Raw genomic sequence first — 71,186 nt, forward strand, 5'->3', positions numbered from 1 at the left:
TGGGGAGTTATACATGATATAAATGATGAATTGATGGGTGCTGACGAGTTGATGGGTGCAGCACACCAACATGGCACAAATATACATATGTAACAAACCTGCACGTTATGCACATGTACCCTAGAACTTAAAGTATAATAAAAAAATTAAAAAATAAAAAAAAAAGAAAGTAGATTTTATGGCCTCGCCAATTTGGAAGAAGCAAACTAACATGCAGAGATTCACACAGTGAATTTTTATCCAAGAAGGAAAATGATAATTCAACAGAAAAGTTAAAGGAAACTTCAAATACTGAGAAAGAGAAGACAGGCAGGCAGTCCGCATGACAATAGTCCAGCTGAAAACTGTGAGTGAGCCCCCAATACGGGAGACAGGGAGTGAGTATCCTTCTGCAATCCACCTTCTCACTGGGGAACCATAAAATCCGTATCATGGGATAGCAATTTGACCTTCCCAAGCCCTGGATCTTACTTGGGGAAGAGCCAGGAGGCTGTGAGAAGGAATGGCACTGGGAAGTGCCTCGGGCATTTTCCCAGATATAGGCACTGATAGGAGGATGTCATTCTCAATTCTAGCTCCAGCAAGCTGTGTGGGATCCTTCAACCTAGCAGTAGCATCAGCCATTAGCATTAGAAAGTCCCAGGCGGAGGGTTGGAAATTTGAGTCTCAAGCAGGGGAGGGGTCCCCACAGCCAGTACTAGTAAAGAAGTGTACCGTAAACTCCAGCCATGGGTGCCAGAATTGGGCTTCTCCCCTTCATAGGACCAGAGCACAAGATTTGCCTGAGAGATGCGGTTTTGGCCTATATAGTAAATTCCATGGCCAGAAACAGCTTTGTGGACTAAAAGCAGCCTATGTGTGACTTTACTAAGTGTTCAGACCTGCTCCCTAGGTTGGGACAGGAGAGTGAGTTGTGCTAGGACTGGAGCATGAGAGGCAGGCAAGTACAACTCCTGCTTACCTTACCTTGGCATGGGGGCCACCCCTCACTTCCTGTGCTGGGACATCATTGCAGCAATGGTTGCTCTGCTCCTTGGCTGGGCGTTTCTCCAGGGGCCTGAGGAATGCCCCGGACTCTCATCCAGGCCAGTGCTTGTACCTGTCATTAGTGGGCCCTACTGCAGACTTGCTCAGTCCAGCTTCACCCAGCTTCACACCCCTCTCCAAGGCTGAGCACAGGACCCAGAACGCTGAGTGTTCCACACTGAACACTGAGTGTCCCAGCCTATTGCCTGAGACACCCAAATACTTCTCTTGATTAACAAAGATCAATCATAAACCCTACTGCTACTGCAGTAGGACAAGAAATCAGAAAAATACAAAGAAATCAGAAAATCGATTCAGGACATAAATGAGATATTTACCAAAGAGATAGATATAGATATCTTTTAAAAACATTTAAAATAAAACAAAACAGAACTTCTGGAAATAAAAAAAATTATTGAAAGAATTGCAAACTACATTTGAAAGCTTTAACAATAGATTAGTTGAAACAGAATAAAGAATTTCAGAATGTGAAGACAAGATTTTGAATTAATCCAGACAAAAATAAAGAAAAAAGAATAAACAAATCCTTTGAGAAGTATGAGACTACATAAAGCAACTGAACTTACTAATCATCGGTATTAACTTACAGAGAAGAAAAAACAAAAGTTTAAAAAAATCTATTTAAAAATATATTGATGAAAACTTCCCTAGTCTAGCAAGATATTTAGACATTCAGATACATGAGACCCACTGATCACCAGGAAAATACATTGCAAAACAGATTTAAGCACACCATATAGTCAGACTGTCCAAAATCAATGTGATGAAAATAATTCTAAAATCAGCAAGAGAAAAGTGTCCGGTCACCATGAAGGAAACCCCATCAGACTAACAGTGGACTTCTCAGAAGAAACCTTATAATCCATAAGTGAACGGAATGCTATTTTCAAAGTGCTAAGTGAAGAAAAAGAAAAAAAACTTCTAACAATAAATTTTATTTCCAGCTAGAATAAGCTTCATAAATGAAGGAGAATTTTCCTGCTAAGACAATTCAGCACTGCTAAACTGGCCCTGCAAGAAATGCTAAACAGGGAAACAAAAGTTATTTACTATCATAAAAACATACACAAGTGTAAAACTCACAGAACTTGTAAAACAGTTACACAAAAGAGGAAGAGAAAGGAATCAAAGGGCAACACAGCAGAACTTCACGAAACTACAAAGACAAACACAGGTGAAAAAAAGATATTATAATAAAGGGATCAATTCAACAACAGGTTATAATATAACAGTCCTAAAAAGATGTGCACCCAAGACCAGAGCACCCAAATCCATAAAACAAATATTACCAGACCTGAAGAAAGAGATGGACAGCAATACAATAAAGTAGGGAATTCCAACATCCCACTTACAGCACTAGACAGATCACTGAGACATGAAATCAACAAAGAAATATTGGGCTTAGCCTGGGTGCTGTGGCTCACGCCTGTAATCCCAGCACTTTGGGAGGTCAAGGTGGGCAGATCACCTGAGGTCAGGAGTTCGAGACCAGCCTAGCCAACATGGTGACACCTCATCTCTACTAAAAAAGCAAAAATTAGCTGGGCATGGTGGTGGACGCCTGTAATCTCAGCTACTTGGGAGGCTGAGAAAGAAGAATCACTTGAACCTGGGAGGCAGAGGTTGCAGTAAGCCGAGATCGCGCCACTGCACTCCAGCCTAGGTGACAGAGCGAGACTCCATCTCAAAAAAAAAAAAAAAAAAAAAAAAAGAGTATTGGGCTTATAGTTGAACTTTAGACCAAATGGACCTAACAGAAATTTATAAAATGTTCTACCCCAAACCCACAAAGTGCACATTCTTTTCATCAGCACATTGAACATTCTCCAAGATAGAGTGCATTTTAAACCACTAAATAAGTCTTAATGAATTTTTTTAATTTAAATCATATAAAGTATCTTTTCAGGACACAAAGAAATAAAATTAGAAATCAATGCCAAGTGAAATGCTGGAAAACATACAAATACATGGAAATTGAACAACATGCTCCTCAACGACCTTTGGGTCAAAAATATTAAGTCCAAAATCAAAATTTGTTTTGAAATAAATGAAAATGGAAACACAACATACCAAAACCTCTGGGATACTGGCAAAAATTTCATGATGAAGATGCCAAAAGTAATTGCAACAAAAGCAAAAACTGACAAATACATCCTAATTAAACTAAAGAGTTTATGCACAGCAAAATAAACTATCAACAGAGTAACCAGACAACCTACAGAATGGGAGAAAATATTTGCAAACTATGCATCTGACAAAGGTCCAATATCCAGAATCTATAAGGAATTTAAATTAACAAGCAATAAACAAGCAACTCCATTAAAAATTGGGTGAAGAACATGAACAGATATTTTCCAAAAATGCAGTCAACAAGCATATTAAAATTATCAACATCGCTAATCATTGGAGAAATGCAAATAAAAACCACAATGAGATACCATCTCACACCAGTCAGAATGGTATCATTAAAAAGTCAAAAAATAACAGATGCTGGTGAGGTTGTGGAGAAAAGGGAACGTGTATATGCTGCTGTTGAAAATGTAAGTTAGTTCAGCCATCATGGAAAGAAATGTGGCTATTTCTCAAAGAACTTAAAACAAAAGTACCATTTGACCCAGCAATCCCATTACTGGGTATATACCCAAAGGAATGTAAATCACTCTACCATAAAGACACATGCACATGTATGTTCACTGCAGCATTTTTCACACTAACAAAGATATGGAATCAACCTAAATGCCCATCAGTAGTACTGGATAAAGAATATGTAGTACATATACAACATAGAATATTATGCAGCCATAAAAAGGATAAGATTATGTCCTTTGCACCAATGTGAATGGAGCTGGAGGCCACAATCACATGCAAACTAATGCAAGAACAGAAAACCAAATAGCACATGTTCTTACTTATAAGTGGGAGCTAAACATTGATTACAAATGTGCACAAAGAAGGATACAACAGATACCCGGGCCTACTTGAGGGTAGAAGGTGGAAAAAGGGGGAGGACTGATAGACTACCTGCTGGGTACTATGCTTATTACCCAGGTGACAAAATTATCTGTACATCAAACCCCTGTGGCATGCAATTTACTTGTATAACAAACCTGCACATGTGCCCCTGAACCTAAAATAAAAGTTAAACGAAAAACCTCTGGGATATATCAAAAGTAGTTCTAAGAGGAACATGCACAGTGTTAAATGCCTACATTAAAAAAAGAAAAGATCACAAATTAACAAAATTTTACCTCAAGGACCTAAAGAAAACAAGAACAAACCAAACCCAAAGCTAGCAGAGGAAAAGAAATAATAAAGATTGGAGCAAAATTAAATAAATTTAAGACCAAAGAAATAATATGACAGGTTGATGAAATGAAAATTTGATTATTAAAAAAATTCATTAACATTTGTGTTATAGATACAAAAGATCATCAGAGACTATCATGAATGACTATATGCTCACAAACCAGCAAACCTAGAGGAAATGGATAGAGGAAACATATAACCCCCAACATTGAACCAGAAAGAAACAGAAATCCTGAACCAACCGATGACAAGTAGTGAGATGGAATCAATAATATTAATAATAATAAAAATCTCCCAACAACTGCAACAAAAAGCATATGACCAGATGGATTTCCAGTTGAATTTTAATAACATACGAATAAAACTGATACCCATCATAGTGAAACTGTTTCAACAAATTGAGGAGGAGGGAATCCTCCCTAACTTAGTCTATGAAGCCAGTATCACCCTGATACAAAACCAGATAAAACACAGCAAAAAAGAAAACTACAGACCAATATTCCCCATGAACATACACGCAAAATTCTTAACAAAATACAAGCCCCTGAAACCAATGGCACATCCAAAAGATAATATACCATGATCAAGTGGGTTTTACTTCAGAAATGCAAGATGGGATCGAAATATGCAAATCAACATATGTGATTCATCACATAGAAAGAATTAAGGACAAAAACCACACGACCATCTCAATAGATGTAAAAAACCATTTGATAAAATTCAGCACGCCTTCATGATAAAAACTCAACAAGCTATTCATAGAAGAAGCATACCTTAACATAATAAAGGCCATATATGACAAACCCACAGTGAACATCATCCTGAATAGGGAAAATGTTGTACCTAAGAACTGGAACAAGTCAAGGAAGTCCACTCTCACAGCTCCTAGTCAACACAGTACTGAAAGTCCTAGCCACAGCAAGCAGGCATGAAAAAGAAATAAAAGGCATTTAAATTGGAAAAGAGGAAGTCAAATTATCTCTGTTGGCTAATGACATGATCTTATATCTAGAAAGCCCTAAAGACTCCACCAAGAAATTATTAGATTTGATAAATGAATTCTAGCATTTCAGGATACAAGATCGAAAAATAAAAATCACTAGCATTTCTACACACCAATAATGCCCAAGCTGAGAAACAGATTAAGAAGGCAATCCAATTTACAATAGCTACCAAAGCAAACAAACAAACAATAAAACCCTAGGAATATATTTAACCCAGGAGGTGAAAGATCTCTACAAGAAAAACTACAAAACACTGATGAAAGAAATTGTAGATGACACAAACACATGGAAAAAATATTTTATACTCACATAAAAAGTGGAAAGCTACTCCATGTTCATGTGTTGGAAGAATCAATATTGTTAAAATATCCATACTGCCCAAAGCAATCTACAGATTCAATGCAATCCCTATCAAAATACCAATGACATTCTTCACAGAAATAGAAAAAAAATCCTAAGACGTATGTGGAACTACAAAAGACCCAGAATAGCCAAAGCTATCCTGAGCAAAAAGAACAAAACTGGAGAAATCACATTACCTGACTTCAAATTATACCACAAAGCTACAGTAACCAAAACAGCATGGTACTGACATAAAACAGACACATCAACCAATGGAACAGAACACAGAAGCCAGAATCAAATCCACACACCTACAGTGAACTCATTTTAAACAAAGGTGTCAAGAACATGCCCTGGGAAAATGTCTCTTCGATTCATGGTGCTAAGAAAACTAGATATCCATGTGGAGAAGAATAAAACTAGACCCCTATCTCTAGCCATATACAAAAATCAAATCAAAATGATTAAAGACTTAAATCTGTGACCTCAAACCATGAAATTACTACAAGAAAACATTGAGAAAATGTTTCAAGACTTTGTTCTGGGAAAAATTTCTTGAGCAATACCCCACAAGCACAGGCGACCAAATCAAAAATGGGCAAATGGGATCACATCAAGTTAAAAAGCTTCTGCACAGCAAAGGAGACCATCAACAAAATGAAGAGAGAAGAATAGGAGAAAATATTTGCAAACTATGCACCTGACAAGGGATTAATAACCAGAATATAAAAGGAGCTCAAACAACTCTATAGGAAAAAAAAATCTAATAATCTGATTTTAAAAATGGGCAAAGTATTTGAATAGACATTTCTCAAAAGAAGACATACAAATGGCAAACAGGCATATGAAAAGGTGCTCAACATCTTTGATCATTAAAGAAATGCAAATCAAAACTACAATGGGATACCATCTCACCCCAGTTAAAACGGCTTGTAACCAAAAGATAAGGCACTAACAAATGCTGGCAAGGATGTGGAGAAAAGGGAACCTTTGCACACTGTTGGTGGGAACGTAAATTAGTACAACTGCTATAAAGAATAGTTTGGAGATTCCTCAGTAAACTAAAAAATTGAACTATTGTATGATCCAGCAATCCCACTGCTAGGTGTATGTTCCAAAAAAGGAAATAAGTATATTGAAAAGATATATGCACTCCTATGTTTGTTGCAGCACTGTTTACAATAGCTAAGATTAGAAGAAACCTAAGTGTCCATCAGCAGTTGAATAGCTAAAGAAAATGTGGTACATATACACAACAGAGTACTATTCAACCATTAAAAAGAATGAGATTCAGTCATTTGTAACAACATGGATAGAACTGGACATCATTATGTTAAGTGAAATAAGCCAGGCACAGAAAGACAAACATCCCATGTTCTCACTTATTTGTGGGATCTAAAAATAAAAACAATTGAACTCACAGAGATAGAGAGTAGAAGGATGATTACCAGAGGCTAAAAAGGGTAGCGGGAGGGTGGAGGGACGATGGGGATGGTTAATGGGTACAAAAAAGAAGAAAGAATGAATAAGACCTAATATTTGATGGCACAACAGGGTGACTACAGTCAATGATAAATTGTGTATTGTAAAACAAAAATAAAAAAAGAAAGAGGCAGGAAAGAGAATGAAAGAAAGAAGAAAAGAGTTTAGAAACATCAACTTTTGTGCAAGAGGTATATGTTTTTTTTTGTATGTGAATTTGCAGTGAGGAGAATGCACTAACCCAAAATTTGAAGGACTTAAGTGTGAAAGCCCATTTCTTTGCACTTCTGTGCTGGACAACTGTACATAGCCTGTCGAAGCTCTACAGGTGGGTGTGCACTCACTGGCATGAAAGATCTCTTGGCCACTCCAAAGGTTTCTCCCCATCCAGAGATCAGCTGAGACAAGCACTCCCTATCACATGATGAAGGATTGGGTAACTGTCTTGGACTCCAGTAGCCAATCTCTTGGGAGCCAGCACACGCCCTTGGTTCATGGGATGTGCTAATAATTTAGACTTGAGATCACACAAGCCCTGTCTTTCTTGATCTACTCTCAGTTCATGTACAGTAAAGTAGTTCGGTTAAACTAAACTCTTCAGAGTTTAGTTCTGGCAACAGGTTTGGGAGGTGGAAACACTCAGTTTCAATGGATTTGGTGCCCCTCTGGATATATACTTTAAACATTTTCTGGAATAAAATAACCCTTTGATTTACATTTGATAGTCATTTCATTATTGACAGTCTGGTACAGTGTTCCTTATCATAAACAAGTGTACAGAGAGTATGAGCAAGCTAGAACTGGAAGAGTATGTGTATGTGATTTTAGAGGGTGCCACTTTTAGCAAATATGAGAAAAGCTGTATTTTCAAAGTGATTTGAAATCTCTTTGTTTTAATTTTTCTTTTCTTATCTTTTCTTTTTTTGGTAGGATGTTACAAAAGGTTTTAAAATTAACAGAATGGTTTTTAGAAATGCCACAATGTACATCTGCTTGAAGTCTATACCCATGCTGGATTGTAAGCTCCATAAGAGAAGGTGTTGTCTGTTTAAATACCATAACCCTGGCCAAGCACAGTGCCAGAGTATGCAGTCCAAGGATTTGTTTATTGACTATGGTATTATATGGCAAAAAAAAAAAAAAAAAAAAAAAAAAAAAAAAGAATTTGGGAACTAAGAGTTAACTTTGTCTGTCTTGATCTTTTTACTCAATTCAACCTTTTACCTCTTTTCTCAAACCCAGTCAACATTATTATTACATGCTCAATGAAGTAACAATAACTAAACTTCACTGCTAATATTCCGTGCTTATTTTTAAATTATTCTGTCACTTGAAATATCAACACACCTGTAAAATTAATTTATTTTTAGATCAAGAGATGAAGTAACCTCTCTTGCCCAAAAAACTGGAATTATATTAATTATATCAACAACTTTAGCGATTTTATGATTACAAATTTCCAAGTGTCAAGTTTTATAAGATCCAAAAGTAAGCTGTTCCAAATGCCTTTAATGCGGAGTTCAATGCTATTTATGGGCATGGAAAAAAAGACTTCAAGGAACACATTTACAATGTTGGTGTTTATCTCAATGGTCAGATAATGAGTGATTATTTTCTATGTTCTCTTTTTACTTCTCAGTTTTGTCCAGCTTTACTAAAATGTGCATTTTATAGTTAAAAGAAAAATTATCAGACTTCTGGCTTTTAATAATCCTGCTGGTAGCAGCCTATGAAATCTTGTCTCACCAAAATAATAAAGAAAATGCTGAAAAAAAAGAAGGAACAACACGAAAGTTGACTTGAGATTCTAGTGTGATACAAGGCAATTTCCCAGTAATAAGTTCCTAGACCATCAGATTGTCATAGTGATCTATCCAGGTACCCTGAAGTCACACACACTCTGGACTTGGGTGTTTCTTGTGTGTACGCTAAACTTCTAAGTAAAAGTATGATGGGAGGAAGTCAGTTAACCTCACAGCAAAACCTCCAGAGGAAGAACCGGTAAAAATCTATTAGTATTGCAGCCAAGATAAAAACTATCATCCCTGTTTTAAAAAAAAAGTTACTTACATTGGTCATTTTTCACCCTAGTAAAAGAATAAACAGAAGAATGCGATAATACCACCAAAATTAAATAACATTGAGTCTAGGGCATCAGCAGGCATAATAATGACCTTGAATGCAAAAATCTGCATAAAGAAGAAGAAATAAGATAGATAAATGCTAATGACATTTACACTCAGACATTTTCCATGGTTTCTCTTGCTACTGCATAGATAACTTGACATATTTGCTTTTCCCCATAAGTAATTTAAATGCTCATTATATTAATACAGTATAACAAAAAATAATGTTAGGATTGTTTTAGTCTAGTGGAACAAATCTGTAAATTTTTCATTTTTTATGGGAAAATTAATTGGTGTTTAAGCTGTTTTGAATTATCTTTCACTTTTTAGAAAAGTTGTTGTCAGTTGAATCAAGACACAGGTAGTCCCTTTACAAAGCTAGAAATCTATATGTAATATAATTGTTACCAAAAAATGCAAATAATTATTTTATGTATTTTCAAAACCTAGATAGGATGGCCTGAGTATTTTTAATTAGAAAATATTAATAATAAACATAAGAAAGATGATATCTCCTCAAGCCCTTCTTAAGATTATCTTTCATCTAAGACTTTAGAATATGTCTATGCTATTATATTTATTTATATACCACATGTTTATATATATATATAACGTTGGAAATATATTATTTATTTATTTATTTATTTATCTATTTTTATTTTTATTTTTTTGAGATGGAGTCTCGCCCTGTCGCCCAGGCTGGAGTGCAATGGCCGGATCTCAGCTCACTGCAAGCTCCGCCTCCCGGGTTTACGCCATTCTCCTGCCTCAGCCTCCCGAGGAGCTGGGACTACAGGCACCCGCCACCTCGCCCGGCTAGTTTTTTGTATTTTAGTAGAGACGGGGTTTCACCGTGTTGGCCAGGATGGTCTCGATCTCCTGACCTCGTGATCCGCCCGTCTCGGCCTCCCAAAGTGCTAGGATTACAGGCTTGAGCCACGGCGCCCGGCCAGAAAAATACAATTTAAAATAAATTCTAGCCCACAAATCCTTTCCACAAATGTAGTAAATAAATAAAACTCTTTTATTATTAAATAAGCATCAAACCAGAATGTGAGGCGCATCATATGCAATCTGCTAAGAGATTGCCAAGAACAAAAAAAACCTCACCATTTTATACAACCAAGCAGACACAACCTGTTACATATATGTTCTCATGAAAAATAGTAGTCCTCAAGTAATAGGACTTGATAGCACCATTTGTCACACATTCATCCTGAATTCACCTGGCAACTGAGCGGTCATTTGTATTAGCTAATTGATTTTATCCAGAGAAGAAACACACTTCTCATATCTTTATGGCAGAAGATAGTTTTGCAACTTGGAACAGGCCACCTACCAAAGTTAAGCTCCTTCTCTCCCACAGAGACTGGGAGATAGAGGTACTATCTCCCTTGATGTCTACATTCAAGGATATGGCTCCAAGATCCTTGAGAAATACATTTTTGGGTCATAAAACTGCCAAAAGGCCTATCTAGTTTTCAAAAGGATGTATACACATTTCAAAGGGAGGAGAAAGTACTTACAATTACAGGTTTTCTTAAGTAAATGCTTAAAGAGAAAGGAATAGCAAGAAATCTCTTCCCTTATTTACAATGCCTATAATTCTTTCATTTTTAATTTTCCTTTATCCTTATAATAGCTATATAGGGCACATTTATGTGTGTGTGTAAAACTATATGAAAACTATTTATTGTATGCATTTATAGATATACACATATATACAGTATATTAACTATGTTTAAAAGAAATTGATGGCAAAAAAGACTATCTGGTATATAGTACCAAAAGGACTGTAAAATATATCAAAAGTCAACATTGGTTATGTTTGAATAATCAGATTCTGTGCCACTTTTATCCTCTCCTTCTACTTATATGTATGTAAAATGATTTTAGTACACATTCTGTTTTAATTGAGAAAAGAGAAAACATAGGTTGTTTTTTAAAATATTGAAAATATTTCCCAAAATTCTCAGCAAAATTTTCCCATCTGTGAGAAAAGAAGATGCCAATTTTTTAAATAAAAATAATGTAAGGCATTCAGCACACAGTTATTTATGATGCTGTGTTTTGTTGGTGTCACAACAGTTTATTTTTCAGCAAGATGAAAACAAAGGGTGAGTTTGCTGAACACAATTTCTATGGTTTGAAGTGATCACAATATTGGCAGAGGAGAAAAGGTGATTGATTGTTACCAGGATGAGGATAGAGAGTGAGACATAGGGCCAGTGGCTGGGTCCATGGGTACTATCAACGAGTGATCGAAGCAACTAGTGGTTCATACCAACCATGATTCAAGTAACAGTCACTAAGCTATTTTCAGAATCAATTCCCTCTTCTGAGATATTCCCTCTTCTACTGTTTTTCCCACTTAAGAACTATTTTCTCACAGAAGAGATGGAATTAATACCTCAACCTTTGCAAGTAGACATACAGCTCCAGATATTTTCTGACAACTTTCTCAGGCTGCTGAGAAATAAACTGCTATCTGGATTGTCCCTCACCAAATAAATTGTAAAACATCCAAAACCAGAAATAAAAACATTCAGGGCTCAGGATGACTATTCCACCGAAGAAACAAAGCACAGAAATCAGAATCTGCAAGATACGTATTCTGCTAAGCTCTCTGCCATCAAGAGCAATTGGAACATCTCAGCTTGGAAGCCCAGAAGCCCCAGAAGTGGAAGGCCCCAGAGAAGAAAAAATCTCAACAGCACAGTGCAATGTGCAGGAAATAATACAGACCTTAAAGCCAGGCAGAACTGACATGAAATCCCTACTTAGCTATTTACTAGTCATATGAACCTGGGTAAGTTATTCCTACCCACCTCTTTCTTCATCTGGAATATGGGGATATCAATCTATGCATTAAAGGGTCACAGTAAATAATGAAAATACATGTAAAATTCCTGGCTTAAGGTAGGCATTCAGTAATTGATAGCTATATAATAGTCCCACCGTACCATTGTGACACAATGGGACAATAAGAAGACTTGATTTGGTTGAGAATTGGCCTATACAATGTAATTTTTAGAGTTAGCTTACAGCAATCTCTCTTTTTTGTATTCCTTCAACACTTTTGTCCATATTATGCCTTGAAGCTACTGTCTTTCAAATTTATTATTTCCCACACTAGAGTTGAGCTCTTTCAAAACAGCAACTATTGAATTTGTGATGGATTATGTTCCATACTTCAGGGATATTTGCCTGCCTTATGATAAGAGCAGATACCAGAGAGGAAAGTTGTTATTTCCTAAAACAGCTAAAAACATGTATAGTGCCTGTATATCTGTGTTCACGACTAACCATTCTATGAAAAATGCAGGCAGAAAGATAATTTAATTTATTGATTTGTGAGATTTTGCTTATGTTTTCACATTAAGCCCAGAAACTGCTTTAAAGAGCTACAGATAAACATAGTAAATGGATTAAAGAATGATGCAAATGTTATTACACAAATTTTGTTTGAAAGAAAGGGCAAAGGTATTCACTTAGTTCAATTTAGAAAATAGTTAATCCTTCCTTCCTTCCTTCCTTCTTCCTTCCTTGTTCCTTCTTTTCTTCCTTCTTCCTTCCTTCTTCCTTCTTTTCTTCCTTCTTTCTTTTCTTCCTTTCTTCTTTCCTTCCTTCTTTCCTTCCTTTCTTCCTCCCTCCCTCCCTATCTCTCATTCACACCTTTCCTCCCTCACTCCCTTCCTTTCTGGACAGTTCATTGCTAAAATCACTAGATCCCATGGGGCCAAGCAAGATGGTCTCCAGCCTGCCTTACCATCTGCATACTCCACTGCTCCCCCTGAACTCTTTGTTGCAACTGAATTAAACCACTTGCTCTTTCCACCTGTGTACGTCTGTTCACCCTGAGGATTCTTCTCCCTAGCATGTGGACAATTCACGCCCAGCTTCCTTCCCCACCACCCCTGTTGATGTCTAAACCAGTTCCATCCACACTTCAAGGAATAATGTCTCAAGGACTGCCACCACTCACAAAATAATATTTTCCTCCTCTTAACTTTCTCAGAATTTTCTCTGTATCTCTCTTATGGCTTATCTCTTTCTCTGTTGAATTATTATTATTCAAGAATACATCCTATCATCTCTAGCAAATTGTAAATTCATTCCGAGTGGAAAAGGAAGAATTTACATCTGATGAATCTTGTCATTCCCTGAAGTAAATAGCACAGTGCCTATGATACACTACCAGACATTTAATTAGGATTTATCAATTATGTATTAGGTGAGAAAAAAGTAAAAATCATTTTAGGCAACAAGAAATAAGGATGGAGATTAATGCATTCACTCATTCATTCAACACATGCTGAGTTCCTGTTATGTGTCAGACACAGTGGAAAAAAAAGACTATAAGAGATAAAAATAGTGGGAGACAAAAATATAGTGGGTGTGGTGGTCACATGACTGTATGGAGATTGCCAAAGGTCAGGCTGAAGGACAGAGATTTCAGACTAGAGATGATAAAAGGCCAGTATCATCATTTATAATTATATATAATTTACCATATTATTGACATAATTTATAATATGTTAATTATTTACTATGTCCATATATGTTATATATACATATAGAGAGAGAGAGAAAGAGAGAGAGAGAGAGTTTCATTTAACCATCTCGGACATCCTCTGATGTTTGCAGATGAAGAAATAAGTTTAAAGAGATTAAGAAATTTGCTCAGGGTTAATAAGTTAATACTTGCTGCAGTTAATATAGGGCAGGCTGGGATTCATACCTAGGGCAGTGTGGTTCCAGAGCACTTAACCACTGTACTATAAATCTACAAGGTTCTTAAGTAGAAGAAAGACTGCATTAAAAAGTGTGATTATAGGAAAAGTCCTATAACAGTGACCTGTTGGATTGACTGACTTTGGAAGGAGCTAAGGAAAACATACTGTGAATACTCTTCAGTGATTTATCCATCAAGCCAGGTTCTCAAAATTCTCCAGAAAATAACTCTAATCCAATTCTGTTGTAGATGATATGCAACATCGGCAATGCACAGGTGGCCATAAGGTTTTTTTTAGTTTTTTTATTTCCACAGGTTTTGGGGGAACAGGTGTTATTTAGTACATGAGTAAGGTCTTTAGCGGTGATTTGTGAGAATTTGGTGCACCCATCACCAAACCCAATTTGTGGTATTTTATCCTTCATCCCCCCCCACTTTTCCCCGAGTCCCCAAAGTCCACTGTATTATTCTTACGCCTTTGCATCCTTGTAGCTTTGCTCCCACTTATGAGTGAGAATGTATGATGTTTGCTTTTCCGTTCCTGAGTTACTTCACCTAGAATAACAGTCTCCAGTTCCATCCAGGTTGTTGTGAATGCAATTAATTCATTCCTTTTTGTGGCTGAGTAGTATTCCATCATATATATATATATCACAATTTCTGTATCCACTCGTTGATTGATGGGCATTTGGGTTGGTTTCATATTTTTGCAACTGTGAATTGTGTGGCTATAAACATGCATGTGCAGGTATCTTTTTTGTTTAATGACTTCTTTTCCTCTGGATGGATACCCTGTAGTAGGATTGCTGAATCAAATGGTAGTTCTACTTTTAGTTCTTTAAGGAATGTGACAGTAAGGTCTCAACACAAAAGCTTGCAAAGGTGTCTAAATAATTGACATTGTTTTGAGGGAAAAGATCATTAATTACCCTGCCAGATTGAGGAACAGTCTCCAAGACAACTGACCATGACTCTTCAAAACTGTCAGTACTACTAAAGATAGAACAAAGGCCTGGGAACTACTTTAGACTGAACGAGATCGAGACACAACTAAATGAAATATATGACCCCCCAATTGGATTCTGAATTTTTAAAAATAAAAGCTGTATGGAACATTATCAGTGCAGTTGAGGAAATTTTAAGACTGGCTATATATTACATAATATTATTGTATCAATGTTAAAATTATGGATGTAATAATGGCATCATGGTATTTAGGAAAATGTCCCAGTTTTCAGGAGATGATGCTGAAATATTTAACGAATGCAGTGGTAAGATGCTTGTGACTTATTTTTAAATGACTCTCCAAATAAACAAACATGCATATACATATATGAAGTGAAAAAGAAAATAAAAGTAGCAAAGTTAATTGATGCACCTAGGTGATGTTATACTGGTGTTCATTTTCTCAACTTTAAAATTTGTTAAAATAAAAAGTATATGCATCATCCTGGAATACCAAGGAGTCATTTACAAATCTATATGAGTAACTTTTAGAGTATAAACACACCAACATGCTAACAGAAATATCTTTTTGTTATATTAGCAACTTGGAAAATTCTTGTCAACAGTATGGAAATATCCAACATCATCACTGACCCTCATAAATCTTGAGGCACATTGTGTTTTTTAATATTTGTGGGAACTTTCAAAGCAGAAATAAACCTCAGCTAAATTTTCAACTGAAGTAATTAGTAAATTAAGCACTGTTCAAGGCACTCTAACAGTTTACTGCATTAATGGAAGAGCTTTGAAATGTTTAAACATAATATTTTGTGGCTTTTACAGGAATTAAAGTTTAAAAAAATACAAAATTTTTTTGGTAATCTCCACAAGAATGACGTGGGAGAAGGGAATTTGTATAAAAATCTTTAATCAGAAAATCTTCAAGAATTATACTCTAGAAATCCATGTCTGTTATTTGCTCTGTACAGCCATCCTGCCCAAGAAAGAACTGAGGTTGTACTAGGAATTTTTTACTATAAAACATTATGATGCCAGTGTGGTTTACACATCCAGACAACATCTGGCACATTCAGCAAAGAAAACTTAAATTACTGGAGGTCTGTTAAAGATGTAAGATACATAAGCTTGGATCTTTGATACATAAATTATGACTTTTAATGATGATGAACTCAGTTTGGAGATATAATTTCAGAACTTTTTTCATTAAATGCTCCAAACAGTAGGAAGAAGACAAACAAACAAACAAACAAACAAACAAAAAACACTGTTTTTCTCCCAACAGTAGAATCCTCATAGTCATTATTAAATATCCACTTTATTGTGTGATTTCAAAATATATCTGAAAGCTGGTTTTGCTCTATTGTTATACATGATCTTATAATAATTTCTATAGCTCTTTACATGATAGAAACATTCTTTAAAATGTTTAAATATATGATACTTCTGTGAAGTATCTGCTTAAATCTAGAGTGACCTAACAATTCTTTAGGATATATTTCTAATATGCTAAATGAATACTAGTTTTGTTAGGGAGGAAGAAAGTTTAAGCATATCTTCTTTAAATTAGTGTTTCTTTTTGACCATATCTTATAGTTGTAGTCACTGTGCTAAGGTTTTAAAACTTAAAAGATCATCAAGTATTAACTTTAAATCTATCATACACTCATTGTACTAGGAAAATAGGCCATGACCATATGGTTGCAGTTTTTCTAATCTACCACTGCAAATGTTCCTTGATCCCTTAGGAATGGTATGTTATCCAAGAAAGTGTAGTTATAAATTTCCTTGCAAATTTCATTATAATACAGATACTGTTTTAAGAAAATAATGACTCTAACAAAAGATCTCTAGGCCATAGTACAAATGGTCCACGTTTTTGAATGAATATTCAAGATGATAATATCCCATTGCTTCAAAAGCACACAGATCTTATTTCATTTAGACTTTCCCTTCCTTCTTCAGTCACTATTTATGCTACCCACAAAATATTTCTGATTAAACTTCTAGGCACCTAGTAAGATGCCCTTCTGAGCCTGCTTGAAGTTACATGTGACCATATGAAATGCTTTGGCCAATGAAATATGAGCATAAGTGCCAAGCAGAAGTTTCAAGAGCCAGTGCATAATAATAAAAAGTGCCCAGCTCTCTTTTCTTCTGCCAGAGTGGTCGGCAACCTCCAGGTGAAGTTGCTTCATGAGACTGAGTACTAAATAGAAGACACTGCAGAGTAGAGCCCTCACATCACAAGAAGTAAACCTGATAGTTTTAAGCCACTGAGGTTTGGGGTTGTATATTAGTTACCACAGCATAATCAAGCCTATCATGACAAGCACACCTTCCATATTTCACTCAAGATGACTGTGTTAGGCCCTTGAAGTTTGCAAAGAATAGGGATATAAGCACTGGTTACTTGGCTAATGAGTGCTTATTGTAATGGTATATGGATGCAGAACCAAGCCTATGAACACAGGATACAAGGCAGCACTTGTTTCCCTTATGGTCCTCTCAGCAGCAATCACCTATTGATTGATAGTCATGTGTTCTCACATTATAAGAAATCATTTACCCTCCATCTCACTCCTTCTGCCATCCTACAACAATGCTGATTTATAAGGCCTCTGTAACAATGACAATAGTTCTATTATTGTCCAACTCTTAAGGAAATTACCAACTGCTTGGTTTAGTTCTCTCATAGAGTGTCCCTAATCACATGCAAGAAGTGTGAACCCCCAAGTTCTGGAGGCCCAACAGTGTCCAAGATTGTCGAATCTTGATTTGACCTTAAACCAAGGTCAGTGAGGAACTTACAACTCAAGGGCAGCTTGGCTGCAGTCTCCTCCACTTTACCATCTATTCCTTGTGATCTTTCGTTCCCTTCTCAGTTGGAGAAATCTACCCCTTCCAAGTGTTCCTCTCTCCTCCCAGTAACCCTCTTGCACCCTCTTTCTCCTTCTCCTTTTCTCCAGACTTAGTTAAACTTTCAAAGTAGGAAGAAAATTGTGAAATTTCAGTGCTTTATCAAAGCACTGAAGACTTTGATCTCAAATTTGGTGACCAGTTTCTTAAATCTTTGCTTGTGACGTGGGGTATGTTACCTTCAAAACCCCAGGAAAGAAGAGCTAGAACTCAAACAATATATTGAGATATAATGCTTGCATGTAAATTCCCTGAGAATAAGGATTTGGTTGGGCATCCACTAAGCAGTCAGTAACTATAGGGGCACTCTATATGATGTGATTATGGCAAACAAATTATATACCATGATTTTTAAGCCGTGTTATTGTTTATGGATGTTTGATTTTAGGTCAGGCATTGATCTTTGGACTTACACTTAAATTCAGAGTGTCAGAAGCACATGGCACCAAGTAGAACATTCTATGTATAAAAGACCAGCTGCAGCCACTGTCAAAAAAATCAGCTTGTCTTAGAAGAGGCCTGTAGATAAGCCAGCCAGCCCACATTGGGTTTAGTTCACTGTTATCATATGAAACCTCATTTTAAAAGGCAGTTATTTAATCTCTATAATTCAAATTTTCATTTTATTGGCTTGAAAATCCTTGCCCTTTGATTGGTAGAGAGTCCTCCAGCTCGTCAAGAGTGGGAAATTCCCCAATTTGTAATGGATATTGAACAGTAAAAGTGAACTCTTTATACCCTACCAAGGGTCAAAAAGGAAAGAGGCAAAATATCCAAGCAAATAGAAGCAGAAAGAAAATTTAAAGTGATACAATGAATAAGCTTGATATGTTTACACGCCTTGTGCAGTTTGCAAAGTACTTCTACATAACTTACCAAGAAAAAAAATAACCGATGCTATGATTAGAGATTTTCCTTGTTTAGTTATTGCTAGTTTTATGAGTCTCTTTTCCTCTGTAAAGTGAAACTAATCTAAGGATCTAGATTTCATAATTGTTATGAAAGTTAAATGAAATAATGTGAAAAAATTTCATGAACTCCAGTGCATTGTACAGTAATATAATTTTGTAAAATCTTATCAAATTCAATTATTATTTAGATCAATAATAACATATTAAGGACTTTTTGTGTGGCAGAGAATATGCTATGTGCTAGAAATATAAATATAAATATAAATAACACATAGTCCCTACTCACAAAGAGCTAAAAGTTTCATGAGCAAGACAAAAATGGAGAAAATGATTTCAGTAAAATATAGTAAATATGTGATAAAGGCATAATTAAAATCTGAGGGTGCATAGATGAAGCTATTAGTCCAATCATGGGGTATATAAAAATATCCTGGAGAAAATGATGTCTTAAAGAATGAGAAACAATCTTGAAGAATGTAGAGTTGAAAATCCCTAGTTTTTAATTTACTACTTTGTACAGAAATTATCAGTTTGTTCTATTAATGTATAAGCTATTTGTAACCTTGCTAGCTCTCCTATTACAGTGAAAACATCTTTATGAAGGGACCATGTCTTATTTACTTTGTATGCCCCCGAATCTACTTAAATGTTTTAAGGGATTGACTCAAGCACTCTGAACACAAATGAAGGTACAGATAACTACACATAACTACATATATAATTACAAAGATTTGATTGTCACATAATGTCATAGAATTATAGAATTTCAGACCTCGAACTGGAATTGATCTTGGAGGGCATTTAATCCACATTGCAAATATGATGTAGAAGACACTAAGTTGCAGAAAAAAACCATGCAAGTGATTAATGGCTGTATCTGAAAGCTGGGATTCTTATTATTTTAAACTATTATAAAGTATGGCCATAATTTTGTGTGCTTACATAGATATGTTTATATAGAAATGTACGTGCAAATATGTATGTGCAAGCATTTGGAAGACATACATGCATAGATACATTGAATTCATGAGGAGTTAGGCATCCCAGCTTGAAGATCCCTTGAACTATAAATATCTAAACATTTCATTACGAGGTAAAAAACAGATCCAGATCTTCAGCCCCCCAGTTGTCATTTGCAAAACTGCCTTTTGTTCTTAATTTTAAAGAATTTTAAAGTTGCTCTAGCCTGGATCTCCTTATCTTTTGTTACAAAGAAAGCTAATAAATTACAGGTGTCTAGGTCAATATTAAGGAAAACACTTTTGACAGGGTAATATTCTAAACGGTTCTTAGGCATTTGGGATTCTGTAACCTAGTTTCTTGCCACTGTAAGTTGTGTCAAAATGGGATGCCAATAGATACTTCCACTGAGAGAGACTAATAGTCATGGCAAAAGTTCCAGACACCTAAACACTGGCTTCACCCAATCTGCCCCTTCTTATCAGGTTGCTTGGGAAAATATTAAGCACTGGGAACCAAACTAGGCAATGGGACACACTATTTTTTAAGAAAACTTGATTTTCTTAGGGCAGCTTTAGGTTCACGGCAAAATTAAAAGCAAGAAATAGAGATTTCCCATATATCCCCTGCGCACACCTGCACACCCTCCCCCAGTATCAACATCCCCCAACAGAGTGCTACATTGACACATCATTATCACCAAAGTCCACTGTTTACATCACGGTTTGCTCTTGGTCTTGTGCATTCTATAAGTTTGGACAAATGTGTAGTGACATGATTATCATTATAACACCGTGCAGAGTATTTTCACTGTCCTAAAAATCCTCTATGCTCTACACTCTTTTTATTGTTGTTGTTGTTTTGTTCCTTTGTCAATTTTTATTTTAGATTCAGGGGTTACATGTGCAGGTTTGTTACAAAGGTATTTTGCATGATGCTGAAGTTCGGGTATGATTGAACCCACATCCAGGTCGTACCCAACAGATAGTTTTTCAGCTCTTGCCCCCACCCTCTAGTAGTCCTCCGTGAAGTTGTTGCCGTCTTCATGTCCATGCATACCCAATGTTTACCTCCCACTTACAAGTAAGAACATGCAGTATTTGGTTTTCTGTTTCTGCGTTAGTTTGCTTAGGATAATGGCCTCCAGCTGCATCCATGTTGCTGTGAAAGAAGCAATTTCATTCCTTTTTATAACTGCATAGGATTCCATGGTGTATGTATATGTGTGTGTATGTATGTGTATATATAAATATATATATCACATTTTCTTTATACAATCCACTGTTGATGGGTACCTGAGTTGATTCCATGTTTTTGTTACGTGAATAGCGCTGCAATGAACATACAAGTGCATGTGTATTTTGGGTATATTCCCAGGAATGGGATTGCAGGGTGGAATGGTAGTTCTATTTTAAGTTCTTTGAGAAATCTCTAATTTCTTCTCCCCAGGGAAACACTATTTTTTAACAAGGGATTTAGACCCACATTCTAACCTGAAACTCCAGTGTGCTTGCCTGGACTGTGTAGAAGACTCCTGAGTGAGGAGGGTCTGAGAGGCCTCAAACTAAATAAAGCTGAAATTCCTGTTTCACCTTCTTCTCTTTCGAGCAGAAACATTAATCTCAGCTCTTTCTACTTCAAAGCAAGGAAAGACTGATTCAGAGAACTCTAGTGGCAAGAAGAGAGAACTAGCAAGCTAAAAAGAGAAGGCCTACCTAATGCCTAGAGAAGAGCAGGCTGTCTACCCACCCAGCTCAGATATTCTGAGCTACTCACATTTTCTTATGTTAGTGAAGTGAGACAGTCAAAGGTTTCAGAGGTGGGTCAAAGAAAGAAAGTGTGTTAGGCCATTCTGGCATTACTATAAAGGAATACTTGTGACTGGGTAATTTACAAAGAAAAGAGGTTTAATTGGCTTGTGGTTCCGCAGGCTTTATAGGAAGCGTGGTGGGGACATTTGTTCAGCTTTTGGGAAAGCTTCAGGAAACTGTCCAATTATGGCAGAAGGCAAAGGGCGAGCAGGCATATCACAGGGCGAAAGCAGGAGCAAGAGTGAGAGGGAGAGGTGCCACACACGTTTATATAATACAATCAGATCTCACAAGATCTCACTATCATGAGAAGAGCCCCAAGAGGATGGTGCTAACTCATTCATGATAAATCCACCCCATGATCCTGTCACCTCCCACACTGGAAATTACATTTCAACATGAGACTTGGGCAGGGCAAATAGCCAAACTATATCAGAAAGCTACCCCGGAGAGGGGTAGCTCCCCAATTATACACCAAATTTCCCGCCTCATGGGAGAAAGAGGAACAGTCCAAGGATGTGGTCTGGGTTCTTTCACTCTAGCTTCAAAGAAGCAAAAAAGTCAAAAGGGCCACATTCGTTTCTTCCTTTACCTCAACACAGTGAAGCTTCTACCTATCGGCAAACACAGCAATAAGATTATCTCAGACATGCCCGTCAGCCTTCCCCAAAAGTGGCTGAGCCGTTGTAGTTTGGGGTATCTGAGCGCTTCTTGACCTACAAGGGGGTCTTTAAGCGGTTCAGTGGAAAAATTCCAAACAGCCAACTTTGAAGTGGTGGAACTTTTACGTACAAAAGTACACCAGACAAGGGAATCATGTCATATACTCAAGACAGAGAAGCAAAGTGAACACATCAAGCAATTGATCTTTTTCTATCTTGTATCATAAACAGAAAACCTATTTATGCCTGTGCCCTTTCTCTGAGCATATTCAACTCAACTTCTCTACACTTTAAATACTAGTCTTTTCCTTTTTATGGTTCTTCATATGCTTTTTGCATACATTACCCACCTCACCTTCTGACTTCGCTATGCATACTGTTAAATCATTAAAATGTCCTCTGGGGTTGCATTTGTATTACTTACTCTTATGGTGTTACACAGATGAATGAACTTTGTTTTGTTGCTTTTGTGCTTTTCGTTGACGGTTTTATCTTTCTAAATTCACTCCAGAATACTACACATATTCATACAGAAAACTTACTTATAAAATGACAACTTTAGTTATGATCATAATAATAAATAACCAAAATGTTCTTAAAACCATTGTTCTTTACTTAACCTAAGAAATTTATTTTTATTTTTTTGGTCCTAAATTGTTTATTAGGTATGAATTTTACAAACTTTACTTATATTAGCGGTAACGGTGGAGCTGGAGAGTATTGCGCCTTCTCCAAGCTGCCCGGCGAGAACCACCAATAGTATGGTGGAACTTATGGCCCTTTCCAAGGCCACGGCTCTTTCGGCCTGCAGATGTCAGCCCACGCATCTCCCTGTGCTTGTGGACTGGTTTGGTGATCCACTGGGTGTCAGGATTTCTTCTGATAGCTTTATGGAATGGATCAATGAGGATAACCTCAAAAAATTTGTATGTGGAATCTTCTCCAACCCAGTAAGAATTCAGGACTCTCAGAGCCCCACAGTGGCGTCCAGCTCGCTCCTCTGCAACGGACTGAAGGCTTCGAGCAAACTTTAGCTGGTTAACACCATGATGGACAGGCTTGCCGTAAGTTGCACCCTTAGGAACTGGGCGTTTTCGGCCACCACGGCGAACACGAATCCTATATATAACGTAACCTTGCTTGGCCTTGTAGCCCAGTCGGCGCGCTTTATCAGGCCGGGTGGGGCGGGGAGCCCTGTGGAGAGCAGAGAGCTGGCGGTACTGCCAGCAGCGGACCCTCAGAAGAAAGCGCATGACATCAGACTGCTTCTTTCTCCATAGCTCCTGGATGTACTTGTATGCACCCATCTTGGCTTACCTGATGGCTGCCGCCAGACGGAAAGGAAAGAGCTGTACTCCCCAGAAATTTATATTTTTAAAACAGCTTTACTGAGGATCTGAGATTTTTTAATTTTGATAAGAACACTGAACTTGAGATATACCCTCTATTGACATACAATAAACTGCACAAATTTAAAGTATACAACTCAAAAAGTTCTAAGGTATATATCAACACACTCAAGATAGTAAAATTTCAAGATAGTAAAAAGCACCCCCAAATTTCCTTGCATTCCTTTATAATCCATTCTGCCTATCTCCCTGATTCAATCTCCTAATAACCATTGTTCTGCTTTCATCATGAAACGAGTTTCACTTTATAAATCGAATTATACAGTATATATTTTGGAGGGCTGATTTCTTTCATGCAGCAAAATTATTTTGAGAGTCATCTACATTGTGGCAAATCAATAGCTCATTCCTTTTAATTGTTGAATATTATTCCACAGCATGGGTATAACAATTTCACCTGTTCACCTGTTGAACATTTCATTTTTCCTCAGTAAATACCTAGGAGTATAATGATTGAATCATAAGGTAAGTGTGTGTATGCTGGCATCTTATTTTAGCTTTAACTTGGATTTCCTTAATAATGAATGATGTTAAGCATTTTTGTCTTATTTTCCACCCATGTATCTTCTTTGGTGAAGTGTCTGTTGTTTAAATCTTTTGTCTATTAAAAAAAATTGGGTTATTTATGTACTTGAGGTTTCAGAGTTCTTTATATATTGTGAACACAAGTACTTTATCAGGTATGTGCTTTGCAATTATTTTCTTCTAGTCTATGGCTTGCCTTCTTATTCTCTTACAGTGCCTTTTGAGGAGCAGAAGTCTAGGTTTTGATGGAATCCAATTTATCTTTTCTTTTTTAATAGATTGTGCTTTTGATACACCTAAGATAGTTTTGCCTAGCCCAAGGTCACCAAAATTTCCTCCTATGCTTTCTTTTAATGTTTCACATTTAAGGTTTAATATTTAGGTCTGTGATTCATTTTGAGTTGTGCTTGTGTGTTATACACAAAATGGATTGAAGCTAATTTTTGTGGCTTTCCAATTGTTGAGGCATAATTTATTGAAAATACTATCTTTTCTCCCTTTAATTGCCTTTGCATCTTTGTTTTAAAAAAGTTGTGTATATGTGTGTGTCTATTTCTGAACTTTATTATTTTTCATTCATCTACTTATTTATCTTGACTCCAATTCCACATTTTCTTGATTGCTCTAGTTATACAAGTCTTGAAATCACCTAGTATTTGTCTTCCAATTTTGTTCGATTTCAGAACTATTTTTACCATTCTAGGTCCTTCACATTTTTATATCAACTATAGAAACAGTTTGTCCCTTTCTATGTAAAACCTGCTGGTATTTTGATTGAGATTGTGTTGAATCTAAAAATCAATTTGGTTTAACTTCTGACTAATTGATTCTAGCATATAGAAATACAATCAATTTTTGTATGTTGATTTGTGTCCTGAAGCCTTAGTAAAGTAACTTATTTGTTCAAATATATATTTTTACTTTCATTGAATTTTTTACATAGGTGATCATACCTTCTGCAAACAAGACAGTTGAACTTCCTTCCTTTCAATCTGTCTCCCTTTATTTTTCTTGTTATATTGCATAAGCTAAAACCTTATGTACAATGTTGGAATATAAGTGCTGTGGGTGGACGTCGTTGTGTTGGTCCTAATCTTAGAGGGAAAGCATTTAGTCTTTCTCCATTAAACGTGATGCTAACTGTATTTTTTCACAGATGCTCTTTATTAGAAGTTTTCTATTTCCATTTTGCTGAAAGTTTTCTTCTTTAAATCAGGATATTTGTTTTCATCAAATACTATTTATGCATCTATGCAGAGGATCGTTTTTAAGTTTTTACTGTAGTGAATTACATTAATTGATTTTATTTTCAAATATTAAACCATGCTTACATTCTTGGGATAAACCCTGCTTGGTCATGATGTATCTTTGTATATTGTTGCATTTAATTTGCTACAAACTTTTAGAATTTGTGCATCTTTGTTCATGAGGAATATTAGTCTGTTGATTTCCTTTCTTGTAATGTCTTTATTAGTCCTGGCAACAGCATAATACTGACCTCATAAAGTGATGTGGCAAAAATTCCCTCTTCTTCAATTTTCTAGAAGAGTTTGCATGGAATGTTATTAGATCTTTAAATATTTAGTAGAATTCACCAATGAAACTATCTGGACTTCAAAATTTTCTTTGTGGGAAAGTTTTAGATACACATTCAATTGCTTTGATTGATATAGAACTTTTTAGGTTATTTGTTTCTTCTTGTGTAAGGTTGAGCATTTTATTTCTTTTTTTTTTTTTTTTTTTTTTTTTGGATGGAGTCTCGCTCTGTCACCCAGCCTGGAATGCAGTGGTGTGGTCTTGACTCACTGCAACCTCTGCCTTTCAGGTTCAAGTGATTCTCCTGCTTCAGTCTCCCAAGCATCTGAGACTACAGGCACATGCCACCATGCCCAGCTAATTTTTGTATTTTTAGTAGAGGCAGGGTTTCGCCACATTGGCCAGGTTGGTCTCAAACTCCTGACCTCAGATGATCCACCCGCCTCGGCCTCCCAAAGTGCTGGGATTATAGGTGTGAGCCACCGCGCCCAGCTGGTTGGGTATTTTTTGTCATTAAAGAAATTTCTCCATTTTACTTAAGTTTTTAAATCATTAAGATAATGTTTATTTTCCTTATTTTTCTTTTAATATCTGTGGAATCTGCAGCAATGTCACCTCTCTCATACTTAATATTTGCCATTTGTGTCTTCCCTCTTTGGTCTTCATTAGTCTGACTAGAAATACATGAATTTTATTGACCTTTTGATGAACCACCTTTTGCTTTTAATTTTTTCTATTTTCCCATTTTCTATTTAATTTTAAAATGTCTGTTCTAGTCTTATTTATTCTCTTTTTTGTTTGTGCTTCCTTTGCTTATCTTTTTCTAATTTTTTTAGGTAGAAGCTGAGTTCATTGACTTGAGACCTTTCTTTCCTAATATAGACATTTAGTGCAATAAATTCCCTTCAAGTACTGATTTTGCAGCATCTCACAAATCTAGATATGCTATGCTTTCATTTTATTCCATTTAAAATACTTTGTAATTTTTCTTTAATTTATTCTTTGACTAGTGGTTTATGTAGGCGTGTGTCATATATTTCCAAGTATTTGTAGATTTTCAGAGATCTTCTTGTATTGGTTTCTAATTTAATTCTATGGTGTTCAGAAAACATAATTTGTGGGACTTGAATCTTTTTAAACTTTTGAGAATTGTTTTATAGTCAGAATATAATATAGTTTTGTTAATGTTCTATATGTACTTGAAAAGAATGTGTTGTTACTGGAAAGAGTGTTCTAGTAATGTTAAATAAGTTAAGCTGGTTGATATTATTGTTCAACAATCTACATGCTTAAAGTTTTGAACAGTAACTATCCAACTCTTCAAGCTTCCTGAAATTGCTGTAATATGGCAGTAAGGAGGATATGCTTATCCATTGCCCACATTTCAATTTGATGTGATCTAGTCCTATTTCAGAAATTAGAATAAAGTATTTCTAAATTACAACAATTTTAGGGTTGTAAGAAATAGACATAAAGTCAGGATATATCAGCTAATGGTCATCATTTTAAGGAAACATGGGAAATTTCTAAAAAACTGGAATCAGCAACAAGCCAGGGCTTATAGTAATAGGGTTCCTGGCTGTTCAGTGTGAAACAGTGCATCTTGTTCTCAAAAGGCAGCATTTATAAGTGGATAGCAACCCTAGCTTTCTGCCAAGGTAACAACTCTGTTCTTCTGCTCTCCCTATCTGTTCTCTGTTCTTTAAATTATTTTTTAAGAGAGGCAGGGTCTTTCTCTGTTGCCCAGTCCGGAGTGCAGTGGTGTCATCATGGCCCATTGCAGGTTGAAATCCTGGCTCAACTTCAGCCTCCTAAGTGGCTGGGACTAGAGGTGTGAGCCACTGTGCCTGGTCTTTAAATTATTTAATAATGAGTAAACCGTTTTTAATTTTTCATAGAGATGGGGTTGGGGCAGAGGTGTGTTCCAGCTATTTTGCCCAGGCTACTCTTAAACTCCTGGTCTCAAGCAATCCTCCCACCTCGGCCTCCCAACATGCTGGCATTACAGGCATGAGCTACTCACTGCACCTGGCCTTTAAATTCTTTAATAATGAGTAAACTGTTCCTTATTTTCTATCTTTGTGACTCATTGCTTCTGCTTATACATGTCTTCTTTATTGTTATTATTATTATTATACTTTAAGTTCTGGAACATATGTGCAGAACGAGCAGGTTTGTTGCATAGGTATACACACGCCATGGTGGTTTGCTGCACCCATCAACCCGTCTTCTACATTAGGTATTTCTTCTAATGCTATCTTCCCACTAGCCCCCCACTCCCTGACAGGCCCCAGTGTGTGATGTTCCCCTCCCTGTGTCCATGTGTTCTCATTGGTCAACTCTCACTTATGAATGAGAACATATGGTGTGTGGTTTTCTGTTCTTGTGATAGTTTGCTGAGAATGATGGTTTCCAGCTTCATCCATGTCCCTGCAAAGACATGAACTCATCCTTTTTTATAGCTGCATAGTATTCCATTGGTGTTTATGTCGCACATTTTCTTTATCCAGTCTAGCGTTGATGGGCATTTGGGCTTGGTTCCAAGTCTTTGCTATTGTGAATTAATGCTCATACGTGTGCATGTGTCTTTATAGCAGAATGTTTTATAACCCTTTGGGTATATAGCAAGCAATGCGATTGCTGAGTCAAATGGAATCAAGGATCCTAGATCCTTGAGGAATTGCCACACTGTATTTATTCCACAATGGTTGAACTAATTTATATTCCCACCAATAGTGTAAAAGTGTTCCTATTTCTCCACATTCTCTCCAGCATCTGTTGTTTTGTGACTTTTTAATGATCACCATTATAACTGGCATGAGATGGTATCTCATTGAGGTTTTGATTTGCATTTCTCTAATGACCAGTGATGATGAGCTTTTTTTCATGTTTGCTGGCCACACCAATGTTTTCTTTTAAGAACTATCTGATCATATCCTTCACCCAATTTTTGATGGGGTTGTGGGAGAAAATTTTTGCAATCTATCCATCTAACAAAGGGCTAATATCCAGAATCTACAAGAAACTTAAACAGATTTAAAAGAAAAAACAAATGTCTTCTATTTTTCTACTTTCTTCTTTTTACTTTCTCATGGAGTATCGCTTTACTTCTGAGCCACTGTATCATTTGTATTCCTTTCTGTCCCTCTCATTCAGACACTTGTAAAGGGGTTCTCTGAGTGGCTTGTTTCTTACTAAACAAACCAGATCATTCCTCTTGCATAGATGTCTCATCCTTGGTCATGATATATGTCACTAGCTTTAAAAAATAATTTTATGTATTAACCATTAATTATCTCTTTTCATAGCTAAGTACTATTAAATGCCTACAGTAAGTATGAAATTTCATCAACATATTAGCAGAAAGGGCTGACAAGCTTTGATAGTTTAATGTATTTTAAGTTTCTTTTAATCTATAAAAAGATGATAGATAATTGTCTCAAAACAAGGATTAAGAAGAGGTTATATACTGAAAACGTAAAATACAAATTGAGGATATTGAACATTACCAACAAAAACCTGTCAAAATAATTCTTTAGTACAAATACCATTTAAACACACCATTTTCACTTGCTTTTCAGAATAAATTTCAAGATCATTTAGAGGAATACAAAATCATCCAATACAGTAAAATTCACAATGTCAGGTAATTCAAACAAAGATTACCAGCGATATAGTAAAACCTGAAAACACGAACCATCATGAAAATAAATCAGCCCCAGCAGACTTTTTGTGTAGGAATTAACAAGCTGACTCTAAAATTCACATGGAAATGCCAAGGACCTACAATGGCCAAAATCACTCTAAAATAGAAGAAAAACTTGAAGGTCTAACAGTACCTGATTTCAATAATTATTATAAAACTACAGTAATCAGCACGTTACTGGTATAAATATAGACAAATTAGTAGAACAGAATAGGATAGTCTAGAAATATATTCACAAGTCTATGGACAACTAATTTTTATAAAGGTGCAAAAGTAATGCAATGAGAAAAGAAAAAAACTATTGTTTTTTGAATGGGATATATGTATTTTTAAAGTGAATTTGCCTCTATGACTCTCGCCATATTTAAGAATTCACCTAAAGTGAATTACCAACCTAAACTATAAAACTTTTAAAAAATAGGAGAAAATCTTTTTGACCTTGGATTAAGCTAAATATTATTAGATATGATTCCAAAAGAATAATCTATAAAAGAACAAATGGATAAATCAGACTTCACAAAAATAAACAAACCTTCTGCTCCCCAAACGATACTGTTAAAAAAAATGAAAAGACAACCACAGGCTAGAAGAAAATACTTATAAAGTGCACGTCTGATAAAGGAATTGTATTCAGAATATATTAAAAATGCACCAAAATTAAACAATAAAAACTCCAATTTTTTGACATGGCAAGGATTTGAACATATTTTTCACCAAAGAAGATATATGGATGAGAAATAAGCACAAGAAAAGATGCTCAACATCATTAGTCATGACAGAAATGCAAATACCACTAAACACCACTCAACACCTATTAAAATGTCTAAAATTAAAAATACTGACCACACCAAGTGTTGTCAAGAATGTGGAGCAACTGGAATCTCAGACACTATCGGGAGGAATGCAGTATGTATTGTACAACTGCTTTGGAAAACAGTTCTAACAGTTTCTTAAAAAGTTAAGAATACTCTTATGATCCAGCAATTCTGCTTCTAGGTATTTACCCAAGAAAAGATAAAAGTGTATATATTAGCCAGGGTTCTTCAGAGAAACAGAAATAATGGAATATATATAGATATATGAGAGGGATTTCTTTTTGGAATTGGATCACATGATTATGAAGGTTGAGAAGACCATAATCTGCTATCTGTAAGCAGGAAAACCAGGAAAGCTGGTGGAGTATTTCATTCCAAGCCTGAAGGCCTGAGAACCAGAGAAACCCATGGTGTAACTCTTAGTCCAAGGTCAAAAAGTTGAGAATATAATAGCCAGGATTGGAGACCACTGGTGTAATTCCTGGAGTCCAAAGGCCCAAGAACCTGTACCTTTAATATCTAAGGGGAGAAGATGTATGGCCCAGCTCAAAGTGAGAGAAAATTCACCCTTTCTCTCTTTCTTCTACCCATATCCTCAACAGATTGGATGATGTCTGCCCACAACGGTGACATCATTTTCTTTATTCAGTATACTGATTCAAATACTAACGTCTTCCAGAAACACTATCACAGACATACCCAGAATAATGTTTTGTCAGCTATCTGGGCATCCCTTAACCCAGTCAAGTTGACACATAAAATTAACTATCACAGTATATTTCTATATGAACACTTGTACACAATTATTCATAGCATTTTTATTTGTCATATCCAAAATCCAATTGTCTATAAGTAGACAAATAAATAAACTTAGCTGTAGAAATTCATTCAATGGAATACTATTCAGCAATATATAGGAATATACTATTGATGTGCTACAACAGGAATGAATCTCAAAATGGTTATGCTCAACAAAAGAGTCCAGACTGAAGAGTACATACTGTTTGATTCCATTTGTATACAATTATTGGAAATGAAAATTAATGGAAATGTGAATTAAAGGAAAGCAATTCAGCAGTAAGAAAACAAATAGTACAAGTAAGAAATAGGCAAAGGGCCTGCATAGACATGTCTCAAGAGAAGACATACAAATGGCCAACAGGTAAATAAAGAAATGCTCGAAAACATTAATCATCAGGAAAATGCAAATTAAAACCACAATAAGGTATCAACTCACACCTGTTAGAATGGCTGTTATCAAAAGGACAAAAGATAGCAAGTGTTGGCAAGGAAGTAGAGAAAAGAGAACCCTTGTACTCTGTTGATGGAAATATAAATTAGTACAGCCATTATGAAAAACAGTATGGAGGATCCTCAAAAAGTTAAAAATAGAACTACCATATGATCTAGTAATTCCACTAAGAGTACTAAGTCAAAAGATATGAAATCAGAATACTGAAGAGATATCTGGATTCCCATGTTTACTGTAGCACTATTCAAAATAGCCAAGATATGAAGTCAATCTAGGTGCCCATCAATGGATGAATGGATAAAGAGAATATGGCATATATACATACTGGAATACTATTCGTCCTGTCATTTGCAACAACATGAATGATAAGCCAGGCCCAGAAAGACATGTACTGCATGATTTCATTTATATGTGGAATCTAAAAAGGTTGAATCATGAAAGTAGAGAATAGAATGGTGGTTACCGGCCAGGCGCGGTGGCTCATGCCTGTAATTCCAGCACTTTGGGAGGCCAAGGTGGGTGGATCACGAGGTCAAGAGATTGAGACCATCCTGGCCAACATGGTGAAACCCTGTCTCTACTAAAAATACAAAAGTTAGCTGGGCTTGGTGGCAGGCAACTGCAGTCCCAGCTACTTGGGAGGCTGAGGCAGGAGAATCACTTGAACCCGGGAGACAGAGATTTCAGTGAGCCGAGACTGCACCACTGCACTCCTGCCTGGAGACAGAGAGAGACTCCGTCTCAAAAAAAAAAAAAAGAATGGTGGTTACGGGAGGTTAGGGTGTGGGGGGATTAGGGAGGTGTTAGTCAAAGGATACAAAATTTTATTACACAGGAAGAACAAATTCAGTAGATCTATTGTACATCATTGGTACAGTTATTAATAATATTATATACTTGAAAATTACTGAGAGATTTTAAGTATCCTCACCACTAACAATTCTATCTGTGATCAATTAACTTGTTAATTAACTTGATTTAGCCATCCTACAGTGTGTGCATATATCAAAACATGTTGTACACCAAAAATATATAGAATGTTTATATGTTAATTTAAAATTTTAAAATAAAGAAAATTAGTGGAAATACAAATTAAAGGAGAGCAGAATAGTGGTTGTTTAGGGCCCAAGGGATAAAGAGGAATGATGGGAAGCAGGGGTTACAAAGGGATATGAGGGAACTTTTGAGAATGATACCTATTTTCATTACATTAATTGTGGTTATGTTTCATAGGTGTATAAATACATTAAAACATATATATTTTAAATATGTGTAGTTCATTATATGTCAATTATCTCCAACAGAGCTGTTAAAACTTAAAAACAATTAATTGTAGGTAATAAATAGACTTGGTTCCTGGATTATCTGTCTGGAAGTAGATATGAAATACCAGGCCTGTTACATAATACTGCTGCAGAGGACTCTAAAGGTAACCCAAACTTTGAGGCTTCTGCAGAACCATTATAAGACCTGATTACATTAGGCGATTAGCCCTAATAATTGAAATGTGAAATAAATATCATGGAAAGGCAGTTCTCAGAGAAAGGTTCCTAATAGGTCTATTGGATTTAGACTGGGAGTGGAAAGTAATTTTAAAGTATTTTAAGCATATGACAGGAATGTGTACGTTCTATTTTCAAAACTGAACACATCAGTTGAGTGTTTCTGATGGGGAAAATGATATCTAAAAGAAAACAATCAGATTATGAATCTTGAGTACCTTGTCTAGGAGTTTTGTTATATTCTGCACAATTTTTGTTTATCTTGGAATCAATGGAAAGCTACCAAAAGTTTTAAAGTGCAGAGTGACAAAATGAAACTGTGAATTCTGGAGTCAAACAATCTTGGTTTGAATTCAAGCTCTGCAATTTTACAGCTTTGGGATTTAGAAGAATTTTCTTAGCATGTCTAAACCTTGGGTGTCTCATTTATAAAACTGTTATAATAACATCAACTTTTCAGTGTTGATGTGTGGATTAGAAAATGTATGTGAGCCTCTAGCACAGTGCCTGGTGCCAACTAGGGCTCAACATGTAGTAGTATCATGAGTATTTTAAGCAGAATAATATGGCATTGGTGTATAGCACGGTTTGGGGATGGAATAAATGAGAGATAAACAAATTGAGATGCACATAATTGGTACTAAGAAAATATTGTCAATTGCTTCGCTACTAATAATGAATAGAATAAACTGCTGGTTTTTTCCAGGAAGATGAAAGGCCATTTCACTTGTTACCTGCCATTCCCAGTTATAAAGCCATGGTCTCTGGCTTCATGGAAACATTCTTGAACCTCTCTGTGGAACCGTTTAGTTCTACTAAGACCCTAGGATATGTATTCAATTCCTCTGTGCCATAGCAACAGTTCTTTAAGTACTTTTCTTAGCACACAAGTATAACAGACATGCAGCCAAATAAGGAGATGAAAATTGACAGATAGGTTTTACTAATGCTCACCCTGTTGTGCACGTCAGAAGGCAATAATTTTAGGCAAACATGACTCAACTCCCAATGCCATCTCCATCTGTTGCTTCATCTCAGAGTCTCATCAATTTATCAATACAGTGCCCCAGCCTTATCCCCTACCAGGCTTCATGCCTGTTACTGTAATATTCTTGACTTTAATTCCATGATTTCTGATGTTTCCACAGGGTTTCTGATTCATTAGATATTATATGCTTCACTGCCTTGAATGAAAATGTGTTCTGTGATTCAGAACTTGAACACTCTAAACTGCTTCTCGTAAACCTAATATTTACTATCTCCATCAGGTTTCTAACATACTTGAATTGCTGGATTTCCCTTGGAAAACTGTATTAAAGTGCCCTCAACAACCCAAATGCCAGTATTCTATTTAAAAGCAAAATTCTACTACCAGGTTCTGCATCACTTGGGAATTTTGCAATGTGGCTGAAATATGAAATAGATAATTAATGTACCTATCCAAGCTATGCAAGTCTTGTGTATTTTGCATTTTTCTATGTATTTATAACTGAATTCAAAAAGTTTGGGACTTGACAGGATGTTGTGATCAAAGTATAGTGAACAATAGAAGAGAAATTAATGTCATGGCCATTCTATTAGAACTCTTTCAATTGCTAGCGATACAACCTCATCTCAAACCAGCTTGAGCAAAATAGACTTTATTAGCTTAAATAAATAAAACATTCATAGGTTTCGAGCTCAGGACATAGCAGCATCCAGGTGCTGATATATAGCTCTCACTCTCCCTTTCTTGGACAACTAGCTTTTCTAGGCATAATGAATAGCTGCACCCTACAATATCCCTCCCCATCATGCTATCTTAGCAACTCCACAGAAAGAAAGCAATGAGACGCTTTCTGAACTAAGCACTAAGACCAGGGGACTAGGGTGCTCTAATTAGTTAGACCTAAGGCATGCAGCCTCTTCTGCATCTAGGAAATGGAGTCACCCATGCTCAAGTCATATAGAATGGGTTCTTCTAGGGAGTGGATGGGATTTGTCAATAGGTACGATAAGGGATACTAGGCAGACAAAATCACTGATCTTTTCCATAGATTTTCAAGAAGATGACAATGTTCTCAAAGATAAATCTACGAGATACTATCAAACAAATTGTGAAATTAAATATACTCAAGTTAACATGTAGAGGACAATCTGTGTTTGTGCCATTGAAAATCAGGTAACTCTTGAAGAGAATTCCCAATAAAAACATATGGAGGAAATCAGGCTGCAATAGCTTTTGCACCCCTCATTGCTGTTCATATTATACAAATATCACCAAATTAAGCTTCCTAAAACTCTGCTAAAAAATTGTTGATAGCTACTCAATACCAACATAATAAACGATGATCTTCTTAATCTGAAAGTAGACAGAATTTTATTCAAATTTAGTCAATAACACAGTTACTTTTTGGCCTTGAAAAACTATCTAGTCTCTTTAAACTTAAGGTTACCCGTTAGTAAAATTAAAATAGCTACTTTAGTAGCTATTAGAGAACGAAATGAGTTTATCTCAGTATCTGGCACATAGTAGATGCGCAACAAGTAGAGGGTAGGTATGTTCTTAGCACTGCTTGTATATTTCCTCTGCAGGAACAAACTTCTTCCCATTATACCCTCATTAAATTCTCCCAACATTTTCTTCACTTAGTGCGATCTTGGTAAAGGAAGAGATTATGTCTTTTTTCCCCCACAGATAAATCTCTAGAGCCTATAACTGTGCCCATAGCATAATAAGAGCTCAATAACTATTTGTAGAATAAATTAATGGTCTGCCTTGTCTCCTACCCCAAATTATTGACTTATTGAGGAGATGATACTAGCTCAATTCACGTTTATATTACCCCAAATTCCTGGTTCAGCAACTGAAACAAATCGATTTTGATTGAATGAATTACTGAATAGATAAAACCTGAGCCATTGGCTCAGTACTACATTTTCACTTCTCAAACACAAATATAGTCATTGACGAACATTTTAAACTGCGACCGTAATCACGATTTCTAGGATTTTAAGCTCATATTCAGAGGGGAAAAATGGTACAAACAATATACCTTCATGCTCAATCAAAAACATATGCAAACCAAAGTTAAAAGCATAAGGAGTGACATTTATGTTGTTCAATGGCATAAAAATATAACGATTGCTCAATGACGTGGAGTCTGTTCTTTTTAAACCAGTTCACTTTTCAATCTCAGAACAATAAATAGTAAATAGTATGTATTTAATAAAACATTTCTGAAGTCAGAGCACATTATTGAGTAATCAATAAAATGTGCTTTTTAATGTATAGGCAGGGCTGATATCACCAGCTTTTTAATGAATCCCCAGACCGCAGCAGAAAGTTTAATGGATTCCAAATTAGTGAGATTTTTATGAAAGTTATTAGCACACTTGTTCAACTAAGAACTTTACACCATTTCCTGGTATTTTCAACTGCTTTAATGAGGCAACAGTTACAACTTTGCCTAAATTTTATTGGCAATATAATAGAAAAAAGTTCCACTTAGCCATCACTTAAGTCATTCTCCAAGTATTTGCATATGGGATAACCATGACATAAAACAAGGAAGGGGTTGCTTGTTTTCACCAAATCCTGATGGGACTGCATACATGAACATGATTTGAACCCACATTAGTGAATTTCCTAATGGAAAAACATGACCTCTTACCTTTAAAACTTAAATGACCCTTTTGGGACTTTCTAAAAAGAAAGTTCACCTGACTTTGCTAACATCAAATGACCTATTCAAAATAACCTCTTAATGTATTAGTATATGAATCAAAAACATCTGTATCATGTTTGACTTAAAATACGCATTTATTTGAAAACAAAAGGGAAAAATTTTATTAAAACGTGTGCTTTATTTCAAAGAATCTAAACCATTAAACACATTTTTGATACCCTTCTAACATTTAATTCAGTTGATTGAAATAAGGCTTGGAGACATTTGTCTTTCTTCCTGAAATGAAACTAGCTTGAGTCCTTCAGCAGGGGTGTTTTGACCTGGGATCAATGCATTCAGATGGGTCTATGGATAGGCCTAGGGAAGTCCCTCAAATCTGTGAAATTATGTTCAGAATTTTGTGTGTCATGCTGACATGCTGGTATCTACAACAGTGTTTCTTAACCTTGACATTACTGAAATTTGGAACCAGACGGTTCTTTGTTGTAGAGGCTGTCCTGTGCACTGTAGGATGTTTAGCAGCATCCCTGGGCTCTACCCACTAGATGCCAGTAGCATTTCCAATCATGACTATCAAAAATGTTTCCAGACATTACAAATGCTTTGGGAGAACCACTGATCTAGAGAGAGGGTCCATAGCTTTTAACAGATTCTCAAAGAGGTTAAGAGTGACTGTGTTAGTGTGTGGACAAAAAGACTTAGTCACCTATCCATTGGAACCCATAGATAAGTGTGCTGGTCTGAACTTTGAGGTTTCCCCAGATTTCTTTCTTTCTTTCTTTTTTTTTTTTTTAATGTTACATAGGTATACATGTGTCATGGTGGTTTGCTGTGCCTATTGACCCATCCTCTAACTTCCCTCCCCTCATTCCCCACCCCCCAACAGGCCCTGGTGTGTGCTCTTCCCCTTGTTGTGTCCATGTGTTCTTATTGCTCAACTCCCACTTATGAGTGAGAACATGCAGTATTTAGTTTTCTGTTCTTATGTTAGTTTGCTGAGGATGATGGCTTCCAGCTTCATCCATGTCCCTGCAAAGGACATGATCTCATTCCTTTTAATGACCACATAGTATTCCATGGTGTATATGTGCCACATTTTCTTTATCCAGTCTATCATTGATGGACATTTGAGTTGGTTCTATGTCTTTGCTATTGTAAATAGTGCTGCAATAAACATATGTGTGCATGTGTCTTTATAGTAGAATGATTTATATTCTTTTGGGTATATACCCAGTAATGGGATTGCTGGGTCAAATGGTATTTCTGGTTCTAGATCCTTGAGGAATCACCCTACTGTGTTCCACAATGCTTAAACTGATTTACATTCCCACCAACAGTGTAAAAGTGTTCCTCTTTCTCCATAGCCTTGCCAGCATCTATTGTTTCCTGACTTTTTAATAATCACCATTCTGACTGGTGTGATATCGTATCTCATTGTAGTTTTTATTTGCATTTTTTGATGGTCAGTGATNGTTCTTATTGCTCAACTCCCACTTATGAGTGAGAACATGCAGTATTTAGTTTTCTGTTCTTATGTTAGTTTGCTGAGGATGATGGCTTCCAGCTTCATCCATGTCCCTGCAAAGGACATGATCTCATTCCTTTTAATGACCACATAGTATTCCATGGTGTATATGTGCCACATTTTCTTTATCCAGTCTATCATTGATGGACATTTGAGTTGGTTCTATGTCTTTGCTATTGTAAATAGTGCTGCAATAAACATATGTGTGCATGTGTCTTTATAGTAGAATGATTTATATTCTTTTGGGTATATACCCAGTAATGGGATTGCTGGGTCAAATGGTATTTCTGGTTCTAGATCCTTGAGGAATCACCCTACTGTGTTCCACAATGCTTAAACTGATTTACATTCCCACCAACAGTGTAAAAGTGTTCCTCTTTCTCCATAGCCTTGCCAGCATCTATTGTTTCCTGACTTTTAATAATCACCATTCTGACTGGTGTGATATCGTATCTCATTGTAGTTTTTATTTGCATTTTTTGATGGTCAGTGATGTTGAACTTTCTTTCATGTTTGTTGGCTGCATAAATGTCTTCTTTTATTTTTTTTTGAGGGGCAATTTTTATGTTTATTTTTTAAAAGAACATAAATATCAGTTCTATGGGGAAATTGAACCAGTTTCAGTGTTTCTAGTAAATAACTACAAAAACCATTGTGCAACTTTTGCCTTAATCCCAAGCATTCCTTTATTTGATGGTGAGTTTTGGGTTCTCAGTCTTTTCGTTATGATATTCCTCAAATTATTTGTGAGAGGCATTCACTTGAGTCTACCTGCAATATTAGTTCTATCACCCATTGAATATTTTTCTAAGTGAGTGTCCTCATCCCCCAAATTTTTATCATTGGGATTGAGGTATAATTTTCTCTGAATCATGTGACTTTCCAGTTGAGAAAATGACACATACTTGATCCAAATAAAAGGAAACGCCTTTTGTTCTACTTCTTGAACATTCTTCCCTTCTCCAAGCTCCTGTATGACCACTGCAGCCTCCACTTTGAATCACTAAATGCTCATAATTTGGCAATGAGTCCAAAGATCTAGACTTTTACAGATTTGACTAAGGTCTATGGAAATGATTATTTTACAAAATATATTGCCTTCGGATATTACTCTTCATGTGGTTGTGATTTTATACATTTTGCCATGAACTTCATTTCTAACAAATAAGGCAGAAACTTCAAGTTCAATGACCATCCAGTGTATAGCAGGAAGAAAAAGAGCGGATTATGTTGGCATGCAATTATGGAAATAATGGTAAGTATGAAAGTTAGTAAACTTGGAGAGAAGCTACTAAGTACTCACTTCCCCAAGTCTCAGTTCCAGGCTGGTTGAAGCAGAAAGTTTTTGAAAATCTAGACATTACATCATGATTCCCCATTCTCTCTCTCATTCTTTTCTTTATTTTTTAAAATTATTATCATAATTTAAGTTCTAGGGTACATGTGCACAATGCAGGTTTGTTACATATGGATACCTGTGCCATGTTGGTGTGCTGCACCCATTTAACTCCACATTTACATTAGGTATATCTCCTAATGCTATCCCTCCCCAGTACCCCCTCCCCACAATAGGACCCGGTGTATGATGTTCCCCTTCCTGTGTCCAACTGTTCTCATTGTTCAGTTCCCACTATGAGGGAGAACATGTGGTGTTTGGTTTTCTGCTCTTGCGATAGTTTGCTGAGAATGATGGTTTCCAGCTGCATCCATGTCCCTACAAAGGACACAAACTCATCCTTTTTTATGGCTGCATAGTATTCCGTGGTGTATATGTGCCACATTTTCTTAATCCAGTCTGTCACTGATGGACATTTGGGTTGNATTCTGTGTTGAAAATTCTTTTCTTTAAGAATGTTGAATATTGGCCCCCACTCTCTTCTGGCTTGGAGGGTTTCTGCCAAGAGATTTGCTGTTAGTCTGATGGGCTTCCCTTTGTGGGTAACACGACCTTTCTCTCTGGCTGCCCTTAACATTTTTTCCTTCAACTTCGGTGAATCTGACAATTATGTATCTTAGAGTTGCTCTTCTCGAGGAGTATCTTTGTGGTGTTCTCTGTATTTCCGCAATTTGAATGCTGACCTGCCTTACTAGGTTGGGGAAGTTCTCCTGGATCATATCCTGCAGAGTGTTTTCCAACTTGGTTCCATTTTCCCCACCACTTTCAGGCACACCAATCAGATGTAGATTTGGTCTTTTCACATAATCCCATATTTCTTGGAGGCTTTGTTCATTTCTTTTTACTCTTTTTTCTCTACACTTCTCTTCTTGCTTCATTTCATTCATTTGATCTTCAATTGCTGATACTCTTTCTTCCAGATGATCGAGTCCGTTACTGAAGCTTGTGCATTTGTCACGTAGTTCTCATGTTACAGTTTTCATCTCTATCAGTTCCTTTAAGGACTCCTCTACATTGGTTATTTTAGTTAGCCATTCGTCACATCTTTTTTCAAGGTTTTTAGTTGTTTTGCGCTGGTTACATAGTTCCTCCTTTAGCTCTGAGAAGTTTGATCGACTGAAGCCGTCTTCTCTCAACTCGTCGAAGTCATTCTCCGTCCAGCTTTGTTCCATTGCTGGCGATGAGCTGAGTTCCTTTCGAGGGGGAGATGTGCTCTGATTTTTTGAATTTCCAGCTTTTCTGCACTGCTTTTCCCCCATCTTTGTGGATTTATCTGCCTTTGGTCTTTGATGATGGTGAAGTACTGATGGGATTTTGGTGTAGGTGTCCTTTCTGTTTGTTAGTTTTCCTCCTAACAGTGAGGACCCTCAGCTGTAGGTCTGTTGGAGTTTGCTTGAGGTCCACTCCAGACCCTGTTTGCCTGGGTATCAGCAGCAGAGGCTGCAGAAGATAGAATATTGCTGAACAGCGAGGGTTGCTGTCTGATTCTTGCTCTGGAAGCTTCGTCTCAGGGGTGTACCCCACCGTGTGAGGTGTGAGGTGTCGGTCTGCACCTAGTGGGTGATGTGTCCCAGTTAGGCTACTCAGGGGTCAGGGACCCACTTGAGCAGCCAGTCTGTCCATTCTCAGATCTCAACCTCCATGCTGGGAGATCCACTGCTCTCTTCAAAGCTGTCAGACAGGGACATTTACCTCTGCCGAGGTTTCTGCTGCTTTTTGTTTAGCTATGCCCTGTCCCCAGAGGTGGAGTCCACAGAGGCAGGCAGGCCTCTTTGAGCTGTGGTGGGCTCTACCCACTTCGAGCTTCCCGGTGGCTTCGTTTACCTACTTAAGCCTCAGCAATGGCAGGCACCCCTCCCCCAGCCTCGCTGCTGCCTTGCAGTTAGATCTCAGACTGCTGTGCTAGCAATGAGGGAGGCTCCGTGGGTGTGGGACCCTCTGGGCCAGGTGTGGGATATAATTTCCTGGTGTGCCGTTTGCTAAGACCCTTGGTAAAGCGCAGTATTAGGGTGGGAGTTACCCGATTTTCCAGGTGTTGTGTGTCTCAATTTCCTTTGGCTAGGAAAAGGAATTCCCTTCCCCCTTGTGCTTCCCAGGTGAGGCGATGCCTCACGCTGCTTCAGCTCTCGCTGTTCGGGCTGCACCCATGGACCAGCACCAACTGTCCGACATGCTACAGTGAGATGAACCTAGTACCTCAGTTGAAAATGCAGAAATCACCCGTGTTCTGTGTTGCTCATGCTGGAAGCTGGAGGCTGGAGCTGTTCCTATTCGGCCATCTTGGGTGCGCTCCCATAAATGTCTTCTTTTGAGAAGTGTCTGTTCATATCCTTTGCCCACTTTTTGATGGGGTTTTATTTTCTTGTAAATTTGTTTAAGTTCTTGTAAATTCTGGATATTAAACCTATGTCAGATAGTTAGATTGCAAAAATTTTCTCCCATTCTGTAGTTTGCCTGTTCACTCTGATGCTGTGCCAAAGCTCTTTAGTTTAATTAGATCTCATTTGTCAATTTTGGCTTTTGTTGCAATTGCATCGGCATTTTTGTCATGAAGTCTTTTTCCATGCCTATGTCCTGAATGGTATTCCCTAGGTTTTCTTCTAGGGTTTTTATGGTTCTGGGTTTTGCATTTAAGTCTTTAATCCATCCTGAGTTAATTTTTGAAGATGTTAAGGACTACCTTTTTTTTGGTATAAGGTGTAAGGACCACATTTTTGTGAAAGGTATAAGGTAAAATGGTCCAGTTTGTTTTCTGCATATGGCTAGCCAATTTTCCCAGCACCATTTACTGAGTAGGAGATACTTTGCCTATTGCCTGTTTTTGTCAGGTTTGTCAAAGATCAGATGGTTGTAGATGTGTGGTGTTATCTCTCCTCCATTGGTCTATATGTCTGTTTTGGTACCAGTACCATGCTGTTTTGGTTACTTTAGCCTTGCAGTATAGTTTGAAGTCAGGTAGCATGATGCCTCCATCTTTGTTCTTTCTGCTTAGGAATGTTTGGCTCTACAGGGTCTTCTTTGATTCTGTATGAAACTTAAAATAGTTCTAATTCTGTGAATAATGACAGTGGTAGTTTGATGGAAAGAGAATTGAATCTATAGATTACTGTGTGCAGTATGGCCATTTTGATGATATTGATTCCTCCTATCCATGAGGATGAAATGTTTTTCTATTTGTTTGTGTCATCTCCTATTTCCTTGAGCAGTGGTTTCTGATTCTTCTTGAAGAGGTCCTTCACATCCCTTGCTAGCTGTATTCCTAGGTATTTTATTCTCTTTGTGGCAATTGTGAACGGGAGTTCATTCATGATTTGGCTCTCTGCTTGTCTATTGTTGTTGTAAAAGAATGCTTGTGATTTTTGCACATTGATTTTGTCTCCTGAGACTTTACTGAAGATGCTTAGTTTAAAGAGCTTTTGGGGCCGGGCGCGGTGGCTCAAGCCTGTAATCCCAGCACTTTGGGAGGCCGAGACGGGCGGATCACGAGGTCAGGAGATCGAGACCATACTGGCTAATACAGTGAAACCCTGTCTCTACTTAAAAATACAAAAAACTAGCTGGGCGACGAGGCGGGCGCCTGTAGTCCCAGCTACTTGCTGAGGCTGAGGCAGGAGAATGGCGTAAACCCGGGAGGCGGAGCTTGCAGTGAGCTGAGATCCGGCCACTGCACTCCAGCCTGGGTGGCAGAGCAAGACTCCGTCTCAAAAAATAAAAAAAATAAAAAAAATAAAAATAAAGAGCTTTTGGGCTGAGATGATGGAGTTTTCTAAATGTAAAATCACATTGTCTGCAAACAGAGACAATTTGACTTCTGCTCTTCCTATTTGAATACCCTTTATTTCTTTCTCTTCCCTGATTGCCCTGGCCAGAACTTCCAATACTATGTTGAATAGGAGTAGTGAGAGAGGGCATCCTTGTCTTGTACCGGTTTTTAAAGGGAATGCTTATAGCTTTTGCCCATTCAATACGATATTGGCTGTGGGTTTGTCATAAATAGCTCTTATTATTTTGAGATATGTTCTACAAGTACCTAGTTTATTGAGAGGGTTTTCCCAAAACCATCCAAAAATGAAACCTGCTGCTCTTATTCTCATGTCTGGCAGAGTGATGTATCCCCACCACCACCACGACTGTTCTCTCTAAGCAGGGCCATCACCTGAAGATTTGTTGCCTCAAAAACATTTGTTTCAGATTTCCTGATATCTGAATGGCTTCAGAAAGTCTAAGGACTATGTTTAAAGAAGGAGAGTCTTATGAACCTCCAAGGTTTGTTGTGATCAGGAATTCCACTTTGCTCATCTTGTTTGGATTCTCCACTACCCAACCCAATGCCTAACTCACATAATCAGTATGTATTTGGTTAATAAATGTGCAACTGAATTGTGAAACCCATGGCAACTGCAGCAGTTTATTTTTAATTAAAACAGCCCATAGGAATGAGGTAGTTCTGGAGTTACTATCTCCCAAAGTTCTGATTTTCTCTTTCTACTTTTGTCTGAGAGATCCAACTTAGAGAGAACAGAGTCCAGTGAGTGCATTCCACCATTAACTTCAAATCCTGGGCAGTGGATTTTCTCTTTGCTCCATACAGGTTTGGCCTCATATACAGGTCACAAGTATCCATGAAGGTCTGTAACATTCATAGTATTCTTATGACCTCCAATGAAACCCTGGTGAAGTATGGGATAGTTCTCATGCTCCCCTTTCATTTTGCCAATAAGTCCATGAATTTCAACATGCTTTCCTTTTTCCTTTGAAACAGCTACCACACCTACTGTATTCTATGTTATTTTCCAAATCTAATTCTGAAGTGGCATACAATCTCTCCAGCACCCTTTCCCTATACCCCCCAGCACCACTACCTATACACAACTTTCTTGCCTACCCCACAACAACCTAAAGATGTTTTTCAATCTAAGTGTTTTGTAGGAAAACCAAAAAAGAATAATAAAAATGATGAATAAGAGGAGATATAAAGTTGTAATGTTGCTGATGTCTCACAATCTTTCTGCTAGTCTATAATTCCTCACCACTCTAAATTTTACTGACAATTCTCTTTAGTGCTATAGGTGGAGCTCACCATGCTTAAGCCTTTCTTTCTTAACCCTGTTTTTGTCTGGATCTGTGGCTTCCTAATGCTGGGCCATACATGTGAAGCATCACAATCATCTGGGAGCTTGAAAAGTACAGATTCTGAGGCCCAGCCCAGACCAAATGAACAAATGAATCAATCTGAACATCTTATACTGCTAAATGGGGAGAGGGAAGAGTGACTTTCTCCACATAGTCATTCAGGGACCCAGGCTGATAGAGGTTCTGCAATCTTCAATACAGGCTTCCAAGGTCACCAAGGTCATCTCTCTCCACTCTGTAAAAGAGAGAAGAGCATGAGGAGACATGTGTGGGTGGTGTATGTAGCTCAGGCTTGGAAGTGACTCATGTTCCATTGGCCATAACTCAGTCACATAGCACACCAAACTGCAAGGCTGACTGGGAAATGTTGCCTAGTTGTTGTTCCAGAAAGAAGAGGAGAACATGGATTTTGGTGAGCAGCTAGCATTATTTGTGAAATGATTTGAGATAACTAATATTCTTTTGGCAGGGCTAGAAAACCAGCTTTCAGCCACTAGAATTGGTCTGATGTGAAGAAGTCACTACTGCTCTGCTCGATGTTGCAGCCATCATGTGAGGGAAGTAGCCATGTACCCACTGCCATCATCAAAAGCCAGATTCTTGCATTTCCACTATCAACAGTAAAATGTATTCTGCCCATTCCTCTGGAGACTAGAGCCACAGAAGCCTTGCAGAGCTGAATCTGATGAAGAAAGTCCAGGTCACATTGCTTTGCCCTAGCTGCAAAAGGGAAGGTTGGGAATCAAGTCTTTTGGTTTTATTTTTAGAGAAGCGGGATTCATAAGACTAGACGGTGACCCAAACACATCCAGGGTATTAAAGAGCTGCTAAACATCTAGAAAAAAATGATAAAATCCACACCGCAGATAGAGCTTTGAAAGGAGGGGCCATTGGCAAGTAACCCATAAGAAATAAACCAAAATATATCAAGAATTATGATAAATATGACACAGTGATTGACAGATTGGACTAAGAAAAACAAAAATTCAGCTATATACTGTTTACCATAAACATCCTAAGACATAAGGACATAAAAATGTTAAAAGATAATTATGGCATGTCACTCTAAAAAAAGCCGTTGTAGCAAAGGGGACTATAAGCACAGTAGTGTCACCAAAGTGAAATTTGCCACATAGTTACAAAAGATTCACTTCACTGCAAATACATAATAAATCTAAACTTATATGTACCTAATAAAATAGCTTCAAAATATGAACAGCAAAATTTGACAAGCAACTTGGAAAATCCTCTATTACAGTGAGATGCTTATCACGACATTCTCAGTAACTAAGTCAAACCCCAAATTAATATGTACATAAAAATTTGGCAAAGCCACTAACAAGCTTAATCCAATATAAGCATATATTTAAAACCTTGTTAATACCCTCAACTCTACAAGAAAATACTTCACACCAATTTGTTTACAGAAGCTTCCACTGTCTAGTTCCTGTCCTCTCTTTCAGCTGATGATTTCCTTGCTATTGCATTGAGAAATTTTAAGTATTAAGAACTTACCCAGGCTCCTTCTATCACATTTTCCCACTTGCCAACATGTGTACCCATACTCTGCCTCCCCACATGTACTGTAGATAACTACTTGTGCTCCTGTGTAAAGCCAGTCCCTGTCCTTGTGCACTAGGTCCCATCATCCCTTCCAGTTTCTTTTCTCTAAGAGGCCTCCTTTCTCTTCTATATTATTCTGCTGGATCATTCCATCAGAATTACTATCAGCTTTTCCCCATCTCCTCTGCAAATATTGTTCATTTCTCTGTTACCCTTTGTAGTAAAAGTGCATGGCTATCCCCCAATACCTGTCCTCTGATGCTCTCAAATCTACTCTAGTTTGGCTTTCACAGCCATTATTCCACTGAAACTGTTCTAGTCAAAGTCTTCTGCACATTGCTAGATCCGATGGTCATTTCTGAGTCCCCATCTTACAATACTATTATAAACATTGACCCAGTTGATTACTCCCTCCACTTTTATCCACTTTCTAGGATACAAATCCCCCTTGGCTTTCTTCCCATCTCAAAGGTTGGTTCTTCTCAGTCTTTTACTGGTTCTTCATCTCTTCTTGGACCTCTTGAAACTGGAGACTCTTAGGGCTAAGCCATTAGTCCTTGTCTCTTCTCTTCGTATACTCACTCCCTTGGCAACCTCATACAGTCTTGGGGCTTAAATGCCTCTTATTTGTTCCAAATGTATATCTCCAGACCAGGAATCTCTGGAAATCCAAGTTTGCATATACAACTACCTACTCAACATCTCCTTTTGAACAGCTCATTGACATCACAAATTCAACTTATCTAAAACTTAACTTCTAATCTCACGCCCTCCGCCCCTGAAAACCTAAGTCACCTGCAAACTTATCTGTCTCAATTATTGATGATTCTATACTTCCATGAACCCAGGCAGAAACTGTGGAGTCATCCTTGACCCCTCTGTCTCATACCACCAATATTCTGCCAGGAAATGTTTAGATCTATCTCTAAAATATATTAAGAATTTGCCCACTTCTCCCTACCTTCACTACTGTTACCATTATCCATGCAACCATTATCTCCTCAATGGATTGCCACAGTATCGTCCTAACTGGACTTCCTGCTTCCATCCTTCCCCTTTTAGTCTATTCTAAACACAATAGCCACAGTGACCCTTTGAAAATCTAAACACATCACATCACTTCACTGCTCTCCCTCTCACTGGGAGCAAAAGCCAAAGACCCTATAATGATCTGCACCTCTTATTATCTCACCTTATCTCTTACCTTGAGCCTAGCTCAAAAGCCTCAGGATCTTCTTGATCCCTTTATTTCTCTTATCCGTCACATTTATTCCATCAGAAAGACCTACTGAATCTAGCTTCAAAACCTACTTCACCTTATCTCTTATCTCTTCGTTCAACCCCTGCAGTCACACTGCCTCTTTGCTGTCCTATGAACACAACACATAAACTCCCACCTATCAGTATCTGTATCTTTATGCTCTTAGACACTCTTCAATTCTTCACACTGTTTATTACCTCTGCCTGAAATGCTCTGGACTACTGAGGTGGGTGCAATGAGGGGGAATGAGGTTAGAGTGTTCTTGGCAGAATGAAAAAACATGAGCAAAGACCTTAAAGCAATAGAGAGGGTATAAAGAGCAAAATGTGCTTAAAAAAAAAAACAAAAGTTTAGAGGGAAGGGATGATGGTGAATGATGAAGTTGGACTGAGAATTAAGTGGTGACCGTTTCATAAATATCCATGTAGTCTCTGTTAAAGAACTTAGACTTCATCATAAAAGCAATAGGATATCTTCCAGTTCCTTGACCTCTTTATCTCCAGCGACGTTTCTCTTAACCCTATCAGCCACCCATCGCCATGGTCCCATCCTAGACTTTAACAACACTAGCCATTGCATTAATTCTGAAATATTAATTTCAAATATTATACATTCTAACTATCAGATCACTTGCTTCTACATTCCCACAGCTAAAAACCTTCACCTTCACCAAGGCCCTCACTATACTAATCCCATCACTTTCTCACTAACAATAAGCCCCTGCCTCCCTCATCTCTTCCCTCATCCACTATACATCCCATGATCTACCACCACCATCACACTCTTTCCAAAGACCCTCAGCTCCCTTACTCTTTTACCCCTCCACACCACTGTCCCAGCAAAACCCCAATTGTTAATCTGCATTTCTCATATATGTACTGACAGCTGAACATTGATAGAGAAATATCATTCATGTAAACTTACTTGTTTCACTTTAAATTAACATCACAGACCACAAATGGGTACTCAATAAGATCCAGAAATCCTACTCTGTTTTTCTAAGAGACTCACTCCCACACTGCCTCTTTCATTGTATCTCCTTCTTCTAACAACCCATGCCCCTCCTCAGCCTTCACCTTTACTTTCAGTTAATGACTTTGCTTCATACTTCATTGAGAAGCCATAAATGGGAAGACTCATCATCTCACCCTCCACCTACCAACGAACCTGCATTTGCACTGCTCTTCTCTACAAGTCCAGGGGAGAACATGTTCACTCCTTCTAAGGAAGGTCCCTCCTCCAAACATGGCTTTGGATCCAATCCCTCTTGCTGTCACCAAAACTGGGTCATTCTCTCCCTTTCCTTCATTATCATCACTTCTTCTCAATTAAATCATTCAATCGTTATCCTAATATTCCCTACTAGCTCCCAACATAAAAGAAAAGGTCTCACTTCTTTGCATAAACCTCTCCAGGTTCCACTCTATCTCTCCACTTCCTTTCACAAAAAAACTGCTTCCAACTTTTTCTATACTCAGCCTGTCCTCTTTCTTACTTTTCATTTTCTCTTCAGTCCACTCCAGTCTGGTTTTCCCTCCTGACCATTCCAATTAAGGCTGTTTTGGTCAATTGCTATCATCCTCTCTCCTGTCGAGTTCAAATAACTTCTCCTTGTCTTTATGTTACCTCTCAGCACCATTACAGAAAAGACTAACTTCTTTCTTTTAAGAATCTTCTGTTTACTTCCCTGACACAATGCATTCTTACTTTTCCTCCTACCTCGCTTGCTACTCCCGACTCTCTTTTGATACCTCTTCTACAAACTCTCTTTGTTGGTGCTCCTCAGAATCACTCAGGAGCTCTCTTCTACTCCTTTCTATTTACACTTTAAAAAAAATCCCATCCAATAGTTTAAATTACCACCTATATTTTAATGATTCCGAAGTTGGTATCTCCAGTATGGATGTTTCTTCTCAACCCCAGATACCCACCACCAACCTTAACCAATGTCCAGTTGAAAGTTTCACCATCTGAATGAGTCTGAAATTGAATTTCCAATCCAAACCCCCCATACCTCCACCATCTCAGTAGATGCCCTCATTGCTCATCTGATTTGCCTAGCTCAAAAGCCTCAGGATCTTCTTGATCCCTTTATTTCTCTTATCCGTTACATTTATTCCATCAGAAAGACCTACTGAATCTAGCTTCAAAACCTACTTCAATTATGTCCATTTCTTTCCATCTACTATGCTACCAGCTTTGTCCAGGCCACTGTCATTTCCCTTTTTGGTCTCCCTTTTCTATCTTGCCCATCATTTCCCACTCTATTCTCTACATAGCATGTGATTTTTTAAATAAGATTATTCCTTCACCCATCCATGACTGCATAATTCACTTAGAATAAAATCCAACCCCCTTACTATACCTTCTGCAACTAGGCCTGATCTAGCCCTGCTCAAGTCTATATAGACTTAATTCCCCCTTGCTGACCAATACTCATCCCCATAGGTCTTGCCTTAGTTCCTCAGACACAGCATGCTCTTCTGCTTCAAGGCATTTGCACGGGATTTTTTCTCTGCTCGGAATATTCCTCCCACCACTCTTTGCATATCTAGCTTCTTCTCATCCTCCAGGATTGACCTGAAATGTTATCATCCAGAGTAAATTTTGCCCAAGTCCAACCTTGTTTTTTCAAGAGCTTGTTATAATTTATACTTTTTTGTGGACTGAGATTGTCTGTTTACTGAAATAGAATACAAGCCCCATGGGCAATGATCACATCCAACTTGTTCACCTTCATATTCCTGTAGTCTAGCACAGAGCTGGGCACAGCACATACTTGGTGAATGAATTAAATAAGGAATTATTGAAATAGAAGGGGGGAGTGACATGATCAAATCAATATTTCAAGGTAGTGATTCCCAACTTGGGGCAATCCTTACTCCCCCAGGGATATTTGACAATGTCTGAAAACAGTTTTTCTTGTCACGACTGCGGTAAGGGAGGATTTGCTCATGGGTAGAGGCCAAGGATGTTACTAAGGATCTAGTGAAGCACAGGATGGCCCCCCACAACAGAGAATTATCTGACCCCAAATGCCACTAAAGCCAAGGTTTAAAAACCTTGTTTTTAAAGTGAAACTCTATCTCTTTAAACAAAACAAAACAACCAACTTGCTATACCTCTCTCAGACTCGTTTTTGTCATCTGCAAATAGAGGTAATTATATCTACTTTATAGAGCTATTGTCAGGAATAAAGGAGATAATGTGTGTAAGCAGCTAGGGGGGCGGAATGGATTGTTCCCTACGGCCTCCAGAAGAAGCCAGCCCTGCCAATGGGATCCCTGGTTCTCAGGCCTTGGACTCAGACTGAATTACATTTATATATGTTTATAGAATCATAATATGAAAATATACTCTTGACCAAGGAAAAGTGCTGTTTAAGAAGAAGTCTTAATTGTAACAGACTAGCATATTTTAACTGTTTTTCTTATTATAACCACACTGGGATTGAAATCACTATGAAGAAAAATACTAAGAAAATACATGTTTAATTTCAGATTGAAGTTTATGACTACAGGTAAAGCTTAAACAACGTTTTTTAAATTAAACTATACCTTAGATTCAGCAGAACTCTCCCATCTGCATAAGAAGGTATTCATGGCATTGAGAACAGCAGTTACGTATCAGAGTGACACTTGCATTGATAAATCATCCCTTGCTGTTGCACTCTTCAAATTAGCAAATGAAATAGCATCATCTGGCAATGGGGCAATATTTATAAATTAAATTTATTAACAGATGCACAAAAAAATCCCTATTTTAGAGAAATCAGGAGAGAATTTAAATAACAGACTTGCTAGTTGGTCTCTTCTTTAACTGGCAATGGGGAGGCCAGTTAAAATGTTGTTCCCAGGTGAGAGATGATGGCCTGGAATGACGTAGTGCATGCAGTATAGAAAGAAATGAATAAATATTTAGGATGTAGAGTCAACTGTATTTTGTGATAAACTATATAGAGGAGACAGAGAGACACAAATAGACAAAGATATTCAAGAATATTCCCAGGCTTCTGATTTAGATGTCTAGATTAAGGTAGTGCATTTATTGAGTCTAAATGTATAATTAGTGGAGCTCATTTGGAGAGGAAGATGCAATCAATTTTGAATGAAACATGAAGTTAATAAATGACTGTAGAAGTCACAATACAAGCTCAATAAACTCTAAATTTATTGCTAAAGTTAAAAAACTCGATATAAATTTGTAGAGGTAAATCAAGACAAATATTATAAAGGTAAAAACAATGTGGCATGGATAGGTACCATACACAGAGTTACTATGGATATTTCATCAAAGAGAAAAAAAGAATAACATGAAATAACATAAAGAGGAGTAAAATTTCAGAAATGTAATGATTAAAAATACCTATAGAAAATAATTGAAAGGATTAATGTATAATTCCTTTTAGCACAAGCAAGCCAATGAAATGTCCAGTTTCTACTATTTATATGAAAGGAATTTAAAGTTTTACAATATATAGAAAGAAGACAATAATATCTATTAAAACAATGGTATTAGGTCTTCTGGTTTTATTTCTTTATGACTTGACGTTCTTTATCATGAAGATTTATATATGTTTATAGAATCATAATATAAAAATATACTTTTGACCAAGGAAAAGTGTTGTTTGAAAGGAAGTCTTAACTAGCATATTTTAAAATGTTATACTAATTGTGGTAGGCTGAAAACATGGCTCCCGAAAGATACCAGGTTCTAATCCCTGAAACCTGTAAATCTTACCTCATTGGGAAAAAGACTCTCTTTACAGATGTGATCAAGTTAAGGATCTTGCGATGGAAATATTATTTTAGATTATCTAACAGGGTTCCAAAGGCAATCTTGTAAGAGGGAGATTTGACACAGAAGGAAGAGAAGGAGGCCATGTCATTGCAGAGACCAATATTGGAGTGATACAGCCACAAATCAAGGAATACTGGAGCCAGCAAAATCTGGAAGAGGCAAGAAATGGATTGTTTCCTACAGCCTCCAAAAGAAGCCAGCCCTGTCAACATCCCCTGGTTCTCAGGCCTTGGACTCAGACTGAATTACATCACTGGCTTTCCTGGTTCTCCATCTTGCAGATGGCATATTGGTCTTCATAATCATGTGTGCCAATTCCCACAATAAATCTCCTCTCATATATCTATACATCTATAGATATAGATAGATCTAACTAGCTAGCTAGATATAGACATATAGATTCTATTGGTTCTGTTTCTCTGGAGAACCCTAATTCAATGAGATTTGCATTTTAGAAGAATCATTCTGACTACAGACTGGGGAAGGAGTTGGAAGGGAGCTAGAAGGAATGCAAGGAGATTTCTAGGAAACAAGAAGCAAGCAAGGGATAATGGTGATCTGGAATGCATTAGTGGCTGTGGTGACAGAAAGAAAAAAACAGATTGAAGAGATGTTAAGGGAAATGCATAGATAAAGCTAAGTAATTCATTGCATATGAGGGGAGAGAGGGAGGAAAGTCAAGCTGACTCCCAAGTTTCTGAATTCAGCAACTGGTTATTTTGCTATTTATTGAGAGAAGGAAATACTGGTGATGATTTAAGGTGAGAAAAGGGCTCATTTGAATTTGAGATGTCTGTGAGACATCCATGTCAAGACATGTTCTCTGATTTTAAAAGCAATATGCATTTATAGTGCATTATTCAGAAAACAGAGAACATGGAAAATAAAGCAAACATCACTTTAATTCCACTACCCAGAAATAGCTACAGTTAATATATGGGCCTACAGTCTTTTCTTTAAAGCTGTGTGCACGTGCCTACACACACACACTCATAAACACACACACATATACACATAGGCACACACAAATATTAGGCTATTAACATTTTGTAGTCTACTTTCCCCTTAACAATGAATCATGACCATTTTTAAAGATATTATTCTTCTACATTATTTTCAATGGCCACATAGGATTTCATTATATAATTTGCTAAATTTGATTTAACCAAAGCCCTATTGTTACCAAATTATATTATGAGAAGATTTTTGGACAATGAAACTATGCTGTATATCATTATACATTTGTCAAAACCAATAGAATGAACAACACCAACAGTGAACACTAATTGTAAACTATGGACTTTGGGTGATAATCATGTGTCATAAGGGTTTGTTGATTGTGACAAATACACCAATCTGGTTTGAGATGTTGACAGTGAGGGAGGCTGTAAGTATACAGGGGTAAGGGATATACAAGAACTCTTTATGTCCACTCAGTTTTTCCAGGAACCTAAAATTACTCTAAAAAGAAAGTCTACTCTGTGTGTGTGTGTGTATGTGTGTGTGTGTGTGTGTGCATAGAGAGCGAGCATCCTTGTATATAAAACTGCATATCTATTACTTTAAGATAAATTCCAGTAAATGGCGTTGTCTGTTCAAAGAATATGCTCATTTAACGTGCTTATTGGCCAGGCACATGTTCAATGAGGCATGGTGTCTCCTGCCTGTAATCCCAGCACTTTGGGAAGACTAGGCAGGAGGGTAGAGGATCACTTGAGCCCAGGAGTTCAAGACCAGCCTGGAAAACATAGTGGTATCCCGTTTCTAAAAAATAAAAAAATTGTCCAGGCATGGTAGTGCATGCCTATAGTCCCAGCTACTCCAGAGGCTGAGGCAGGAGGATCGCTTGAGCCCGGGAGGTCAAAGCTTTAGTGAGCCATAATCACACCACACTACACTCTAGCCTGGGTGACAGAGTGAGACCCTGTCTCAAAAAAAGCCACATAGGCAAACTCAGGTTGCTTGTGTTGCCAAATTGCCCTCCAGAAAGTATTTAATAACTTACATTTTTACTAAGAGGGTACAGTTGAGTTGATTTTTGATCCCTGACTCAACACAGCCCATTATTGCATTTCACTCTGTACTTCCATTTATGCCTTCCTCAAAATGGTAAACATTGTTGATGCTTCTGTCAACAACATCCCATTTTGTTAATCACAATGTAGTACCAAGTTCACCTTGTCTTTTGATTACCAGCTAGTTCCATCTCTGAGAAAACGTGTGCCATGCTAATTTGTCTTTATTTAAAATTTCAAAGAAATTCTCACATGGATCCCAGATGTTGACTACTTAATGCAAGAAAGTGTTTCCTCATTATACAAATATGGTATGTGCTCAAAATATTGGCATTGTTTAATGAATCACTTAAAATAACTACATCAGAAAAAACAATGGTTCATGTGTGAGTCATAATTTAAACAATGCCAATTTTTTTATGTGTACCACATTTGTATAATAAGGAAACACCTTCTTGGATTAAATGGTCAACATCTGGAATACATGTGAGGGCTTTGAAAAATTAGCATTGTATTTTCTTAAATTTTCACAGTATAGAAAGAAATCCACACTGGAGGAAACTTTCTCAACAATTTATGTATCCCAGATATTCTTGCAAGTAGTGTGTTGCATGGTTGGTACAAAAGCCGAAGTCAAAGCAATATTAGTCAAGTTCCATGGCAAGGACTGCCAAGGAAGTCTAAGTCTTTTGCTTTTGTTCATTCTAAGCCTTCTCCTCTGATATTGTAGAATATGATTGTAGGAGGTTGAATAGTGGTGCCCCCGCAAAAAAAAAAAAAAAAAAAAATATGTCATGTCCTGAGCCCTGGAAGATGTGAATGCAAGCTTATTTGAGAAAAGGGTCTTTGCAGGTGCTATTAAGTAAGCAATCCTGAGACATGATCATCTGGATTTAGGGTTGGTTCTAAATCCAATGCCAGGTGTCCTTTTAAGAGAAAGGCATAGGGACATTTGGGACACAGACACACAGGGAGAACACATAGGAGAGAAAACCATATGGAGACAGAGGTAGACAATGCAGTCATGCAACCCCAGGTCAACGAATGCCTGGAGCTGGAGCTGGACCTATCAACAACTGGAAAAAGCAGCCTTCTGGATGCATCGGAGGGAGCACGGCCCTCCTGACACCTTGATTTTAGGTGTCCTTCCTCTACCACTGTGAGAGAATAAATTACTGTTGTTTGTGGTAGTTGTTGCAACAGACCTAGGAAACTACAATGCCTATTCAGTATTTGATGGGCATGGCATTCACAGTGAAAGAATTAGATATAGATTATGTATTAATTATATCACTGTATTTTATTCAAATTTGGCATGCCTGGTGTTTGGCTTTTGACTAACATCAAGGAATGATGTTTCTGCTTTAGGTGTAAATAACATTAAAAGTTTCCCAGCTCCCTTTTAACCTTGGAATGTTCTGATCCTGAAAGACTCGCTCCTTCTGTTATTTAAGCAACTTGGAGAAAAAAATCTATAAATTTATAACAAGTGGGAGATTCTAGACTAAATAGGCAAACCAGATTTATCACCTCAGGCTTTGGAGTGGTGACAGATGCCAGATCCCCATTAGTTTGCTTGACTCCTAACCACTTGGTAGACAATAATACATACTCAAAAAGCTAAATAATGTATCAGTTTGACTACAAAGCACAATAAAACAGAGGAATATCATCCCATATTATTACACTCTTGAATTTTGAACGCATGGGATATGTTTTGATAAGCTTTATGGTGGCTTTTTGGAAGCGGCTCTCCCTTTGGTGTATTTGATACACTATATTTAACACCACTAAAAGTATGTTTATTCAGTTTTCATTCTAAGTTTTATGTTTGTTGCAGTTTCATTTAGCTCAAATAAATGATAAACATCAGATTACTTTTCTTAAGTGTATTCTATGGTACAAAAGCCCATGATCATTCTTTATATCACCTGTCATCTCCTAGCCCCACACCCTGGTCCACCTCAAGAAGTGAAAGAGCTACAATGAGATATTACACAGCTGTCATAAAGAGTTTCAAGTAATTTTTAATGACATGGGGCAATGTTCTGTGTACAAAATTGAGTAAAAAAATAGTAGAATCAACTGGATATACACTATGGTCCAAATTTGTTTAGACACACATAGTTACATATATATACATTCAAAAAATGACTGAAAATGTTTCACAAAAGAGTTAAGTTGGCTATCACCAGGTGGAATTATATATGAACTTTACTTTGTTAGCTATATTTTCAAGTGTGCTTCTTTATAACCAGAAATAATAATGTAACAGAACTGAAGTAGTAGCTGGAAGCTAAGGGCCATCTTTGTTAGACTATTGCTATGTCTTTAGGGTAGTTGCTTATTTCAGAAATTGTTTGTAATTAATTCTGCAAAATTTTCCATATGTATTCAAGAACATTCATCCTGACTTCCCCAACTTGCACTATTTGTTTTTTCTTCTCTCGTCCTACTTACCATAGGTATAGGCTGATCTGAGGCCGAGAAGGTGGAAAGAAAAATAGAAATAGGGTACACCTTGAACAAAAGGAAGCTACTGAATTCTGCCCTGGACTCTTTCTGGCTCCTCTTGGGTCCACTGTGGCCTGAATGGAGGAGGGACAGCACAGAAAAGCAGCAGGGTCAAGCAGCTTGCATTTTTCTGCAGGGTGGATCACGGAAGAACCTTGCATTGCAAATGGAAGATGACGTGTTGGAGGATGTCAGAAGCTTATTTTTTGCCCCAAATTCACTGGATCCCATCACCAGCGGAATGGAAAATGTCACAGAATTTCTTCTTGGCAAGAAGACTAGATTAGAAACTCCTTGAGGTCAAGAACCATGCTCTTCATCATACTTGTTTACATAGAGCTAGGATAAGGCTTCATACATAGTACTCGGTAAGTGCTTAAATTTAGAGAGAAAAAATATTTTGAGGAATTTCAGATAGCCAAAATGCAGTGTCTAACAAGCTTATGTACACAGTAGAATAGGCTTCATGGAACCATTAGTCATCAAGGGAGGGGTCATGGAGCACAATGGGGGGTATGTAGTTTTTAAAGGAATGCATCAGAAAGTGGAGTGAAGGGGGCCAGAAAGAACATCTGTGGCTTGGACAAGCATATTTAATTGTGACTTGTATTTGAAAAGTGAACAAGAGTGTGTATTAATGATTCTTGAGAGGTGGGGTGGGTGGCAGGGATTTTGAAGCAGTATGTATGAAGTGTATGCCCAAATCTGAGCACATATCCAAAACTGGTTGGAAGGTATAGCATGTTCATGGACATGTACTTTTAATGTTTGAGAACCACTGGACTGAATAATTGGGTTCCCCATTCAAACCACCATATTACTAAGAAAATAGAACTGTCCTCTAAACATTAATGATCATGGTTTTCGTTGTCTCAAGAGCCAGTGATCATCCCTAACCTGTTTATATATTTCCAACACTAAGTATTTATCTTTCTGAAAGCTTAGGGGATAATGCTCACCACTTTTTCTCATCTGCTTAAGATCTTTTTGATATTTTTTTTTTAATTAAAATGTTTCAGCCTCCAGGCTTCTATGGCCCTGGCTCTCACTAGAGCACTATTTGTCTGGAAAGCAGACAACAAATCTACTAACATGTGATCAACTGAAGAAACGGAGTCTGCATCTAGATGGCAGAGAAAATATATATATTTACATGAGGGGAGGAAGGATGGTTAGCAAAACACAAGAGAGAAGGGAGACCCTTCAACAGGATAGGGGGCTCAGCCACTCTCTCCAGCCATTCAGGCAAGTGAAGGCAAAGTGAAAGCACATCGGGCATATGTATGTGTACTGTGTGTGTGTTTCCTAAGTACCAGTAATATATCCATCTAAAGCATACTTTTCCTAAGTGTTAACACATTCCAAACTGGAAAACAATTAAAAGCTTGATTTGTCTATTTGAATATCAAGCTAATTTTACAGTGAGATGCCTCTGCTGGGTCTTAGATGTCTCTGCTGGGTTAGGCCCTGAGGGAAGATTATTTAAGAACCAATTAGCCCTACCTGTGTTATCAGATGGCCATGACAGAGGTTTCTCTTATTTGACTTTCAAGTTACTCTCAAGAAACACTGACCACAGATAAGCATTTTATGATTTTAGCAGTGAGTGATATATATATATGATATATATGTATATCATATATATATGTATATCATATATATATGATAACAGTGATTATGCTTAAACACTCCTATGGGACTATTTTCTATAGAGGCTTCATAGTTAAAGGATTTTGCAATTCCTTAATTTTCTTAAAGTTCAAAATCTAATAGAAAAGACAATACTGAAGATAAAATCATTACCCAAGTAAGATGGTAAAGCTTCTGAATTTCTTTAATAAATCTCACTGCAGTCCCCAAAATGTATCTCTTACAATGCATCCCATAGCTGTGTGAATACATAACACTGGTATGCAATCCCCACATGGTTGGTAAGATTCCAAGATTCAAAACTTGAGTGTCAGGGTTCAAATCCCATTTATTAACCTAATGACGTTGGATAATTACCCCAACCATACTCTGCCTTAGTGTCCTTGTCTGGGTAACAGGAATCCTGATAGTAATTACCGTCTACATCATAGGGTTATTGCCATGAAGATTAGATGAGCTAATCCACCCTAAATGCTTAGCACAGTCTCTAGCACATAGGAAGTACCCTATAAATGTAAATGAGGTTAACATTATAAGAATAGAAGCCATACTATAAACCATTTTAAGACTGGTTTTAAATTTCAATTTTTTGTCAGCAAATCCATGCTCCCACTCCCCACAATGAGGCACTGAGACACGCTTCTAAAATGACTTTTAAGTAAAAGATCATGTAGTAAAGACACGGGTTGACATACCAAGTCCAATTCTATTCGTATAAAATAATTTCCTGCTGTTGATTAAAACCATTATCTTCTGAAATATCTTTTCTAAACACTAAACCCTCAAAAGACATTAACTTCTCAGACTAGCAGAGTTCAGCAAATTAGAAGCCACCATCATTATGCAGCTTACTCACTAACAAAATGACACTTAATGAACTTCTCAGAATGTTTCTTGTCCACAGATTGATAAGAGTTCAAGGCAAAACCACATCATTTCCTATTTTTGTTTCATTTCCTTCAAAGTGAAACATAATTTCTTCTTGGTCCTGGAGTAAAAACTTCTGGATTAACTAAGTAGATCGTTACCAGAAATGCAATTTTAGAAAGACACAATTTCAGGGTAGTCAAAAAACACAAAACATCTGTGTGGTGTTTGTTAATACATAAAAATAACCTAATATGTAAAGTGTATGCCACCTAAGTGGAAAACTGAGTCTCTAACTAGAAGCACAAACAGAAATCATTGTTGATTCTGTTAGTATTGTGGTTTTAAGTCCAGTTAGAAAAATTTTAAGAACTGTGACACCACGGCTTTCTTTAGTCTTGGCCAGAGATCACAAACTTCTTGGCATAGATATTCTGTTTGGCCAATACAGTATTTGAAAAATTACTTGACTCAAATATCTTTAGGTGAGCCATAGCTTTTATTTACCTGACAGGGTCTTAAAGGCATTTTATTTTACAAACCCTGGTCTAGGCCCATCTTTACAGAGAAAAGATAAAAAAAAAAGTATTAGTTAAATGGGCCTCCCGATGGCCCGATGGTCCAGAGACTTGGAGATTAAGGATACTAATAGTTATATATAGAAATTCTTCTAATTTGCTTGTTGGGTTCATTTTAAATATATATTTTCAGTGTATGTATCTAGCAGCGGCTCATTTAATGAGGACTGCTGAGCTAAGGTGTTAAAATTCACTTACAGCTGGATACCAAAAGAAGTCGGAAAATAGAGAATTTTTTAAAACATGTTTTGGGGTATGAAAGTTTGCACCAAAGTCCAAATTTTACATTATTTTCAAAAAATTAAAAACATTCTGTCAATGGTATTTTTCTTCACATAAAAGGAAATGAATTTACTCAATGCAATAGTTAAAGAGAAACTAGTTTCTACTAACACATTTTAATGGATATTTATGTATATACACACATAGAGACACACACACATATACACATACTAAGAGCAGGGACAGAGCCAGCTGTTGCTGTCATTCTTTTCAGTTCCATCATACTTCCTGGGAGATTCTACTCCACTTACAAATTAAGCCTGAGCCTAGGGCCAAACAAGAGAACACCGGAGTGGGTTTCCTAAAGCATTAGTTCATATATCGCTCCAAAGTTGTTAGGCTGTAAGCACTGATGAGGTACAGGCGAGCTGGCATTAGAGCCCAAATGTTACTATTAAGCGTTCTTTTAAATTAACACGGAGGAATGCTTCCATTCAGACGGCCCCAGTAAGTACACCCTTGCTTCCAGCTTCTTCTTCAGAACATAAATACAAGGCACCTTGCAGTGAATTTGCTTCTGGGGGTGGTGCCCCTGAACTCTCCTGGATTAGTCTTTCTGAGGGTTCTGGAGAATTCTTCCTCCATCTTGGACTTGAGTGCTGTTGGGGGACATCCCATATTGAAGGACACGGAGAAGGGAAACCCAGAGCAGACCGTGAGAGGGGATCCTCTTGAAGACCTACTTCTTGGATACACCTGTTGGAAAGCACTTCCTTTTCTTTGGAATTCCGCCATTTCATCCTTCTGTTCTGAAACCAAATTTTCACCTATTGACAAAATAATTGCACAAAATGATCACTTATTCCAGGTTATTTTACTTCAAAATTTTAAACTGTAATTGCTTCTACTATCCCTTCTACAGAATACCTTATGATGAGAGCCGACCTCAAAAAGTCCTTGTGGCTTTTCACGTGAACTCCTTCAAAATATCCTTTTTTGGGGTCTCTCTTTGTCACCCTGGTGCGATCTCAGCTCACTGCAACCTCCACCGCCCAGGCTCAAGCAATCCTCCCACCTCAGCTTCCTGAGTAGCTAGGATGACAGGCACACACCACCACAACAGGCTAATCTTTATATTGTTTTTGTAGAGACAGTGTTTCGCCATGTTGCCCAGGCTGGTCTTGAACTCCTGAGCTCAAAGAATCTGCCCACCTTGGCCTCCAAAAGTGGTGGGATTACAGGCATGAGCCACCACACCTTGCCAAAAATATCTTAATCTAATATCCCCATACACACATTTGAAACAAAACAACTGTGATAAATTGGTTACACCCTGTAAGTCTGATAGCTTTCAAAATTCATTTAACTCCTAGATATTTTAAAACATCATCTAGTCTGTGCTGAATTATTTATTCAAAGGAAATGGATGGGCTAGTATTAGCATCTGAGTGTTTATTTTGTGCCAGGCATCAGGCTATGCACTCGGGATGGATTTTATAATTTGATTCTCAGAATGGCTGTAAGAAGTCCTCATTTCACATGTTAAAAAAAACTGAAGTTTGGAGAGATTAACTAGCTCATGGTCATACAGCTAGTGAAATGGAAGCACTGAGACTAGAATTCAGGGGCCCAGGCTCTTATAAACATTCAGACCTCATCAGGAGCTTTCTGAGACTAAATTAAGAATGCATTCTGTAATGCTTTGATAAATTGCAGGCTTTATACAGTTTCCAAGTCTTGATTACTCCCAGGATTTATCAAACTGTAAGAATTAGGCTCAATAAATAACAACTAATTGTAATTAAGCCAAAAGTGCTTATGATGGTGGTTCCTAATTTGAACCATACCTTCCCCCAACCCATGGCACTTGAGTCTTTATTACTAACCTCCCTCTTTATACACTGTGTAGTCAACTGTGCCTGAGCTGAAAACTTCACAACTGATTTCCTGGAAGCTTAAAAGCCAATCACATTCTTTCCTGTGTATTGCATCACATCCTTATACTAACAATTTAGTTGCTTTCTATTTTAAAACAAAACTAGAAAATTTTATCTGAAGAAATAATTATTATATCAACCAAGCATTTCTCTCAGTGAAGAAAAAAATTCTACCTGAGGCTCTCATTCCAGATTGGAAAAACAATTTCTTCTTTCTTTCAACTTGATTGGCAGTGTTCAAAATGGCAACCAAAGAAATCTACCCCAGGCAATTCAGTGCGAAAGACTGTCATCTCAGTCACAACACCATGATTAAGGCTTTTCATATGAAAACAGAACTAATGTGTACATACCACAGCACTTGGTTCTACTCATGAGCTCATTTATTGTTTGCAGTGGGCATTTATTCCTAGAAAGCATGCCAAGTATTTCTAATGGGTTTTCACTGAGACAGTTTTTTGTTTTCAATAGTGATTCTTTCCTTTGTCATCACATTCGTTATTTCCTCTTCTCTTAGCTTTTCTGTATATCTATAAATATTTGTTGTTAAGTGATATCTCAAAGAAAAAAAGCATAAAAGGAGTTTCCTCACAATCAATCGTGTTGAGACAAATGCATATATGGGGAGTAACATTGAAAGTTCTACCTCTCAAGAAATGCAAAAACAAATTCCAGATAGATTAAATAGCTAAATATAAAAATAAAACTGCAAAAGTTTTAAAAGAAAATAGAGATTATCGTGATAGTCTTGGGGAGACTAATGTTTTCATAAGCATGACATAAAACAGAGGATACATGGAAAAGATAAAAAGGAGGTGAATACATAAAAATGAGAAATTTCTGTACAAACACATGAACAAGCCAGAAACTACCCAACAAAACTAAAAGCAAGAAATCTAAATGATATTTGTGCATCCATGTTCATAGCAGCATCATTCACAATAACCAAAAATGGGAAGCAACCAAGCATCTAGGAACAGATAAATGGATAAATAAAATGTAGTACATACATACAAAGGAATACTATTCAGCCTTGAACAGGAAGGAAATTCTGGCACATGCTACAACAGAAATGAACCTCGAAGATATTATGCTAAGTAAAATAGGCCAGGCATAAAAGTACAAACGCCATATTATTCCACTCATATTAGAGCCTTAGAATAGTCATTAATAGAAACATAAAGTAGAATAGTGGGTGCCAGGAGGTGGGAAAGGGGGAAATGGTGAATTATTGTTTAATGGATACAGAGTTTCAGTTTTACAAGATGAAAAAGTTTCTGGAGATGAATGGTGGTGATGGTTTCACAACAATGTCAATGTACTTAATGTCATTGAACTGAACACTTAAAAAAGGTTAAAATGATAAATTCTGCTATGCATATTTTACCTCAATAAAAAAAGTCACAAACTTAGAAAGGACTTTTGCAACATCTGAAACAGGAAAAATTTCCTAACCATAATATTCCATAATTCTTGACTAACAGCCAAAGTATTGCTACCTATCAATAAAAAGACAATATGATAGAAAAAAAAAGATGCAGCCATGAAAAGGCCAATTCACAGACTACAAATGGCCAATAAAACAACTAAAAGCCCCTCACGTTCTGGTATTTAGGAAAATTCAAACTGAAAAATAGCAAATCGCATTGCCCATGAGAGTGGCGACATTTTTCAAACCATAAATGGTAGAGGCTTTGCAAAATGGAACTATTTGTTAGTAAGAATGAAATTTTCATATGTCAGTATCTAATTTGATACAATGTTGTATTTGGAAAGGAATTTTTAATCTGCCACATTTTAAATGTACGTACACTTTTACACATAAATCTCACACTCTCTTCTTACAAAATACTTTTAAAGTGCATAAAAATTTGTGATAGTAAAAATTGGAAGTAACTTAAAATTGAGGATGGTGAAATGATGGTCTGTTACGAAACACAAAAAAAGAATGAAGTAGATCAGGATGTACTGACATGGAAGGAAGCAATCCATAATATTCAAAAGGAAAAAAGCACCAAACAATACACATTATCAGTAGCATTATTCATAATAGCCCAAAACTGGGAACAATACACATGCCCACCATCAGTAAATGGATGAACTGTGGTATACTACATAATGGTAGTACTACACGGCAATGAATACACATGAGCTTTTACTACACACAACATGAAGATTCTCACAAACATACTGTTAAGTAAAAGAAGCATATATGATTCTATTTACATAAATAATACTGAATGATACTATTTTTTAAAATTTGTTAATAGCTCTATGAGCCTATAATTCACATACAATTCGCCCATTTAAAATGTACAGTTCAAAGGTTTTCATGTATTCACAGATAACGCAACCATCACCAATTTTAGAACATTTTCATCACCTCAAAAGGAAATCCCACACCCTTTTGCTATCTCTGTTCTATTCCCTATTTCCCCCAGCCCTAAGTAGATTCATTTACTTCCTGTCTGTATAGATTTCCCCATTCTGGACCTTCAAATTAATGGAATCATATAATATGTGGTCCTTGTAACTCAGTTATTTCACTCAGTATAATATTTTCAAGGTTCATCCATGTTGTAGTATTATCAGTAAGTACTTCATTCTTTTTTACAGGTAAATAATATTCCACTATATGGATATACCACATTCTGTCTATACACTGAATAATACTACTTACATAAAAGTACAAAAAGAGGCAAAACTAAGAAGTTATAAGTTAGGATAGAGGATACCCTTGGAAGGAGCAGATAGTGAGTGGGAGGGGATACTTGGAGGATCTTCTGGCCTCTACTGCTAGATCTGTGAGCTGGATATACAGGTGATTTGTAGTGTTCTTTAGAAAATGTCAAAATACATGCACAATATGATTAAATTTTTATGTAAGTATGTATATGTATATATATGTATATGTATATATATACACAAACACAATTATCAGCCTCTTCACTTGTAAAATAGAGGTAGTAAAAGTAGTTACTTCATAAAATTTTTGTAAGGATTAATTGACACAAAATGTAAGGGCACATGGTAAGCATGCAAGTGTTTGTGTTACTATATGTTCGTGCATATACAATACACATATAAATTTATTTTTAAAATAATACATGATGTGTCAAAAATTCAAACAAGTGCCATTTGTAAACGACAGAAGTAACCAAGGAATTGGATTCGAGGAGAGTAAGATGAGTTTTCACTTTTATCTTTACAGGTTTCCTTTTTAATTGAATTTACCACAATAAATACCATGTAATTGATATATTGTAATTGATATATTTACAAATAAGAAAATGTTAAATTACTTCTGAGATGCTGTAATTGATATACTGATATATTTACAAATAAGACTGGTATATTTACAAATTGTAATTGTAATGTTATCATTGATATAATTGTGTAATTCATATATTTGTGTAATGGATATATTTACAAACAAGAAAATGTTAAATTCTGAGATGCTATAACTGATATACTGATACATTTATAAATAAGACTGATATATTTACAAATTGTAATGTTATAATCGATATACTACAATTGTGTAATTGATACATTTGTGTAATGGATAGATTTACAAATAAGAAAATGTTAAATTACTTCTGTGATGCTCCACCAAATTCAGTAAGACAGAAAGTACTCACTCCTGAGGCACCAAATTTTAAACACAATATAATTAACTATGTAAAACCATATGCCTATGGATAAGAACAAGATAGCATACAAATAGGAAAATAGTTGTTTTTGAGGCAGGAGGAGAGATTGTGGTTATACCCCATAATTTTTATATATGTCTGTTGCATTCTCTTTTCAGAAGTCTCTTTTTGGGACCACAATATGTACTATCAGAGATTTTCACAATTTCTCAGAGCACTGTCAGATGGAACTTAGCTACTTTCCACTGCTTTCCATCTTTTAACACCTACTTCAAGTTTCAACTCCACCAGAGGCTCTCCAAGCTCCCAAACCTGCCTGTTGTCTCCCCTCTGATAATAGGAGCTTCTTACACCAGTGAGATGCAGGCCAGGCCCACTGAGATCCCGTGATATCCTCTCTCAGGCCCAACAGCTCCTCTGAGATCAGAGAGTTCCATCACTAGACTTTCTGGAAGTCGTATATGGACCCATCACACAGCTGTCCTTTGCAGAGATGGGGATCAACATAAGGCTTCAGAGAGATAAGTAACTTTGAGAACTGATCCCTTTATTGGGCAGTATATCTAACCTACCACGTGATACTGTCTATATTATTATATAGTTTTATCAAACTTTTTATGAGTTTCCATGAGGTGTGGAAGCTTCTGAGGTGCACAGACTGTGTCTTATTCAGTATTTATCAATATTCCCTGTTATTGCCTACCTAGTACAGTGTCTTGCACACAACAGACCAAGATCTGGCTGCTGATTTATCTGTTATATACACAAAACTGCTTTGTGACATAGACAGAATTATTATATTTGTTTCTGTTTTTTTAAGTGAGAAACTGAGGCAGAGAACAACCAATTAAGGTTATGGACTCATTAGTACCACACAGCTAGGAGAGCACAGACTGACTAATATAGGCCAATTACCCTCTACTACACCTTGTGCAGCTTCCTACTACTTGACAAAGTTGGGGCAAGCAGCTTGTGAAGACATTTCCCTAGGGTCAAGGAGAGTTTAGTCCAGTAATAACTGTGTGTGTGTGTGTGTGTTTTTTTTTTTTGAGATGGAGTCTCACACTGTCACCCAGGCTGGAGCGCAGTGGCGCGAACTCGATTCACTGCAAACTCTGTGTCCCGAGTTCACAACATTCTCCTACTCAGCCTCCCATGTAGCTGGGACTACAGAAGCCCACCACCTCACCTGGCTAATTTTTTTGGTAGTTTTAGTAGAGTCAGGGTTTCACCGTGTTAGCCAGGATGGTTTCGATCTCCTGACCTCATGATCCACCAGCCTCAGCCTCCCAAAGTGCTGGGATTACAGGCGTGAGCCACTGCATCCAGCCAATAACTGGTTTTAATAAGATCCAAAATTAACCACCAAGTCATCAGTAGTGAGGAACAACAGTAGAGCATGGTGGTTAGACCAGAGCCTCCTCTAACTCTTTAGTCCCTTTATGTTAATTCAAAAAATCCAGGCAGATGTAGGCCTGCACCAGAAAACTCAACCTGGCAAACAGTGTTCGTGCTGCATTTCAGCTGCCACCATTCCTTTTGGCCAGATGCCTTTGTACAGTGAACTCTATGCACAACTGTACATGGTATTTTTAGGTTAAAGAGAACACAAACCCCAGAGTTAGGTTGTCTAAGGTGGAAGCCTACCTCCAAAACCTCTTTACTACATGATATAGAACCTACATTCAGTTTCTTCTTTTTTCATTTAGAAAATAGGGATTATTATAGTGTGTATTTCACATGACAATTATAAGGAGGGTTAAATAGGAAACTTCTAGTGCCTTATGATATTGATTATTTGCAACAAGTAGGTCAAACGTTAAATGGAGTATTATACAACTCCAAAAGCCAGAAAGTCCCATTCGCAATTATATGAAACCTCAATGAACAAGAAAGCTATGTAAGTGTTGCAAATGTGAGATTGCTTAATTATACTTGACATAAACCTAAAGAACAAAATCATGAAACCCATTAAGAAGTATTCATGAGTCACTCATTCATGCTTTGATTTTGGATTGGAAATGAAAAGAAAGATAGGAAAAGTGGTTCCTGCTTTTTGAAGAATTATTTAACCTGTTTCTCTGAACACAGAGCAAACAATTTATAATGTAATTACCACATTCTTAGCATTTCTCTTCATTTGAAAAGAACTAAGCAGCCCAATGGCAAAAACCTAGACCTCTCAGCAAATGGATCTGTTTCCAAATAGGAAATGGGACATATATCTCCACCCACTAAAAAATTATGAAAAGCATTTCAAGAACACCTCAGGCTCTAGCACCATGCCTGGTATAAGAAATATTTGCCAAATAAATGGATTCCATTGTGTGCCTTAAGAAATCAGAAGCAGTTGCCTATGGCCCACCACCCTGAACACAACTGATTTCATCTGATCTTACAAGAAATCAGAGGCAGTAGACATCTTCCTGCTCATTAGTACCTGTGATTCCTTTAGTCCCAAGTTCATGGCAAGTTTCTTTCGGTCTGTTTTGCTGATATATTTCTGTTTCTGAAACATTTTCTCCAGAGCCTTTCTCTGGTCCTCAGAAAAGACAGCTCTTCTTAAAATGCCCCTCCGAGCCTTGGAATTAGAGTCCTGTGTCAGGAGAGGCAGCACGCTCTCTTCTCCTAGAGTCGAGGGAAAAAGATACAAAAGCCCAGTTAGCTTCAGAAAGAAGTCAGTCTTTCGTAGGACAATATGGTATCCTCCTACTCTGTACTATGGCCAAATGACCTCATTTCAACTCTGCTCACTTAAAGCAGTACTTCCTAATCTCTTTTTGGCTATGGACTCTGATATGGTCTGGCTCTGTGTCCCCACCCAAATCTCATCTTGAATTGTAATCCCCACGTGCTGAGGGAGGGACCTCGTGGGAGGTAACTGAATCATGGGGGTGGTTCCCCCGTGCTGTTCTCATGAAAGTGAATGAGGTCTCATGAGATCTGACGGTTTTGTGGGGGGCTTTTCCCCACTTTGCTCTGCACTTCTTTCATTCTTTGCCTTCCTGCTGCCATGTGAAGAAGGACATGCTTGCTTCCCCCTCTGCCATGATTGTAAGCTTCCTGAGGCCTTCCAGTCATGCTGAACTGTGAGTCAATTAAATTTCTTTCTTTTATAAATTACCCAGTCTCTGGTATGTCTTAATTAGCAGCATGAGAACAGACTAATATAGACTCCTTCGAGAATCTGATAAATATTCTTTGCTCCCCAGTGCAGGGGAAATGTACATTTCCTCATCCTTCCAATTTTGCATGCCACATCAGACAGCCCAAGGTCCCAGTTACAAAGCCCCAATGTGGATTAAGTAGTAGGTGATTTAAAACTTCATTTTCTCTAATTCTTCATTTGTTTATTTACTAATTTTTTCAACAAAATTTTGAACACTTACCATATGCCAGACACTCTGCTCAATATTACACAATGAGAAATAAGACAGATATGTTTAATTGCCCTCATTACCTGTAAAATATTGTAGAAGGGCATTTATTGAACTATCATCACAAATGTGTTGTATTCCTAAAGAGGGAGATTTGGGAACACAAAACAAGGGGTCTGACATAAACCTGGAACAGGGAAAGCTTGCAAAAGTCAGAGATGTTTAATCTGAGAAGAGAAGAGAGAACTGAAGGGCTCTCAGTCACTCCCCTGCAATTCCACTGATCATCAACTCCTTGAGGTCAAAAAGGCAGAAACTCCTCTTTCTGCCTTTTTGTGCCTAGCACAATACTGGTTCCCATGCTCTGAGAGTTTATAGGCTTTCATGGTTCATTCACTCATTCTGCTTCCCAGGTGTGGCAGGCAGAGAAATGGCTCTCAGAGATGTCCATGTCCTAATCCCCAGAACCTGTGAATATGTTATGTTACATGGCAAGGGGAATTAAGGTTGCAAATTGATTAAAGTTGCTAATCAACTGACCTCGAGATGAAGTAACCTGTATTATCCAGGTGGGCCCAATGTAATCATAAGATTCCTTATAATTGGAAGAGGGAGCCAAATTAGGAGATCCTAGTCAGACAGAGATTTCAAGATGCTACATTCTTGCTTTGAGGTTGGACAAAGGGGCCAGAAGCCAAGGAATGCAGGCAACCTCAAGAAGCTGGAAAAGACAAGAAAACAGATTCTCCCCAGAGCCTACACAATGAACACAGCCCTGCTTGATTTTAGCCCTGTGAGACCCATTTCAGGGTCTGACCTCTATAACTATAAAATAATAAGTACTTGTTGCTTTAAGACACTCCGTTCATGGTAATTTGTTACAGCAACAATAGAAAACTAATACGTTGGGTGTCAGGCTCACAGAGCCAATTGCTGAAGAAAGCAGACAAAGAGCACATGGTTCCCACCTTAAAGGAGCTCACCTTTTTATGGGAGGGGTGACTCATGAACATTAACTCTGTAACATAGCGCCAGGAAGGCAGGCTTACGGTTATAGCTACTATGCAGTCTGGTGCTTAATAATTATTTACTGAATAAACAAGTAAATGAATGTCTTAAGTACTAGAATAGAAAGATCTGCAAAGTGCACTGGCATCACAGAGGAGGAAATGATGAATTCAGAGAAAAGAGTCAGGTCAAGTCAAGTCTGAAAGAACAATACCGTTAAAGAGAGAAAGAACCAAAGCCAATTCAAACAGTTACTAGTATGTCTGAAAGCACAAGGAATAAAGTCTATGCAAGGAAAAGTAAGCAGTCATCAAGGCTGCAGAAAGGCATAAAGCAGAGGCTGCAAGAGGGCAACCATATCCAGTCTGCAAATGGGCTTTTTTTGGTCTTAGCATGTTGGTTAAGAATTCTCATTTAGTTATACACATTTAAAAAACGGGAAGTTCCACATAAAGTCCAGGTTTCTGACACCTCTTCAAAGGTAACCACACTGGGCTTAAAGTGAGTAGCAGGTGCCTCTTTTTTATATGGAACATGTGGCCCCAGTTTGCCACAGTCTTGCTTAGCTTGTTTTTTACCTGCCAGGCCTTTGAAGACATTTGGACCTTTAAAGTGGAATGGAGTCAGATAATAGAGAACTGCAAGGGTTTGGGTAGGTAATGAAGATCAATAGAAGTAGGACAGGACATAATAATAAACATACGGCCGGGCGCGGTGGCTCAAGCCTGTAATCCCAGCACTTTGGGAGGCCGAGACGGGCGGATCACGAGGTCAGGAGATCGAGACCATCCTGGCTAATACGGTGAAACCCCGTCTCTACTAAAAAATACAAAAAACTAGCCGGGCGAGGTGGCGGGCGCCTGTAGTCCCAGCTACTCCGGAGGCTGAGGCAGGAGAATGGCGGGAACCCGGGAGGCGGAGCTTGCAGTCAGCTGAGATCCGGCCACTGTACTCCAGACTCCAGCCTGGGCGACACAGCGAGACTCCGTCTCAAAAAAAAAAAAAA

At 37.3% G+C, this 71,186-nt stretch overlaps 2 protein-coding genes across 2 annotated transcripts in view; both read right to left on the reverse strand.

The window, feature by feature from the left end:
• Positions 1–22,913: 22,913 nt before the first annotated feature.
• Positions 22,914–23,624, reverse strand: LOC108539857 (60S ribosomal protein L15). The gene has a single exon (XM_017888795.1). It carries the CDS (start codon positions 23,573–23,575, stop codon positions 22,961–22,963), a length of 615 nt encoding a protein of 204 aa, XP_017744284.1. The 5' UTR covers positions 23,576–23,624; the 3' UTR covers positions 22,914–22,960.
• Positions 23,625–60,365: 36,741 nt separating this feature from the next.
• DBX2 (developing brain homeobox 2) overlaps positions 60,366–71,186 on the reverse strand; it is a 37,341-nt gene continuing 26,520 nt past the window's right edge. Inside the window, exons 3-4 of the mRNA XM_017888793.1 lie at positions 68,236–68,423; positions 60,366–61,032 (exon numbers count right to left, since the gene is read on the reverse strand). Coding sequence (XP_017744282.1) covers positions 60,700–61,032; positions 68,236–68,423 — 521 coding nt within the window. The 3' untranslated portion in view covers positions 60,366–60,699. The remainder of the gene's footprint in view (positions 61,033–68,235; positions 68,424–71,186) is intronic.

Source organism: Rhinopithecus bieti, unplaced genomic scaffold (genome assembly GCF_001698545.2).
Source record: "Rhinopithecus bieti isolate Rb0 unplaced genomic scaffold, ASM169854v2 scaffold_17653, whole genome shotgun sequence".
Lineage (NCBI taxonomy): Eukaryota > Metazoa > Chordata > Mammalia > Primates > Cercopithecidae > Rhinopithecus > Rhinopithecus bieti.

Excerpts from the sequence above, each read along its gene's own strand:
- LOC108539857 (XM_017888795.1), bottom strand. The coding sequence starts at position 23,575 with ATGGGTGCATACAAGTACATCCAGGAGCTATGGAGAAAGAAGCAGTCT.